The 72,089-nt window shown below is 44.6% G+C and overlaps 2 pseudogenes; one reads left to right on the top strand and one right to left on the bottom strand.

Annotated features, from left to right (window-relative positions):
- Window positions 1–29,107: 29,107 nt before the first annotated feature.
- On the bottom strand, window positions 29,108–56,471 carry LOC115332235 (annotated as a pseudogene).
- Window positions 56,472–57,219: 748 nt separating this feature from the next.
- LOC115332236 lies at window positions 57,220–58,254 on the top strand (annotated as a pseudogene).
- The last annotated feature ends 13,835 nt before the right edge of the window (window positions 58,255–72,089 follow it).

Raw genomic sequence — 72,089 nt, 5'->3', positions numbered from 1 at the left:
TACAGTTGCTGTAGAGTTTGCCTTATTGCCTATCATATATTCTAGCAAGTTTTTGTCAAGATGATTGATATTTGCAGAAACGATTTGGACATCTCTTCTTTATGAAGCACGAGGAAAAACCCTAATTTTAGTCTTGAATAAAGCCTAGCCTAATGCCGACTCCAAGGCACTAGATTCTTTGTCTTGAAGCTGCTGCGTCAGTTTAACCACATTCTTTCAAATATTTATCCAAACTTACGACTCACAGGTTCGCCACATTTTTAACCAGGCATTATTCTGCAACAGTAGACCAATGTTTCATCCTCAGTTTTCGATGTTTCGCCTAATGTGGACTACAATGTTTTGCACTATTTCCAGGAAAATCAATAGCTGACTGCAGCCATTAAATTAGTTCGTTAGTTTGAGATCAGCGTTAACCAGGTTTTTAGCATTTATACGTAATTACTAACATTCAAAATTCACTTATTTAGTGGGGAGCTCCAGAATCGGAGCGAAAATAAAAGTTTTTTTTTTCCCTCTGTCACTTATTTAGTGATTTATTTTAGTTCAATCAATCTTTCCACAGGGAGGTGGACACCTTGTAGCAACTAATATACGAGCGTATTTTGTGCAAAGGGTGTCCACTTTTCGTTCCCATGTTTTTTTGATATTTGTTTCTTACTTGCTGAACCAAAATAAAAACCCGTGCAGTCTAAAAAGCTCGACACGCTAAGGGGTGAAAAAAGTGTGTTCCAATGTGTCGCACCATTACTGCATCATTTCAGAACCTTAATTTAGTTTATTAGATTATTTTATTTAAAATATATGGTAGCGTTTCATGGAACACTCTTCAAGTTTGAAGGGGCTAAAAAAGTGTGAAAAAGAGAGCTACTGTGAAATGGGGTCAACTCCCTTTTCGAAGGTTGTCCGCCGCGCTTTAGACAGCTTTAGTGAAGGCTGTTTTTGTTACTATGTCGAATTATTACTGACTGTATACTATACACTTCTTAGTTTGAGATATATTCCTTGACCGTATGCCGATCATGTTTTACGTGAAACATTCATAAAAACACAGCAACGTACCGGTAACCTTCATATTGAGGAGACAAGGAACATGGTATGATTACTGTCAAGTTTGTGATCCGTTGCGTTTCCATTGGCCCTCTTGGTGTTTTTGAGAGTTGCATGAGGTGCTTGTTGCTTGTAAACTTAATGCTCGTCCAAAACTTTCTAGGAGGCTGCTAACATTGCTAGCGTTCTATTTTTAGGGTGTTCACCGGGATCCTAAAGGTGTTGCTGGTAGCCCTGGGACAAGTATCCTTAAAGGGACACTTCGGCAATTTTTTTTAGTGGCATGAACGAACTACATTTTCTGTCTTTACCATTTCCAGTGTGCGATTTACTATCCAGAAAATCATATTAGTTATTGTGAAATCGGCAAATGAAGTTTGTTGCCAAAACCAACATTCAGTGCGTGACTACAGCGGCAGCAGGCTAGCAGGTCGAGCAGGCAGTCTAAAAAAAAGTATGCCCATTATTTGTTTCGTGTGGCTGCTCGGGTTCTGGAGCAAGCTTCCAAAGCAATCCTTTAACACCATAAAACTGCTTGTAATCACTTGGGAATAAACTCAGAAGTCTAAAAAAGTTAACTCCTGCCTTCCTCTGGCTTCAATTTTTCACTGTTGCCGGAATAGACTTTCCGTTAAAACAAAAGGGATTATGACCACAATTGTACATTCAATGACTCCTCAACAGAAATTAACTTTGCCTTATAGTTTGGTTAGTAGTACAATGGTGTTTCTTGGGGTGTTCGGTCAATATTGAGGCACATTGGAGACCACGAAGAAAACGCCGGAGTGCCCCTTTGAGGGTATTAAACTTTGTAGCGTTTGTGTGGTTGTTTTGTAAAATATAAAATAAATGATATTTATATTTTCCTTATTTTTATAACACGAGGCAAGGTAATACATATCAGCGGACCTCAGCCGGGTTCATTTTTCTTTAAAAGTTGGATTAAGGGCACCACGTACAAGAGCAGAGAGAGTAAAAAAAAATATTTTTATGAAGAAACGGGAAAATACAGCGTGCGTGACCACAGCGCGAACACGTCAGGTTCCCTTCTGCGTTAGATCAGTGTTTGCTTCTTCGTTTGATGTTTGTTCATTCTTTTATTCCTCCCGGGCTTGAGTAGTGGGAAAATTACACGGGGGCCGAGTGTTGCTTCCATTGTTCTGCGTCCGTGGATACGCTCCACGGCAAAGAACGACGACGGGACGGCCCAACGACTCCCCGCTGGAACAATGGGTAGCCCCCAGTTTCCAATTAGCCCCGGGCGCCGCCCCTCGGTGAAAGCGCCCCGTTTCCGTCGCGCGCCAATTTTCGGCGACTTTCGCTCTTTTCAGACGCTGCTTTAAATCTCTGCGCGTGTTTTTTTCTTAATTTTTTTTTACGATGTTTTTTTGTTGCACTTAGTTCTTGTCTCCTCATTCTGGTTGTTTTGAGGTAATGTAGTTTTGGGACGTTTGCTTTTATGTTCGTTTTAATTTTTTTCATATCCAGAGTTTTTTTTTATTCTTTATATTTTCCTCGTATCTTTTACGTGGCCTAACCAGGTCGGGATATGAAAAGAAACTCGAGGTAATGATTTTATAGGAAGGGTTTCTCTACGACGTAAACTGTCGATTTTGCAAGCAATTGACGATGGTCAACTAGATGAACAAGATTCTCCGGACTACAGTCGGTACCCAGTGTGTACTCGCAGGGACATTACTGGCTGAAAAAAGGATAGTCCGCACTTGGTGCATTGTTCGCGCTATATATTTACTGTATTCGTTTCTTACTCCGGTAAAAAAATAAAAAAAAACATAATCGCTAATTACCCGAAAAATTTGCTAGATGGTACCTACTGAAACGATAACAATTGCAAATTAGTTTTGTTTTTATAGATGTCACTGTTCCTACATATGTCGTGTAGTTTAAAAAAGAGAGTTATTGTTATTACGTTTGAAGGCATTGCATGCTAACCTGGTTAGCACCCAAGCTTCCTCATATAAGCAGGAATAATTTGTGTCGCTCAGTGAAGCCAGCACACTATACAGGGTCAGCAACTGGTATACCGGCACGCGTCTCCGACCCTCACTATAGCCGCCATTTTGGAAAACGAGTGGCGCCACCTATAGTGAACTGGAGTCGCGAACAGGGGGAAGCATGTTTTTTCGGTGCCAGAACGACAGACAGACAGGCTGCGTTAAAAGCAGCAGGAGGATCGGCAGGCGAGAAAGAAAGCATCTTCAAGGCAGCGCCACGCAGGTGTTGTTTTATTGTTTTACTTGACACCGAGGGATGGTTGGGTCAGCGAAAAAATATACAATTCTGACTGACGGGTTTGAAACTTTCAAAAATTCCGTCTGCTCACTTTAGTTGCTATCATCATCAGAGTAGAAGTGTTGGACATTTATGAGAACACGCTACACCTCATTTTCGCTGCTCAGCATACATTCGTAATACTTTGTTCTGTGGCACTGCAAGCGGTTGTAGACGAAATTTGTCCCGGAACAACTGATCCCAAGTGCAAGGTAAAAAAAAAAAAAGAAAGAAAAGGTCTTACGAGCGAAGTGAAAATAAAGTAGAGCAGGGAGGCTTTTTTGTAATAAAAGATGGGCTCTCTCAAGTAAAACACACAAACACAAACACACACACGCATACACACACACGCACACACACACACACACACGCACACACACCTGATTGGTCTTTCTTTTGCGACCAAATTCACGTATCGTAAAGGTCAGAAAAAACTAGAGACGTTTAAAATTTTCTGTAATGCCGAATTAGAGCGCAGCACTTGAGGAGAAGGAGGGAGGTAATTACGGAGGGGAGGATATGCCCCTTCTCCTCCTCCGCATCCTCTTTTCCTCATCTCCTGCTCCTTCTCTTTAGCCGGATATTTTCGCTAAATTTCCCTCTAAATTAAGCGAAAAGTTCCCCGCTAAGTTTAGCTGGGAAATCCCACTAAATGTAGGGGGAAATTCGCCAACAATTTCTGGCTACATGTAACGGGAAAATGTAGCGAAAAATTTTCCGCTGATTTTAATGGAGAAACTGAATTGATTTTGAAGTCACGTGACGTCAATTTTTTCGCCAAATTTAGCAGGAAAATTTCTTCGCTAAATTTAGCGGCAAAGATTTGTCCACAAGATTAAATGTTTCTGCTAAATTTACCGGAGAAATGTTTTTGGCTACATTAGGCTTGAAATCTTTCCGGCTATATCTAGCGGAACAAATTTCCCGCTAAATTTAGAGGAGAAAACATTTTCTGCCAAATTTAGCGAAAAAATTCCCACACTAAATTTAGCCCGGAAATTGACGTCACATGACCTAAACACCAAATGAGTTTCTCCGCTAAATTCGGTAGGAAAACTGAATTAGTGTTGTGGACACGTGACGTCAATTTTCTCTCTAAATTTAGCAGAGAATTTTTACCGCTAGCGGCGAAAATTTGTCCGCTAAATGAAACGTCCCTGCTAAATTTAGAGGAGAAAATTTTTCGCTAAATATAACTTGAAGATGTTTCGGCTGCATTTAGCAGAAAACTCTTCCCGCTAAATTTAGAGGGAATATTTTTCTCCCAAATTTAGCGGAAAAAAATTTAATGCTATATTTAGCGCAGAAATTAACTTCACGTGACATCCGACGTCGCTCTGGAAGCTATAGACCACCCGAGAAACACAGTAGTAGCTCTTCCTTTATCAAACGCAAGCTCGGAGGTCGCGCAGGCACATCTGAAGTGTCGCTCGCCTCAAACCTTGGCAACAAATAACTTACTGACGCTGCTGATCTTAAAACCGCCATCACTGATGTTCTGAATAATGTTCCATAGCGACTCTGTACCCTGTTTTTTTTTTGCGTTCTGTTTTTATTGTTCGATTTATATTAATGTATAATTCCACCCCTTTCTGTAATGCCTTCTAGGCCCTGAGAGTATAATAAATGAAATGAAATGAAAAAAGACGGCCTGTTTTGAAAATGCAGTTTTTTGTTCTGGCTAGAAAAGGCGAGTAGTTTATTGGAGTTGCACAAAGCGGGGACGGCTATGTTTGGGTAGAACAAAAAATGGGTTTTCTTGGTGCGCGACAAACAGCCTCTGTATTCGCTGAGATTTTGAAGGACCCCTGTCAACAAGACCGGAATTACTGCATGTAGATATTGTTGACTTTCTTCTCTCCATCTCTGTCCTCTTTCTTATTGCTATCTCGTTCTCTACCTCCCTCTCCGTATCTTTCTTTCTCTCTCTCTCTCTTTATTTTCTTATATTTTCTTGATCGTTCTTTCAGGCCTATCGAAACACTAAAATGTGTTGTGGACCGATGCCGTTCCCTCGCTGCGACTTTCTGTACGAGTGTGATTGCTGTTGCCTAATTATGAGAGTCCAGGATGAGCTACACCGCCTAAAGCTGCCTGAAGCGACAGTCAAATACGATGTTTATCTGCTTCTCAAGAGAGAGTCGAGATTTGGATTCAATAGACTTTGCATCAACACCGAAATGTGAAACTCCAAGCATTTGTGAACCGGTGATTCAGCAGACGCTATCGTATTCAGCAGAATCATGTGATCCATCCGTCAGTGCAGAGCCCTTTCTAATCCCTGGAGCCACTCATCCGAATGACGTCGGTATCTAAGCCGGCAAGACGGTGAGTGGGACTATTTCGAGATCGTTAACCATCCGTTGACCAAACTTCTGTTATTATTTTTAATATAATATGATTATTATAATTATTTAAGAGTGCTTTAAACGCTTTCTCGTCCTTCCCTCTGGGTATTTAGGTCAATGATTTTATTACTTTTCAGGTAATTACATTACTAGAAGTTTCTTTCTCAAGACTGCCTAAATTACTTTTGCCTCTAGATAGCCGAAATTTTTTCTCATAAACGATGACCATGGAGGCGCGGCGATGCGACAATTTACCACCTGCTGCATGCGTGGTTGGCTGTGACAGCTCGCATTGGGTCGCAGGAGCCGTGGCTTTTGTCGTCTGCGAAGTTACGTGGAACAGAGTATACGGTAAACAACCTGGTGTTCATAAATACCTACTTTTCGACAATTTTGCCATTTTAAAATAATGACGCAACATTTGTCCCACGAATAATTCACCCCATATAATAACGACTACACCACGGATCATGAAATATTGTCCCGGCTAGAGTAACTGTATAGGCCCTGCTTAGAGAGCCTGAGTATCGCGTTCCTTTTTCTTTCGCCGCCATCTTCGTATTGGCGGAAAAGCCGTCACGTGCGCCGAGCTGGATCCAACCTTCATGCGGGAAAGCGACTTTGAAGTTGCCGAGTTTCGGGCAGATCATGTTTCTCGCTTGGGGTTTCCGAAAGATGCATCCTACACTAAATAGAACAAACTGGAAGGTTCCCTGACCATTCAACATTATGTGTAGACACTCGATACAGTATAATCGCGTTGTTTTATAACGCGAGCGATGTTTTAAAACATGCTTCAAAGTCTGGGAAGAAGACGACACGGAGGACGATCGCGTAGCTGGCGCTTTCGGGGCTCTTGCAGAAGCGACGGTCGCTTCCCGCAGTGCTGCCATAGATCCAACATGGCCGCTCTGGAGGCAACATAGCGGTACTCTGCTCCGCAAAGAGGAGCATATTCAGTTACTCTAGTTCCGGCGAAACAATTCTGAAACTCGTTGATTTATGAGTTACACGTGCAGCACGGCAATCTCAACACAAAAAGTTAAAAAGAAAATCATCGATAATATTTGCCTAACCTACCTAACCCCCCCCCCCCCCCCACCAGACCCAGTGAAGTTCAGTTATAAAATTTTCCACCCCCACCCCCTCTCCCCTCAGACGAAAATCCTGGGTGCGCCAATGGTGAGAGGTCTCGTGTCCTCTCATGTGCTTCTCCGGAGTGCTTCTTTGTTAACCAATCTATTTGAGCTTCTGTACGGTTGTAACGCAACTTGAAATTCGCTGAAGGTTCATAGGTTGCCGATTGCTTCCAACGTACAGTAGAAGATTACCTTAATTTAAGCTTGCGTCCAATATCACTTCGTCACAACCCTCAATTCGTGGCAGGTGACGAATTTCGGTTCTGTTAGCAGATTAAATTATTTTGTTCGTATTTTCACCTTGGAATGTCTTTTCGTAGCAGGCAAACCCCATCATTCTTTCGCGTTACCGGGAGAACCGTCTACCAGCTACGTGTCAGCTCCCTTCGTGAAAGCCAGATTAGAGCTCGCTTCAGGTCTCTCGCTAACCACAGAACTGAACTCTTGTATATAATTCTTCGGTCGAAGCAATATCCGGGCAGTCTCTTGAATTTAGCGATATCTTTAGTTTACTGTAACTGGCTCCTGTACGCGTTGTGTAAGCACGTACGAGAGAACACATTTAAAGCGCACATGAGCTATACATTATGTTATTATTAGTCGTAGAATAACGCGATTGGTAAGAAACCCTTAACGTCGCGGTTACACTGCCAATACATCGTGCTAAAAACGGACTGCAGCCGCTCTCCGAGACGTTCCTCGTATGACGGCCTGCCACACTAGTCATACAAAAACTGTCTACAAACATGATCCTATATGTATGAAGGTAACATGCTTCCAACACGACAGAGGCGTGCCCGAAGACAATTCTATCACCATGTCTACAACGAATGAATCCGTCATGCGACTGTAGCTTTAGCCAGATTCAGACACTCAAGTTTCAGTGTAACCGACCGCGTCACGACTTCTCGCGTTCCGCTACGAGGCGTTGCGCGACCTTCGTTGCCATAGTAACTGCCTCGTCGCAAACAGCCGTAAGTCGTCGTAACGCGGTAGGTCGCACCCCAAGTGTGAACGTCTGAACCAGCCTTTGGACTGTTCGCCAACACTTCCACAGACACCGCCGAGTTCACGGAAGAGGGTCCCGTCGCCCTTGCCACGAACGTCCACCGTGGCCACACCTAAGCGACTTTCTTTGCTCCGGGAAGCTCGGAGCGGTCCTTCCAATTACGTGGCAGCGTCCGGCGAAGACTGTGGCGGACACCTCGGCTAAGCGCGCATTTGTTAGACCGATGGAGGGAGGAAGGAAAGGGAAGGAGGGACGTTAGAGAACCGCGAGCCGCCCGCCTCGGAGGCCATTTTTATTGCTTGTCCGCGCCACGTGGTGGTCGACGCGGTAATTTTTAGACGGGCACCGCGGGCGTGGGCGGTATGAGTACGAAACTGAAGTCCCTCGAGCCGGGCTTCACGGTTATTTCGAGTGGGAGAAAAGGGGAGAGGGTGAAACTGTGTTGGTACTGCTTTGCGGGCAAAAAAAAAGGAGGGAGGGGGAAGGGCGAATTCCAGCGGACTTTAAGCGTGTCGAAGCAAAGAGGCGCGCTGTTAAAAATGATGGTCAGTGTGTCAGACCCACTAGTGGCGTATGGTTCATGGCCCTCCCCCCTCTGCCCCTCCCTACATCTCCCCCCCCCCCCCCCCATTTTGCCCCAATGCCTCCCACATCCGGGATTTTTATCGCCGGCTTGACGAAGGTACGCACGTGTGTTTGCGTGTATCTGTGTTCAACATTTTTTTTTCTTTTTCTTTTTAAACGAAACGCGTCAGTATCGGCGACGATTTAGAATGGCGGCAAAGCGACGACCGCGCAGAATGTTAATTCGATCCAGCCGGGCGTTCTAGGTTCCAATCAATCAGAGACCTCGTGCAACATAAATTGAAACAAAGCTGAGGATGGAGCCTTTGTGGAGGGGTGAGGGAGGAGGAGGAGGGAAGGGGAGGGAGCGGGGGGGGGGGGGAGGGCGTGCGTGCGGAACTCGTTTGGATAGCGGGAGGTTCTCGTGAGGTGCCGGTTCTGGGGGCTACCGGACAGTGCCGCGTGAGCGATTGGGACTCGTTTCATATCCAGACGCCAGTTCCTGCCCTCGGTAAAATGGAAGACGCTAAAAGTGTTCCGATTTTGGTATAGTTTTATCGGGCACTTTGAGAAGTATAATTTAAGCGCGTGTTTAGTTTAGGAATAGTCCATTAAATATACTTCTCGATGCGCGCACCTTAGTTGGCAGACAGGGTCAACGCGAGGATGCACTGCTGAGACTCGAGGTACGTTATAGCCACCGACAACTTAAAAAAGCCGGGGCGTGGCTTAATATTTTAATGAACCTTGCTCAATGATTGGTTCTTTGGAGTTCTTGCCAGCTAATGCTGCAATCTCATTTGCTGCGGAACGATAATACGATTCACGGTACTAGCCACCCCTGCATTTCTTAAGATGCCGTCGAGTCTAAAGGTACATCAGAAGAAAGGATGGACGGTAGTTCAAATACAAGTATTTGAAATACGTTTTTCAAATACTTCGAGTGATTTGGGTTTTATATTTAAATACACTCTTGGGAGATGCACTAGTTAGCTGCATTTGAGTACTTAAAATTTAGCATTTCAAGTACGCGTGTTTCGAATGCAGCCCGAAATATAAATATGAACACTTGTCTTTTCAGTCAAACGCGACAGGGGCCACTATTCGTGAAGGGTGTCCTATGCAAAGAGCACGAAACTTGCTCGGAATAAACATCGAAGTAAAATGAGGAGTAGAAAAGCGGACTGGATGGGACGAGAAGTGTTGTCTTTTTGTCGGGTGACTTAATTTAGACACGTCGAATTCACGACAGGTTGTTTGAATAAGCTTTGTTGCATCAAGGCAGCCTTTTTGAACTAACCTTTTACTTTATGCATTGTTTTTCTTTAAGTCGTATCCGCCTATAAAATTATGACGAACAACTTCCTTTAAAGCTGCAACATTATTTCTATGCGCGTGGTTATATATAGACTACACTTATAATTTGAGTATGATCTTAGCAAGATTATCTTTAATTCTAAGATTTCAGTTTTTAAGAACGAAATGTATTTGAAAAAAAAGTATTTGAAGATGATCAAATACGCTCGTTCTATCTGCATCTTGTATTTAAAATTATAATTGAATTTGTAATTTAAAAAAAATTTTTGTTGATGTGCTGTGTTTGTATTTAAATACATTTTTTGAAGTATTTGTCCCATCCCTGGCCAGAAGTATACTTCCGATAACAAAATTACTTTCGCAATGTACTTTAAGGATTGTGTTTTGTTTTGGATATGTGCACAATTAGATTACTTTGAGTCAGGTACGTGCAGTATTTCAAATAAAAGTATTTGAAAGACGTATTTAAGGTACTTCGCTTATTTTCCGTTTCTTAGTTCATAACATGAGAGGGAATGTATTTTACCATTGTATTTATATACTGAATTTCCAGTGTTTGAGACACTGCCCGAATGTAATTTTGTGCAGTGAACTTCGAAATCAAATCCTTTTTGGGCACTCTTCGCGGTGAGGGACATATGCAAAGAGCCAGAAACTTGCTGTGCTCCTCGCAAAAATAAACATAGAAGATAAATAATAATAATAATAATAATAATAATAATAATAATAATAATAATGTTTTATTTTCTTTAGTGGCCACAAACAGCTGTAACGTCTTTTGTGTGGTGCACTGTCATTTCGTGTTTACAGCAACACTATTTAAAATAGAAACATGCACAAAATTACACAGACATTTGTAAGAACACAAATACAAGTTTGCAGAGACAATACATGCTTACACTAACTCTTGGTTGGATAAAATACACGTTTTCAAGGCCGACTTGAAAATAACAAAATCAAGAAAAATATCAACGTCACAATCGCATATAATATTATGGGCAGACTGCATACGAGGCAATGGCGATGATTCACAAATTCTAGTAGGATAAAATGTTAGAAAAACGGCGACTAGCTCTGAATGGCACATGAAAGTCTAAATTCGTAAGTAAATTTTCAGTATTAACAGTACCATGCACTACCTTATGAAGGAAATGAATGTCTCTAACAGCCCTCCTCGTTGATAGCCTTTCAAGGCTATATAAAGACAGCAACAAGTCGTAACCAAAGAACAGTTTCCGACCAATGTATCGGTCATAAATAATTTGCATAAATTTCTTCTGCACACGCTCATAGATTTCAACTAGTGTTAAAGGTAGTGAATTCTAAATAAAAGGAAGTCAAGAACAGGGAAGAAACGGAAGGGGTGATGGGTACAATTATTGACCTTTTGGCTATGTAAAGCTTTGTTTAGAGACGTCGTATTAACAAAATATTTGAAAAGGTTTTTTTACAGCGAAGCTGTTATGTGCTAGGATCTGGAAAAAAATGCGTCCATGGTTGTTAACAAAAAACTCCCGTTTTAACGGCGCTCCTTTCTTCCGATTGCTCGTGGTAAGTATAAATAAAAGGAGGGGGCAACCGGCTGAGTCAGCCTTCCTTGGCAATATTAGATAGTGAGGTCCTGATCTCTCATTATCATCTACGGTCACCGACTTATCTTAGCTAAGAGTGCGCTGTGACGAGGCTAAGGACAAAACGTGCCGACCTAACCTTCTTTTCTTTCGCTTCTGCGATGCTGATAAAGAGACTTCGTCTATTTATCAGCATCGCCGATGATGCAAAACCTAAAATAGTCGTATGCCAACACGTATACGTAAACCAAACACCAACAACAGAACGTGTATCGACCTCACGTTTAGCAAGAACGTATCTGAAGTCAAAATACAACCAATGGCGGTTCACCATAGTGACCATAAGGCAATGATCACTTTCGTCACTAAGAAATAAATAAAGACAATCAAACAACGAAGTCGTGTACGTGCCTTCATTGCAATCATATGTAAAGCGTATAGATGTCGTATAGTTGTCGTAAAGTTGTAAAGATAACAGGTTCGCTGGTCCTCCATTTTCACGTGAAGTGGATGGGCTCTACAATTTTTTACTGCGAAAGCATTAAGTGGGGTCTCATGGAGCGAGCTGACGTCATCATTTTGAAGCGCGAAAACGGCTCCTGCTTTCCACGATCCCAGTAGGAGCGATTCGCCTTCGGTTCCATTGGCTGGCGAGCGCTGACGGAGCTCCCATTGGCCGCTGCGCCATGGCCTCCGAGACCCCGAAGCGCGCGCGCACTAGTACGCAGGAGACGACAAAGGGAGCGGACGAGCGGCTTGAATGCTTTCGCATTCAAAACTCATAAGAAACGCTTTGGTGTACCTCGAGCTCTTTTATGTTCGTTTTAATTCACCATTTAAAATTATGCTCATACTAAATGCATTGTTTTTCCTGTTGTACCCACCCATTTTGTGACAAGCACATTTTGGTGAAGCATTATAATGTATTTTTAATCACTTGAATATTGGGCTAACCGTAGGTGTAATATATCAAACTATAGGAAAAATGTATTAGCCAAATTATATGAAGATAATTAAATAGCCTAGTTGTATCAATATTTAACAACCTCTTTGGAAATGTAATTGGAATTGCGATTAAATACATTTTTTCAAAGTATATTGTGTTTGTATTGTGATATATTTTTGTATGTATTTTGCCCATTTTGCCGGTTTCGAATGAATTGTGCCGGATTTTAAGGCTTTGGATGAATTGCTTTGTACCAAAGGTTAAGGCATCACATTTTTGTCACCTAATAAAACGGCTACGGTGGCGGTATTACCGTTATAAAGTCATCTTGCCGAATGTTTCGTTCGTATACCGGTTTTTGTTTTCTATTCATTTTAGGAGCTCAGTTATTTAAATTAACGTAACGTATCTTAACGTAACGAACGGAACGTTAAATAACGTATCTCTGAGTTTTATTTAAAGATTTCAGTTCACTGTGGCCCGCAGATATCTTCTCAGAATTGCACAGAGTAGTGCGTGCATATTAAATCGAATATTTTGAGAAGGTATAGATGTGATCAAGCGTTGATCTACACACAGTATTCTAAAAAGAAATTAGAGTTTTTAGTTTTTCGCTAGACTACGCATTGCAGAACGCTCGTTCTCCCCCCGAATGTAGCGCTAGCGCACCGAAGCAGATTCCAAAGTTTCAGAACGGACCGTTACTTTATTAAAGAAGTTTTAAATAACTATTTGTTTTTCTAATTTTCAAGAGGAAAATGGCAGCCAACGTCGCCCTCGAATACAGGCCGCCGAATAGCGCCACTTACCAAAAGCGTGCCCCATTTTCACATTAAAACTTTCAGAAAATCACAAATAACTTTTGAATAAGCCAACAATTTGTTTTGAAACTTTGGCATCTGGTTAAAACCGCTAGCGCTACATGTGAGCGGAGAACGACCGTTTGGTAATGCGTTGGCTATTATTGCGATGAAACGATTTTTTTTTTTTTTGTGGAATATGTTGTATAGATTTAGACAGTTTCGACACTTAACATTTCTAGTTATACAAGAAATATGCTTTTTTTTTAATATGTAATTTTAACATTCTTCACTGCCTTCTAGGATCTTGCTTGAAACTCCAGAGGTTGATTTTCTCGGCACTTTCAAGAGAACGTCGACGGAAGTGGGGAGGGAATGGGGCAGTTTTTCGGAAGTGATGTGAACGTGGGAAAAGAGAAAAGAGCTGCATGGCTCTTAGGCCCCGTACCCTAATCCACATTGATACACTGATTGTGACAGATGGGCTAGCTGGTACATACTTCTTTTTGACAATAGGCGCCGCAAGAAAAGTACAGAAAGTGCGAGACACAACAGAAGGAGCGCCTTTCAACTGACTTTTTTTTTTGAACAACACGATCTATTTATACACCCAATAGGGCTTCTCAAGTAGAAATTCAATTTCTTTATCTGTTAAATGGACAGCCGGGCACTTGTGCATTTGTCATCCCCTTGCATTCTGATGTTGGATGACTCGTACAATTCGCTCGAGATCTTGTCTCTTAACTTCCCCATAATCTTTGCTTTTCCAGTTCAGGGGCACAAGAACATCTACCGCAATGAATAGCCAAGTTTCCCGAGGGTGAATTCCTTACTGACAGTTCGTGCTCTCGTGTCCTGCCATTGACGCGCCTGCTCGTCTGACCCCCATATGCCCTACCGCATAACATATAAATATCATACACGGCCGAGGAGGAACGATCTACGAACTGCTGTGAGCGTTTTGTTTTTGCACATGTCAACTCCATCCTTTCGGTTGTTAATTTTTCGGCAAAAACTAGACAGCTTTTATGGGGCCGAAAACACTACCGGCATATCAAAATGCGACTCCACTTTTTTAGGTTGTTTTAAACTTTGTGTATATGTGGTATGAGAACGGGTCTCACGTTTCTCCTGGAGCTTAGTGCTTCATCACCATTCTTTTTCTTTTTATCTTAGAAACAAGTGTTTCGGTCTCCTCCTGAAGAAACGATTATGGTAACCCGACGATTTTAAGCGTCCCACTTGGTTGGAAAAAAAACTACTCTTTATGGTGTGCTGGCAAGATTTGGAAGGCATGCCTTCATTAGGGAGGAAGCGATCCCTCTCTTTATCAACTCAGAATGGGCTGATCCCTCTCTTTACAAACTTAAAATGAGCAACATCACCTTTTTTTTAGTGTGTTCTATACTTCCAGCACACGTGCTTCGTTTCACAATCTTGGCATAAATCTAGAAATTGCAGCTTCTTCGACGTCATTGTTTCGTGAGTGAAAGTGAGGCCGTGCGAATTCAATGAGAAGGTTCCTAGCACCCTTTGAATAACGTTTTTATCAAACACACTAGGCCGCGGTACTAGTACTAGGAAATCATCTACGTACCTTAATACCTAAACATCCGCATCTGTTTCTAGATCGTTGATCTGCATCGGGTCAAGTGCCGCCCATGTTCTTTGCGATACATTTTTGGCGGCTTTTGACGGGGAGTGCTCAATGATTAAGAAACAGTGGGGGATGTTAAGATTAAAGTGCGTGGATGATTTCCTTGTGCTTGTACCGCAGCTCACTGTGTTGGATGAAAACGTTATTCATAAAGTGCTCGAAATATTCCCATCCAATTCACACGGCCTTGCTTTTACTCAAGAAACAAGGACTTCATGGAAGGTGAAATTTCTGGATTTATGCATAGATTTTAAAGAAAAGCACGTGTGCTGGGAGTATAGACCAGGCACAATGAAATGGGTGCTGCCCTTCAATTCAACTCGCTCAAAGTTCTTAAAGAGAGGGATTGCTTCCTCCCTAATGAAGGCATCCCTTGCCAAATTGTGCCAGCACACCATGAACAGTAGTTTTTCAACCAGGTGGGACGCTTAAGATCTGCGGGTTACCCTGATCGTTTTCTTCAGGAGGTGGCGTAAACACTTGTTTCTGAAATGAAAAAAAAAAAAATAGACGAACACACGTTGGTGGATTCTTGGTGAATGCGTCAGCACGTTAGCGTGACATTTGGAAAACGCCACACATGTCCTCCTTTGAAAATCGGTAATACTTTTCTGGTTCGGGTTACTCTTTTTACCTTCTCTTCTGCATTATGTGTTTTTGCTGCCTCTTTTTGGCCTCGTTAAAGGGTCAGTGTTAGCGTTTCTCAAATGGGGACATGTGTGGCGTTTTCCAAGGATCATACTCCCCATAAATCCACCAATGAATCTTCCTGTAATTGTTTTCACTCCTTTTCTGTACTCTGCCCGTCAGAGTACGTCGACGCTCTTGTACACAGTCGTCCATATCACTCGTAGAAAAAAACACATCCATACCATTCGTGGAAGGAACCGCATCCATATCACTCGTGGAGGAATCCGCATCCATCGTCGTAACTACACACGCAGACATCACAGTCCATGCACTGCTACTACGGAAACCCAGAGCGAAGAACAACCGGCGACGGCAGAGCGGCGACTGAGCACGCCCGCATTCCACCGCGTCGCGGCGCGTCCTCTTCTAAGGCTCCGCGCCAGCTGTACGCGTGACTGACGAATACGAAACTGCTCGTTTTCGCGAAAACCCGGTGGTGTCTGTCAGTTTGTCGGCGCCGGGGAGATAGGGAAAGGTTGTCACGTACTTAGGTCAGCACTTCGGGCCAATGGGAGCGTCGCACGTGTCACGCTTTCCCCCTCCTTCTTCCAATTTTTCTGGCGCTGAAAAACGAAACACACTGCCTGTTGTTTGTTAAAACGAGCGTTCTAATGCTAACAAAGCATTAAAAGAATGACGAGGAAGCACCTAGGTCCACGAGAATAGTGAGCCCGGTTGCCAAACGAAATATACACAAGGTTTAACGCAACATAAAAAAGTGAAGATGCTGTAAATGCGCAGGTGAGCTGGTGGCAGCCAGACTTGTACCGTACGCATTACAAGTAATCACGTTACTTGTAATTGATTACTTTTTGAGTAATTTTATAATCAGTTGATTACTTTTATTAAGCAGTAATCACAAGAGTAATCTGATTATTTTTTAAAGTAATAGAAATTACTTCTAACCGTTACTATTTTTCCACGGGAACCCCCCCCCCCCCCCCCCTCCCCCGCACACACCTTTTTTTTTCTGAAATGACAAAAATAAAATTTTTTTTTTTTTCAACAGGAAAAAAAAATATTTTTGAGGATCTGTAGGAAACGAGGTAAACCCCTTTGTACGTATAGTTTCTGTAGAATGTCCGTTTTCTTTTTTTCGAGCTGGGACTGGGATTGGGAAGATCCTGGGAAGTCCCAGGGAAGCTTTAGTGCGTGACAAAGGCCATTCAGGGCGAAGTTTGAGGAAGCAGAATGTAGCTTTGTAAGTCCTTCGTTCAAACTAGCCCCCTCACGCACACACACACAGAAATAAAGAAAAACAATCCTCCTTACGGTACCTAGTCGCAGCCCATAGGAGAACCAGAACCGAAGAATGTCTAAAGCGGATGCAAAATATTGTCACGAATGAAGGTGACGAAAAGCCGAACAGTGAACTGAAAATAAAGATTTAATGGGCAAACTTGTGCCAACCAAAAAAAAAAGTAACGGAAGAGCGTCGAGGTAGCAGAAAAGCGGGCGGCGGTTCGGCGGCACTACGGAGCGCTAGCGAAACTGGGACTGACCCGACAAGGTCGCGGGCAGCTGCTTATCTACCGTGCGTCACTATCTCGAAAGTTCGGCAAGGAAGGTTCGAGCGTCGCGCGCTCGGGACGAGGATGAACTGGCACTTTCGAGAATAACAAAGCAGAAGGAAAGTTACGTCTGCTGCGAGAATGACCGGGAATCTTCTAGAAGACCGTGACCAAGCGTTGCCTTCTCGGCTCTGCGGGCGGCATTATCCCCCCTTTAAAAGTGCATCGCCCCGATGCAAAACTAAAGGAAAACGGAAATGGCTAAAACAATTACGGCGAAACAAAACAAACATGCAGTTTCAAAATCCTAACGCGCGTAGAACGGCTTGAGTCGAACTACGTGGACGACTTCGGGTCGTGGCTGGCGGCGTCTTGATGGGCGAGTTCCGTCGGGGAGCACCTCGTAGTTCAAGTCCCCAAGGCGGCGGATGACCTTGTAGGGTCCGAAGTAGCGTTTTAACAGTTTCTCGCTGAGGCCGCGGCGGCGAATGGGCGTCCACACCCATACCCTGTCTCCGGGCTGGAACTCCACGTCGCGGCGGCGAAGGTTGTACCGGCCAGCGTCCACACGTTGCTGGTCCTTTATTCGAAGACGGGCTAGTTGGCGTACTTCTTCTGCTCGTTGGGTGACCAACTAAGCATCGTCGGTGCCATCATTTGTCGGTGCCGTAGTTCGTCGGTGCCGTAGTTCGTCGGTGCCGTAGTTCGTCGGTGCCGTAGTTCGTCGGTGCCGTAGTTCGTCGGTGCCGTAGTTCGTCGGTGCCGTAGTTCGTCGGTGCCGTAGTTCGTCGGTGCCGTAGTTCGTCGGTGCCGTAGTTCGTCGGTGCCGTAGTTCGTCGGTGCCGTAGTTCGTCGGTGCCGTAGTTCGTCGGTGCCGTAGTTCGTCGGTGCCGTAGTTCGTCGGTGCCGTAGTTCGTCGGTGCCGTAGTTCGTCGGTGCCGTAGTTCGTCGGTGCCGTAGTTCGTCGGTGCCGTTGACTTCCAGGGATAGATGGGGGGTCGGGTCCAGGGTTTCTAACGGATCGTCGGGTCCCGAAATCGGGACCCGACGATCCGTTAGAAACCGCCACAGCTCGACGTTAACCCCAAGCTCGACGTTAACCCCAAGCTCAGCGCCACGGAACGACGACAGCTCGGAGACCTCCTCGCCGAGTTCGGCGACTGCTTTGCGACGACGTCGAGGGTGCGCCAGACAACAGTTGCGAAACACCGCATCATTACCAACGAGGACGCGCTCCCTGTGCATCGGCCGCCGTACCGGGTCTCCCCAAAGGAACGAGAGGCCATTCATGAACAAGTACAGGAGATGCTCAACGACGACATCATTCAGCCTTCGAGCAGCCCGTGGGCCTCTCCAGTTGTGCTGGTAAAGAAGAAAGACGGAACGCTTCGATTCTGCGTTGACTACCGGCGGCTCAACGCGGTCACGAAGAAAGATGTGTATCCGCTCCCCCGCATCGACGACACGCTGGACCGGCTGCGCCACTCCCGATACTTTTCGTCGATGGACCTTAAGAGTGGCTACTGGCAGATCGAAGTCGACGAACGGGACCGAGAGAAGACTGCCTTCGTCACTCCCGACGGACTGTTTGAGTTCAAGGTGATGCCCTTCGGACTGTGCACGGCGCCGGCAACGTTCCAACGTGTCATGGACACCGTCCTGGCAGGCCTCAAGTGGCAGAGCTGTCTCGTTTACCTCGATGACGTCGTGGTATTCTCGGCCAACTTCGACGAGCATTTGCGACGCCTTCGGGCCGTTTTAGAGGCAATCAGGACCGCAGGACTCACCCTCAAGCCGACGAAGTGCCGGTTTGCCTACGGCGAACTGAAGTTCCTGGGCCACGTGGTGAGCAACGAAGGTGTAAGTCCTGACCCTGAGAAGACTCGCGCCGTAGCGGCCTTTCCACCGCCCACCGACAAAACTGCCGTCCGAAGATTCCTTGGGCTTTGCGCATACTACCGGCGATTCGTTCAGGATTTCGCCAAGCTTTCTGCGCCGCTAACGCACCTTACGAAGGACACCGTGAACTTCGACTGGGGTGAAGAACAACAACAGGCATTCGACGAACTAAAGCGACGGCTCCAGTCACCACCGATTCTCGGCCACTTCGACCAATCAGCCGAAACGGAGGTCCACACGGACGCCAGTAATACAGGACTCGGAGCGGTACTGGTCCAACGACAAGAAGGTGCGGAGCGCGTGATCGCATACGCTAGCCGGACGCTGTCGAACGCGGAACGCAATTACTCGACGACCGAGAAGGCCAACGGCATCGAAGAGGACCTTCAGGCCCTCCCAGCCACTACACAGGACTCTCAAGCCGCGGGGAAGATTCGACCCGCAAAAAGAAACATGGCGCTCGCAAGCCCATATTCAAGAACGGAGGAGGAAGCTTCCGCTTCAAAGAAGGTAGGACTTGTTATTTCCGACGAGGACTGGGCAGAGTTCCAGGCATTCAGAGAAAAAAAGTAACGGAAGAGCGTCGAGGTAGCAGAAAAGCGGGCGGCGGTTCGGCGGCACTACGGAGCGCTAGCGAAACTGGGACTGACCCGACAAGGTCGCGGGCAGCTGCTTATCTACCGTGCGTCACTATCTCGAAAGTTCGGCAAGGAAGGTTCGAGCGTCGCGCGCTCGGGACGAGGATGAACTGGCACTTTCGAGAATAACAAAGCAGAAGGAAAGTTACGTCTGCTGCGAGAATGACCGGGAATCTTCTAGAAGACCGTGACCAAGCGTTGCCTTCTCGGCTCTGCGGGCGGCAATATAACAAAGCCAGTTCAAATACACGTCAAGATCCCGTATTTCCCCTACGTAGTGTTTGTGACAAGCAAGGTTCCGAGGTTGGAAGTAGTTCATTGTTATGAGCGCTAAAGATGCAAGTTTTCACACAATAAAGTAATCGGAAAAGTAACGTTTACTTCTTAAAGTAATGTCCAATTGCTTTTGCTGTCAAGTAATCAAGTAATCTAATCGAATACTTTTTAGCCAAGAGTAATAGTAATTGTAATCGATTACTTTTTTTAGTAACGTGTACAAGACTGGTGGCAGCTAATCATGTCGTTTCACACCTGAGACTGTGGAGCAGGCGTTCCCTTCTGTGTCTGTTCCTTCAACTAAAATTTTTTTCCGTTTCTGCACCACAGTGTTGGGTATAGAACGATATGACTAAAAAAGTGGTGTTGCATTTTAATGTAGCGGTAGTGTTTTCGGCCCAGAAAAGCTGTTTTTTCTTTGCCGAAAAATTAACAGCGACAACAAAAAATGACAGACGTTTACGAATCATTGTGATGCGAAAGCAGAGCGCAGCTCTTGATGTATTTTTGCTTTGCGATATACCGTGCTAAATAATTATACATATATAGATCACTGTTCTCAGATACCTGCTGTGCACCCTCCTCCTCCTCTGTGTCATGTTCCTCCTTCGTACCCATCTCCGTATCCTCCCCTCCTCCTCATCCTCTCTACCCTCCTCTCCTCCTCCACCAAACCATCCTCTCCTCACATCTTCCCCGCTAAATTTAGCTGGAAACTTAACGCCACGTAACCTCAAGACCAATTCAATTTCCCCTGTTAAACTTAGCGGGGAAAATGACGTCGCATGACTTCATGTCACGTCACCTATGAAGAAATTCAGTTTTTCCGCTAAATTTAGCGGGAAAATTGGCGTCACGTAACCTAAACACCAATTGCATTCCCCGCTAAATTTAGCGGGAAAACTGAATTGGTGTGTAGGTCTGTAACGTCTCACAATGCAACACTGCGCATTCAGTTTCGTCACTAAATTCAGTGGTAAAACTGTCGTAACGTTACCACAACACCAATTCGGTTTCCCCGCTGAATTTAGCGAGGAAACTGTGACGTCCCATAGTGCAACGCGCGCGGTTATGCCAACGGCGACGCTGACGCCACTGAACGCGGAAACGGGCGCCTAAAAGCTGCGCTCTAAAGGCTTGTTCACACACTTGTAACCGAGTAGGACGAGAGAGAGACAAGACCGGTTTTTTAAGCCGCTGACGATGTCTTAGGACCAGCACCGCAGCATCGCATCCGGTCCCAAGACGTCGCAGAGGTATAGTAAACATTCGTAGAACGAGACTACTCACGTTGTCAAATTTTTATGAAACAATAGTGCCGCCAGTACGCCAACCATCTTGGTCTTCGCACATATATAGAAGTACGCGGGGAGCTCCAAATTGCGGAGATAAATCGAGGTGCGATCTTCATTAACCGTGAACAAGTTCACACCAAAAAATTAAAAAAGCAACACCACGATGAAGCGACGAAATTAGATCGCCTCTTTTATGTACTTCGTCGTGAATTGCTCTTGTTTAGGCGGCTCGGAGCGATTCATCATCTCGGGGTGCAAAGCGCGGCAGATTAAGTTTTGAACGATCTTGGCGTATGGCGGTGGGTGGACCGGCCAAGACAGAGTTTTCTAGGGCGCGGTATATGAATCCCGGGGCAGTGGCGTGACCGCGATTCGCGATGCGTCTCACTTAACCCCTTTAGTTTTTTTTCGATGCGAGAACAGATTTGGAGGGGAACAGAGTTACCAAGGCCTGTGTTGGCAGGCAGCAGCGCTAACGGAACACCGAAGATCGTGTCTTCATGGCTGGCGCGAGATTAACGTGCTGTGAATTGAGAAAAAAAAAAAAAAGAAAACGAGATCTAGCATTATATTGTTATGTTTTTAAATTGTAAAGGGTCTCTCCCTCTCAGAACTGGATACTAAATTGGTGCCTGGAGCGTTTCACACCGTCGATACTCAAGGGTGTAGCCGAGGCAGCAACAAATGACACCACTCATACCGCCGAGCTGGTGGGACGTAACCGGCACACGATTTCAAGGTGGTACCACATTTTAAAATGATACCACGTCTAAACGTTAGGCTCTTTTATGTTCTAAGCGTTAGCTACTCATTCAGTATGTCTCCAGTTGCAGGGGACGGAGTCCAGTCATTGGTTCATGTTTGCGTCAGATGGTAATCATCGTCATCAGCAGCAGCGTCGGTTTATTTCGTGTTCTCATGAACAAAGAAATTGTCTTGATTATTAATTTATGATGCACAGATAAATGATTACTCATTCCGAGATGTTCATGCCTGCTGAATAATGTCGTATTACAGTATTCTATGTGATTTATGAAACTTGCTGAGATGGTGTAATTAATATAGGTAGTGACGATGAAAGCTCAGAAACAAATAAATTTTTTACTTCAAAATAACTGACACAAAACTTGCAGCGAATATTATGTTCAAAATACACAATAAATAGTTAAATATGAGTCAAGGAAGACCTCAACACTTGATTACAACACTTGATTACAACTCCATCAAAGTTGAAGTATAGTAACATTCTGAAACCAGCGCACCAGTATCCAGTCAAGTTACAGAAAGATACGTACCGGGTTTGATTAATTTTTGTTTTCGATTCTAACAATTTGGAAGTCGAAAGGTCCCCGTTGGTCGCCACGCTCCGTGCGTTGGAACTGGATGGAAAACTTCCAGACGGCGCACAACCCCACGGTTTCCGGAAACCCGACCACAGGGGGCGATAGGAGACTGGGAGCGCAACGCAATCGAACCCTTCCCCAAACACGAGCCACACTACAACGACTCCGCAAACATGTGTTTATTTACTAGCAATTAGGGTAATTGTTCCGGACAACATTTTTCCGCCGGAGAATCCAGCCACGAGGGGACGCATCATATCTGTTTACAAAGGGGTGGGGGGCAGCAGTGGGAACACCGCGCCGCGTGGTGACGGCAAAAGGAACAACAGTCGTTAGCAGACGACTGCCAAGCCCTCAATCGCTATCGCCGCCCGCGAGGCACGGGCCGAGTGTATTTGCTTTAATCACGGTCGCTGCGATTTTGAGCCGCGCTCATTGTCATGATGAGGATTCCCCTTTTTCGCCTGCCGCGTTCATTAGGAAGCGCGTTTTGTCCGCCATTAGTGAAAACGAGCGCTCAGACACTGGCAACAATGAGGTCTGCGTTGAGAGTGGGTGAGGGAGGAAGGAAGGCGGGAGCGAAAGAGACAGCGCGAATCAACAACAACAAATACGGTGGCGGTCGCGTTTGGTGGTTCATCTACGAGTTGGAGAACCGGAAGGCGGATCTCAATACCGTGAAAGTCGTTGCGCCCCCGGTCAACTGCGCAGCGCTGTTTTGCGTCTGGATTGTGAGGTATCTGCGGTGGGGTACCAGTGGATCTTAACCACTTTAAATGAATCGTGAAAATCAGCTTGGAGCGCTTCGATCCTTTACTTTAATGTGAAAGTGGCAAGAGAGGGTATATTTGTTGTTGCAACTTCACAGTGGAGAATTCGAATTGAGCGCTGGAAACCCATACCCGCTGGATGTTCCGATTTTCTTTTTTTCCGCTTTGTTAAAACACGGTCATACATAACTACAACCTGAGAACGACTGGACATAACCGTTCATGGCGACGTTTGTTCCCTCCTCTTTCGTTGTTGGTTATTCTATTGGTCGAAGACGTGATTTCACCTGCTACCCGATGATAATGGGAGAGGGCTGATTAAGTTATGTTTTGGTCTGAAGCGGTTCCAATAAAGAAAAAAAAATACTAGCAAACATACGTCTCAACTGAAGCGCGCGCTCACTTTTCCTACATGTTTTGTTTTTTTTGTAGGAAATTTTTTCAGCTTTATTCTCGCATTTTCTGAAAAAAAAAAAGAGTAATTTAGAACTGCAAAATAAGCATTTAATGAAGCGAACTTTTACCGACACGTTTAATGTGAAAAGTACCACGCATCGCGCTTCGGCGAGGGAAGGGTGACGGAGCCGTAGCAGCGCGCTACCACTGTTTTCATCCACACGGCCCGTCTAGGAATGTTCTGAATCAGAACACACGACGGCAGCCGGGCATAGTCTGGAAGTTTCCAGAAGAGCAAAATTGGATAGAATGAAGAACCGGGCCGAGTGGGATTCGAACTCCGTTCCTCAGGGTATACCACCCGCGTGCGTTATGAACTCCTCCACGCTCGCTGAAATATTTAGAGTAAGGCAGTCTCAATAATCATTGTCTCTAATTTTTGAAGCAAGAGCGCATGTCGACATGACGCTTATTCAAAGTTTACATACGCTGGTTTTTTCCCCATTGGAAACAAGTGTTTCGCTCGGCGCGGTCAGTGAGGGGGCAGTATTCCCATACGTGCTCCTGCCTTCTTCGTCAACCGCCTTCGGATAACATGTCTGGACAAGTACCAGCGTCGGCGTACTGCCAGTCATCGTCGATTACGACCAATCTTATTGGAGCAACAGCAACCACGTGTTAAGAGCCGGGAGTATACCGACGTGGGACCCTATGGCTTTGTTGGGTTTCGACCCGTCACGCTTGGCGACATCAAGCTCATATAACTTTCATTCGTGCAAAATAGTCATAATATTCTATTAATGTTCGAAAGCTGCCCTGTGCGTTTTCGGCTAATCCCACGACAAGCGTTGCTGCGAGTTGTAAACCAGAAAACGTAGAACTGTCCGCAGACGCTTTCGCCTTTCTTGAGCAGGCTGCTCTACTTGTTTATTTTGATGTTGCTTTCCGGAGACGTGGAACTTAACTCTAGTCCTCTCAGTGACACAAAAATTGAATTGCTACGAGTCTCGGAAATGGTCAAGTAGCCATGCATAACGAGGAAGCTAGACTGTATTGACAACAGGTTCGCCAATCATAAGTTATGACGGCTAAAATAAACAACAAACTTGGTGCCGCAGAGGGGCGAATTGAGGCTGTCAGTGCATGAGTATCGGAATAAGCAAAGTCAATTAAATGCCGGGTACGACAACTCACAAACTTGCGAAATAAGAGCGTCGATATTGAAAATAGAAGTCGCAGGCACGATCTTGTCTTCTAAAGTGCGAATGACAACAACCAAGCGGAAACGTGGACAGAGTACGGAAGCCTGATTAAACATATTTATAAAACCATCCTTGGAATTGAACTGAGCACTGCACAAAGAGCGCACCGTGTAGGTTGCTGAAACGCAAATTTTATATGAGCTAGTTTTTCCAATTTCGCATCGTGCAGGAAAAAGCAACATATGTTGTTCAGTGACAAAAGGTTCGAGCACTACCTGTAGTGTAGAGCAGTATTACTCATATGAAACCCGAGAAATCCGTAAGGGATTGTGGGATTATGCAAAAGTAGAAAGCAGAGACAAACAATAATATGAAGCTCAATTTTAACAAACAATTCATTAAAGCCGGAGCATTTACATTGGATAAAGAAAAAAAAAAAGAGAAAACGTTCTTGTTTAAAAATATTGTCGCCGAGCATAGAAGAAAAAATCTCCTCGCCTTTTGTAATACACTGCGGAAGTATAGTAAATAAAGTTAATATGTATTTTCAGGTCTAATCGATTCTGTAAAGTTTGATATTCTGTTTAAAACAGAATCGTGGCTGAACCCCTCTATTTGCGATAGCGAACTTATCTCCGAAAGATTTTGTTGCTTATCTGGGAATTAGAACCAGCCTCGGTAGGGTGGTATATTTGCTCATTTATGATTCACTGATATTATCTTCGCTCGATATTGTACCCGACGTTGTTCAGTCCACCTGGTGCACACACACTTTATCTAATAATCCTTTACATGCTGTCGTGGCGTTTCAGCGCCCGCCGATTTTGTAATTGAGCCCATTACAATCGCTGCGCTATATAATTTTCGAGGCATCTGGCCAGACCATGCTGCCTGAGGGAGATTCCAACCTGCCATACTTAAACTCGCAGGATGGTACTTGTGGAAGCTAGGTTGGTAGCTCCCTCAACCTTGAAATGAAAAGCATTTCAGATACTTTCGGACCTTTACAGTATGTGAAAGTGTCAACTCGAAATAAAAGTATTTTATACCCCGTGTTTTGTAGCTCGCCTAACCTTGTCAGTTCAATCTATATTATTCCAGGCATTAGGGATCACCACGCTGTCATTGCGGGTATAAAAATTGAAGCTAACCGATCGAAGTCATGCGCATTAAGGAGAGTGTTTTTTTAGAAAGTTGACTTTGTAGTATGACGAAAAAGCTTTTTGATAATTTTCTCGTTTTCAAGTGTCTCTCAGAGGATTAAAATATCCACTGAATACGGACTGTCTTTAATATAAATACTTTACTTTATAATTTATTCAGGTACCCACTTCGCCATCAGGCAATACAGTTGAGGGGAAAACAAACCATATACAGACGCACAAAAAAACTCGCACATTCAGCGCGTGAAAAAAGGCGTCATTGGAAGCTATTGAGACAGCGCCGGATGGAAGGGAGTTCCAATCGCGCGCGGTCTCCACAAAAAAAAAGGAGGGTCACAGTACGTCACCCTTAAAAGGAATTTCTCTAATTTTGAAAGCATGGTCGTTCCTACTGGATATGTAAAAGGGCGGTTGCATATATTTATCCTTTTTTTTAATGGTTTTACCATAATAAATATCGTGAAAAAATTTGAGACGGAGGTGCTATCTGCGATCTTTCAATAATTGCCACTTAAGTTTATGTTTCCACTCAGTCATACTTAGTCGCCAATCGTAATTACTTAAAACAAACCTCATAGCCAGATTTTGTATCTTTCCAAGTTTTTGTATAGAAAAGGCGGTAGGGTCCCAGACAACGGAAGCATATTCCAGAATAGAACGAACATGTGAAAAGTAAATTGTTTCTCTGAGGGACTGAGGTACAGTTTTGAAATTTCGTCGCATGAAACCTAGCATCCGTGAGGCCTTCGAGGAAATAAAGTAAACGTGCGCATTGCAACGCAGATCGGATGTAAAGTATACACCGAGATATTTAAATTCATTTCGGGTTTCTAGAACTTCTTCATTCTGCGAATAACGAAATGCTGGCGGTAAACCTTTCTTGTAAAAGTGACATGTACAGTTTTTCTCACGTTCAAAAATAGTTGCCATGGCTGACACCATGATTCAATGCTGTCCAGGTCCTTTTGCAAGATTACACTATCCTGCGCATTATTAATCTCTCTATAGACAACGCAATCATCCGCAAGCATTCGAATAGAAGAACCAACATCAACAGCCATATCATTTATGTAAATAAGAAATAATGTGTTTGTTTGTTTGCACTTACGGGTGTTTTGTTTGAACTTACGGGTAAGTGCGTACCGAGTATAAATTGCACTAGGCTTAAAAAGAAAAAAAAAGAATGAGTTTAAATATTCTTAGAATCTACGAAAGCAAGACAAGCTTTTGCTAGATTCAAGGGCGCCTAAAGTAGTAATCACTTAGAGAGACTATCTGAGGTAACTCGCGAACACAAACTAAATATTAGAAGTGCAAAGGCAAATCAGATTTCTGAACGACGAAATGAAAACGAATCCCGAACTTGTTTGACAGGGCTTCAGGGCATGTGTTTCAGATCATGTAGGAATAAATATAATGACTCATAATCACCAAGTACTTTTGGATGAAACAGAAAAGGCAAAATACTTAAAAAACTACTTTCCGTCTTTTTTTTCAAAGTACCACTGCAGCCATCTATGATTCGTCAGCAGGACTGTTCGTTTAATTCAGGACGTCAAACTAAGCGTGAGCGGCATCGAGGTGCTAATTAAGAACACCGATGTAGCGAAGGCAATTGGGCCGAATGGAATATATCCTCGTGTATTAAAGCGCTGGGCTCATTCAGTTTACGCTATATCTTTATTTATTCTATTCTGATCATTCTCCGCGGGTTTCTTATCAAACGGCTTGAGGATTGCTCACGTAGCTCCTATTCATAAAGACGCTTCGAACAAAGATGTCGCAAGCAACAGGCTGACTTTAATAATTTATGAACCAGCCATCTCATGCAATATAATTAAAATATTTTATATACAAAAATAATGAGGCATATGATAGAAAATAATTAATTAATTCAGAGAAAACTTAGCCTTAGTAAAGGCTATCGTGCACGACACAAGTGATTGAAGTCTATCATGACTTGACATCTGATGTTGATGAGCAAGAGGAAACTGGCTGTTTATCCACAGATTTTCGCAAGGTATTCGATATTGTTTAGAACTTGCTTTTTCTTTATAAACTTAAAATGTTAAACATAGATTCGACGATTCTAAGATGAATTGAAGATTATCTGTTTAAGCGTTGCCAACATGTATTGAACGGTGGAGATTCGGCATATGTTCTATGTGGCATCAGGCGTTCCACAGGGTTCTGCACTCTCCTTTTTAATGTATAATAAAGAATAAGGATTTCTTTGTAAGTGAGTAGCGGTATTATCGTTTTTAATTTTTTTTGTCTACAAAGCAATCATTGATAAAACCACGAACATAAAAAAATTCCAAGGAAATGTTATTGATATTTATGTTACTTATATTCCCTTTGACATTTTCTTTTGTGTTCGGGTGTTTGTCGATAATTGCTTAGTAAAAAGAGAACAAATGTGAATGATTATGATGCTACTTAGTTAGAGATAGACCTAGCGGGCATTCATACCTGGTGTTTTTGAATTCAATTCAATTTTTATTCACCGAAATACGTATACAAAGTATTGGAGAAAAAGCATATAAACCCATAGCCGCTAGGGTAGTTCGGGCTATTAACAAAATATCGTACAAACACAGAGCGACAGGCATATGTCATTAGAAAGCAACAAACAAATGAAAGCCGTTTACAATTCCTGTAACGCCGGTTAGAGCGCAGCTCTTGAGGAGGAAGATGGAAGCGTACTGAGGGATAGGTGACTCCTTGAGGTCACGTGACCTCAAGGGGGTCACGTGACTTCAGGGGGTCACGTGACCTCCGGGGGTCACGTGACCTCATGGGCTCACGTGACCTTTGGGGGTCACGTGACCTCGGGAGTCACGTGACCTGAAGGGTCACATGACCTTAGGGGGTGACGTGATCCCCAGAAGTCACGTGACCTTAGGGGGTCACGTGACCTCAAGGCGGTCACGTGACTTCTGGGGGTCACGTGACTTCTGGGGGTCACGTGACCTCGGGGTGTCACGTGACCTGGGTGGGTCACGTGACCTCGGGGTGTCACGTGACCTGGGTGGGTCACGTGACCTCGGGGGGGGGTCACGTGACCTCGGGGGGTCACGTGACCTCGCGGTTACGCCGACGGCGACGGCGATGCCAACGGCGACTCCGATGGCGACGCCGACGCCGCTCAAGCCGGAAACGGGCCCCTAAGAGCTGCGCTCTAAAATACTCCTAATCTTGTTTATACAACATTAGAAGCTGATCTAGCTTCTAACGATGATCAGGATGAAAGATGATCAAGGTTGAAAAGAGGAGACAGTGCTTCAGAGCTTTGTTAAAAGTATAGGCAATTTTCAAAGGTCGTTCGATAGGGCTTTCCAGATTTTTGTTCCACAGAATTGAATTAGTTTTTCCCCGTAAACGTTGTGGCATTGTGGAAGGTTAAAGTGTCCAGACAAATTTGCTCTAGCTTGATGAAAGCCTTTAGGAAGTATAGTAATAGAAAATGGGTTGTTCGTGATCAACATTTTGTAAGACAGAGTGGCAATCTCATACTTTACTAGTTTATGTGTAAGAATTCTGAGGTGATCAAATAAAATGCTCGATGCCTCTGTACAGTACGAGTCGGTTATGATTCGAATCGCCTTTTTTTGTAGACCAATAATGGGCGTGAGATACGTGTCATAAGTTGTACGCCATGTTTCTGTACAGTATGTTAAATGGCAGTGAAATATCAAGAAATTAATAATATCTAAGGTTTAAGAGTCGAAGCACTGTCGAGCCTTCAGCAGAATGTAGCGAGCATACGGCAGTTCTTGACAAATATAGGCGATGTGACGTTCTTAGTGTAAGTGTGAGTTGAATATCACTCCTATATATTTGAATGTGTATGCCTGTTCTATAATAGAGTTGGCAATATAAATTTTGCTGTTAGCATAGTTTTTTCTTTTTTTTTGTTTAAGTAGAATATAACATTCTTCGTTTCTTTTATATTCAGCGTCAACTTGTTATAGTTGCATCAATCCTGGGTGATTATCAGTTCTTCATTGACTACACTATTAATGTTATCCCACGAATTATTTGTGTAGTAAATGGCTGTATCATCTGCGTACATTATCATTTCAGAATTAATAAGTAAACGTACGACATCATTTACATATAATAAAAATAGGTCCGGACCCAGCACAGATCTCTGCGGAATTCCTGTTGTGATTGGCCTAACATTTGATTGACAGTTCTACATGGAGACATATGGAAAGCGAGAAGTTAAAAAGCTTTTGAGAAAGCTTAGTGATGAGCCCCTTAACCTGTGTATCTCCAAATCGTTAAGCAGAATGGAATGATCAAACCTGTCAAAATTTTTTTTTAATATCGAGGAAAACGCAGAAAGTAATATTGTTGTCGTTAAGTAAGTCGTTTATTGCTTGACTAAGTGATAGAACAGCCCTTGACGTAAATTTATTAGGTCTTAAACCGTGCTGGATCGAGGTTATAATTTGATATTTTGAGTATGAAGGCATTTAGGCGTTTAACTACGAGTTTACCAAGTAGTGTGTTTATACCATTTAGAACTGATATTGGCCTGCAATGTTCAGGTTAGCATCATCATTCCCGCCCGTAAATATTGAGCACACTTTAGCTATTTTCAATAAGTCCCGGTATTCAAAGAATGGTTAAATTCCGTAATCAAAGAATGGTTAAACATATATTGTAGTGGAATACCCAGCATATCAATATTAAATTTTAGCACTTTAATTGGAATTCAATCACACCCGAGTGATTTATTTATGGACATATTAATAATGATTCATGCGATTTCTGCAAGTGTTATTGCCTCGAATACACAGGTATTCGGGATATAGGCGGGGTGTAGAAACGTTGGTGTGGTGTTGGAAATAATGCCATTCGCAAGACGCGGTCCATCGTTGGTCTAGAAACGATTAAAATCTTCGACGGTGCTGTTATCAATTTCTTCTGGGCTGGTTTGTGTCTTCTATCCGGGTTTGATGAAGCTGTCGAAGAAATTCCACATTTGCTTCGACTCGTGGCAGTTACTAGCGATAAGGTTGATGTAGTATTCTTTTTTTACGTTTTCTTATCAGTGAGACAGACACCTTACGATAATGTATATATTGTCTGAGATGAAAGGTGCTGTGTTTGTGCTGTTTTAACTTTTGTTGCCAATTCTTTTGTTTTCTTTCAGTGCACTAAGAATGCACTGAGTCATCCACGGGCAGGCCGGATCTAGATAAAGTCGCTGTTTCAACTAATCTGAGCGATCTTTAATCGCATTCCTAATAACATTTGCAAACTTACTAAATTCATCGTTTACATTTGAATTAAATAATGTAGTAAAATCAAATCCCATTAATGTATGGCGCAAGCATTCGTAATTTATGTTCCGTGACCACTGACGGTGTGGTTTATCAGAAGCGTTATTTATCGTTGGTACAAGTACGAACATGGGGTAATGATCAGCGAGGTTATATTTGTAAACGACAGCAGCTTTGGTATCGATATTTGTAAGAATATGATGAATGAGAGTTGATTAAATAGCGGTCACTCTAGTTGGCTCATTAATAACGTTTCGAAAATTGAACGACTGAACAAGATAAGTATAGTCTAGGTGCACGTTTCTGAGAATATCTATATTAAAATCCCTGCATATAACAGATCTTTTATAGTTAACCCTCATTTTTGTGAATATATCATCCGTTTGGTTATAATAAGATGATAACCACGAATCTGGTGGCCTATACATAATGGCGATTACAGCGCCACACTTCGATTCCAGAAATAAAGCCTTTATGCAGCTACAAGAACATGAAATCAAAGGCAGTTCACTGAATGACAAGGCGGTTTATATAAACAATGCTGCGCCGCCACCTTTATATTTAGCAGTTCCAGATAGAGATGCCATTACGCAACCGGGGACATTAACATGATCGTTCTCTTTTAGCCAAGTTCCGGTTATTGCTTTTATACCAAACATAAGCGAGTGAATTGACGAGAAGGCAATGAGGAGATTTAAACTTTTACGAACACTTTTTTAGGTTGTAGTGTAACACTGAAATAACTCTTTTGCTCTAGTACAATTTATTCACAGACGCCACAAAGAAGATGACAATTTAAGTCAACAAAAACAAAAAAAAAATCAAATTAACTAGAGAGAGTTTGTAGAAGAACTAGACAATCTCAGCAAAGTCTTCCTCCCCGGTTATATGTTTCACTTTCGTAAATTCGCTTCTTCGCATCGAAAGTGTTCCCTGAGACACCCACGCAAATTCCCAGTTTTTCTGTCGCTTAATCTGGATTGCCTTTCCAAGCATGATTTTGTTTTCGGGGCAAAAGTGCTCGTTAATTAACACTGGGTCATTTGCCCTAACACCGAGGTCAGTTGCGCTTAATCTCCGTTTCCTATCCGCGTGAAGCACATTGTCAAGGAGCGACCTCGCCAAAAACTTGATGACAATATTTGGTTTCGTTCTATCTTTGGTCGGTACACAATGTATGGCGTCAAGATCTTGTGCGGTTAATTCCATCTGCGGGATCTCGCCGATTTGTGTAACAAGGGATTGAAGTGATTCATCTGGCAACTGAGGCACACCTTTGATTTCCAGGTTTTTATGCTTGCCGCACTGTTTTAGCTCTGTTATTCACTCCCTGGTTTCCAGGTTACCGCATACTTTTCGAATTTCCTGTTGCTGACGTTTCCCCGGCTTGATTTCTTTCCTCAGTTTGGAGACCGTAAATCTCACTTATATGCAAAATTCTTGTTTATGAATGACATCGATTTTTTCACACAAGGAAATTCCGCTTTCATTGCTTCATTAAACACTTTCATGCCAGCAAGTTCTTCTTGCATTGCTTCATTTAAAACTTTTACATTGTTAAGTTTACTTTTCATTTCTGAAGTGTTCGTTTATTCATAATGCATAGGTCGGAAAAAAGTTTATCCAGCTCTTTTATTGTAATTGGCTGTTTGTCAGCCATTCAAGCGAAGTTCAGTAAAGGCAGAAAGACAGTGCTAGAGCGATCCAGGTTCCACGAAAAGGCTATATTAGGATATGCGACTGTGACATACCTGTAATGACATAATGGATTTTGTAGACGTGCGATCTGACGGTGGTTGCCTGGATCGCTCTAGATGTGAAGCTTGGACCGGCGTGGCTGCTGTTTTACTGATGTTGGCAGGATGTAGGGTGCGTCTAAGTTGGTTCCCGGGGTAGACTAGATGTATGGGTCACCGGTGACCAATGATACGGCACCAATCGGGCAGTCAGTTGTTAACTTGCCGAGTTGTAATCGCTGGGGGAGAACTGGGATCCGTCGCCAATATCGCTGATACTCCGGTACGCCTGTAATGACGAAATGTATTTTGTAGACTCGCGATCTGACGATGGTTGCTTGGATCGCTCTAGAAGTGAAGTGTTCTACGTGGTAAATGAATTTAAACCGAAAGGAGTGGGTTCATAACTGTTTCACAAAGAAAAAAAATACGCTTCAAACTCACTATTATAAACAAATGACGACATAGTAAATACAAAATTTGAGCATAAATATATATGTGTCATACACTCATTACACTGTTGATAAAATGCCATATAGATGATGTACTTGTAAAGGCCGGAAGGGCGCTCAACTTTATTTAAACAGTTACTTAAAAGAAACAGCTTATTTAACATGTGTTAGACCAATTTTAGAATACGCATGTGTTATCTGGAATAAATAACCTTGATTGAGAAGGTAGAAAAAGATCCAAGTAGGGCTGCACGGTTTGTCTTTAAAAAATATGGGTGGAGAGAGAGTTGTACTAGCAGAAAACGAACTCGACTGGGAATTCCTTTCCGTTGGACAGAAAAAAAATTCGATTACCGCTTTCATTTTTAATGAAACAAAATATATCTAAAATTAACAGCGAGATCTAGCTAAAAAAAACGTAGTATGTTTCTAGATTGAACGACCACGATTTTAGTCTGAGGGAGTTCCGCGCCAGGACAAACATGTTTGCCACTTAATTTTTTTTTCTTGTTACAACAATCTGGGAGTAAAACCGGCTGTCACAAGGTAAAGTGTGCTATCCAAAGGAATACCGTATTTTCTGGAATATAGTCTGCAAACACAAATTCGGGGTCGAAAATAAAGGATTTTGGTGAGACATTCCACACCGGGTGCATAAGTGCATAGTCCGCCCTTAGTGGCTAATCCGAAGGTAAAAATTATCATACACATTCCACCTTGACAAATTCCTGCTGTATCAGCTCACAAAGAAGCTCGTATATTACATAAATTACCATTAATATATTGTGTTATTTATAAACTCCGTCACGTCTTATCATAATATACGACATAGAAAAAAAAAAACGTTTTATAGTTCGCATTTGTAGATAGCTCGCATAGGGTAACATCTCAACTTTTAAACATATATGGTGCGAGGAATATTGTCCAAAAAAGGGTACCTTTTTATAGGTATTCAGTCTTTTGTATTAACGCCTTCAAGCACTGCAGGGTAATCTATGAAAAAGGAATAAAGAATGTTCAATGGTCTCGATTACGGAGCATCTAGAGACATTACGCGTTATCGACGAGCAAACTCAAAAACAGCGTGATTCATTGGCTATTTTAGGCTCGCGATATGCACACTACTTACTTTCTTTCTACGAAGTGCGCTCACAAATTTACTGTGGCTTTTTTTCTTAAACTATTTTTCGAACTATTTTTGACGATTTTTGAGGCTCCAGCATGCCGAACCCCGTGCCCTGCAACTCATGCTTTTCTGCGGAGCACCAATATCAAGCGGGAAAGTGGTTTTCCTGAAACGAAACGGTGGGAAGCATTCTTGCAAATCTACGTATCTCTGAGTAACGTACGTCAAATAACTAGAGCATAACAAAATAAGAATCATGTTTTTATGCCTGTATCGGGACAAGCAAGGGAAAGAGTAAAATTTGGCCTTCTACTCCTAAGATAATAATTTAAAAAAAAATGTAAACTCTCTCGGTCCTCCTTAGCATTGAATCTGACGTGCGCGCACTATGCCTGCGCTATGATTCTTACGAGTTATTATGCTTGGTTACACGAGCTCTGAATGATTCCGATCTGTTGACACCTGACACATTCATGCACAGGTCTAGGACATTTCCGAGCAGGACTTTTCGGTGTAAATGTAGAAAGTCCATACAACGAAAAGGTTGATGGACTTTCTCCTGTATATCCTTCGAAATCCTGCGAAATCCTTGGTATCCTTTGATTATTTCTGAACGTACGTCGCATACTTTATTACTTATACTGCTCATACTAACGTCTTCATACAATATTTTAGTAGCATTTTGGTATGGATGAGTTTCATTATTGCCCTTACATATAACAATTATTTTATTTGCTACGTACATTAATCGAATGACTAAGAGATTACCTTCGGCTCGCTAATCCCCGCTCGCCATTCTGTTTCCAGTATAAATGTGGCAACTTATTTCTGCCATCGTTTTGCCTGACCTAACCTGAAGCTAAACTGACCTTTACTATGCCCTTAAATTGCATTAACGCCTGTCGCTAAGAGAACTCCACGCATTTTTTGTAAATTGTATAGATGGTTTAGTTTCCCCCGATGATTGCCTTCAAAACTCTATTCAACGATATCGTTTCGGAAATTAAAATTACTTTTAATATATTACTGTTGCATCGGAGACGCAATTAAATTTATTTGTTGAATTATAGATTTTCTATGTTTTTAGACAGTTAGATTAATCCCTATCAGTTCATCTTGCACCTTTCATGCATCAAAATATTAAATTAGACAAAGGTCTGCAATGTGTGCTGGAGGTTCAAGTAATCATTGCCAAACACGCATCGTACTTACGCAGAAATGTCCGCGCACTGGAACGTCCGTACGCTGGTACTTCCGTGCACCAAAACGTCATACACCAAAACCTCGTACACCTAAATGTCCGCATCCCCTCATGTACTTTCCGGATTTATCAGAATGGTCTCGAAATAAGTTCATTCAGGAGCAGAGTGTGGGAAGAGCTACTTTCGTTACAAGTCTTCATAGGATTGGTCCGAGGGTGCGTGTCGGGTCTTCAGTTCTGGGAGCTCTTTTATTGCGAGGAGTCTCTCGTGGCAACTTAAGTAATCGCGAAAAAAGAAGGTTTATTGCACCCGCTAATCTATCTATCGATTGTGCGCTACTTAGTGAATTTCGATCGTTACAATTTTGTACTTCTCCTTACGAGTACGCACGGTTAATTGTTACAAAAAATGCCTTGTCTTTGAATGCTTTCGTATTGCCTGATGTGAATGTGCATGCTTTGTGTTGCCTCGAACTGCGTCTAACGCGCTTTTGTCACACTCAGGCGCGACGCTTATTGCATGAAATCCAGCCCGTACACGCATTCCGTCGTGAAAGAGAAACAAAGAGCAGAATTGAGTGATGTGTTTGATAGGTTGGTAGGCGGCGCCAGTTCGGGGTGTTGTGGACGTTAACAGCAGAATGCTCGATAGGGGATGCAATTCTTATATTCACTGACTTATTTTTCAACAGATTTCGGTCCTCATCAGTGCTCTGAAACGAATCTATTCGATGTTTGTGCAGTTAAACTGTTTTGATTTGATTACGTATACGTGCCGTTTTAAACAGTTGGGCACAATTTTTATACAGTTCATTTTCTTTTAATTCGAATATATATATATATATATATATATATATATATATATATATATATATATATACAAAAAGGGGGATGGGAATTAGACAAGTGCCCCCTTTACTGGGTATCGATAATACTTGGCGGACATTTAATAAAGGGATAATCGTTACGGTAGATTGTCTAATTACCTCAAAATGTGTTAATTATTTTTTGAATGATTGGTTTCAGAGTCAGTTTGAATTGCAGTAGGGATTGCAACTACTATTAGAGGCCAGACCACTTGAAAGAATTCGCGAAAGGGTAATTGTTTGTTAAAAATCATTCGATCAATTTTCGCGTTTTTTTTTTTTTTTTTTTTTTGCCCTATTTCAAAATTAAGCGCACAAACGGGCCGCAAAGTCCGCTCACAAGGACACTAAGACGAGTGACATATTCTTTTCAGTCAATTCGTTACTTGTGTCGTCGGGGTCCCCAACCAGAAAGAGGCTGCTTAGATAGTGACGAAACGATTGAAACGACAGCGGCACTCTTCCAAGAGTCGTTGCGGGCTGGTTTTACGACGCTCTTCTTGGAAGGCCATTCTTAAATCTGTAAAAAAAAAACGCGAAAATTGTTGGGTTAAAATTATATAAAACCATTACCTTTTCGCCAATTCTTTCAGGTGGTCCGTCCTCTAAGTATTCCCGTCATCAGGGTAATTCCCACATGATCCTTGAAGTCAATAATTATAAAGTTAATTAACAAATTTTAGTTCATTATTAAAATTACAATGACGATTATCCCCTCGCCTAAATTTACGCAGACCATAAAAAAAAACAGAAAAAGAAAACACAAATTAACTCCCTCATCGCCATTAAAAAAAAATTAGAATAACATTGAATATTTTCGGTATGAAGGTAAATTTAGTCTGATGGTGCTTCTAAAAATAATCTCAAACCAGGTATTATCGTTGTTTATTATATATTTGTATATATTTCAAGTTCAGAGTACTTCTGTCGGAGACGTCCTCTTCCCGCAGTTGGAATGAATAAAGCATGCAACTCGTGTTTGCATCGTCCTTGATGTATCGATGCATTGCTTTGCTCAGAAGCCGCATAACATTACCGTATGCTAAAATGGGCATTACGCGTGATTTATAGGCAGCAGGTAAGTGGTTTAGCAATGTATACCAGAGCATCAAAATTGCTGCTTGAAGACATATCTTTTTCCCATCCGCGAATGAAAATGTAGACATATTTCGAGGGAACTGTGCGGAGAACAAGCTTGCAGTTTTCGCTTGTCACTGCAAAACTCCATGCAAAAACAAAACAAAACAACACCAACAAATCTGAACATTTCAGTCCCCTTCTTATAAAGGCGACAAATAAAAGGAAAGATTCCAAATATCTTCAAGGGGCACGCTCGGCCAGTAAAGCAGAGGCCTTCTCGACTTGACTCGGCTACGGATGAGAAGCGGCCTCGCGGACAGCTTTTGGCTACGAGATCAAGGGCCGAGACGGTCGCAGGCGGATCCGTGGCTAACCGTCCGAAACACGACAGCCGCCATTTTGATGGTGCCGGGCTGGGGTTCGGACTCCCCGAGGATCCCGCCGGAGGGTTCGGTCTCGTATCATTGACTCCGCGGTCCCCCTAGACTTTTGTTCGCCCCCTCGTGGGACAGTGTGCAGTGCAAGCCGCCTGCCCGTTGGACCAGTCCTACGTCTCCCTTTTGTCACGTGATCGAGAGACCGCCCATACCCAGGCGCAGAGAGAGTTGTCACGTGATGAAACGAAGGCGATTGATTGGTCGGGCGATCGCGTAGCTCTCACCGCACTTCCGGCTTAGGGGCGAACGGTGCATAGTCACTCCTGATCCATGCAACCGACGGTCCGGAATCTGTCAATTGCTTGCTCGCTTGCTCTGCAATAAGCAAAATAGAAAATATGTTGTTCTTTTTTTCTTATAAAGAAGGATGAGCGTTTCGGTGCAAGTATTGACTGGTAGCCAATTGCTCTTTCGTTCAGAAAAAAAAAAAAAAAAATATATATATATATATATATATAATGATTTAAATCACACAATACAGTGTCCTTATATAACCCGAGTATCGCGCGCAAACACTCCCTTCAACAAGGGCAAAATGATTCAGGCATTTCGTGAACACATTAATACATTGCCATTTTCGTTCTTTCCTGGGATGATAACCGCATAGAACCAACTAGCAATAAAACAGAGTAGAAAGTGATTATGTGGACGAATTTAATTCGAATTTGAAAGTTGCGCTCATGTCATTGTTTTGAAATTTTTCGATGATATGTTTTTTTTAGTTTACTTCGTCGTTACGTCTTGCAGCTGGTACTCGTGTGTTCTCGGTGTTATATATTTTGTTTATATTTGTGTTTCTCACTCTTGCTTGGACTCTAACATGAGTCTGCACTATTGATAAATAGAAAAATGTATTCCCACACATTGTAATGTCTATTTTAGAAAACAATAGTGTTACATATTTTTTTTAATTTTATTTATATCAAGCTTTATATCAAGCGTTACAATATTTACAAGAAGAAAAAAATCTTCATTTTAAAAGTATTAGTATTGATTTTTTTTTAAATTGCAATTCTAGTCTTGCTTTTAACAACCCGTCCACTAAAAAGAAAACAGACATTAGCTGAGGAATTCGATTAAACTAGCTTGATAATATGAGCTCCTCTTGAAAACAAATTTACGGTTTACGTATATTTATTCGAATACAACATAAAAACGTTTTCTGGAGTAAAATTCACAATAAATGGAACAAGATGTGTGCTATTGGAGTCTTCCCTATGACGAAAGCAGGCTCGACGACAAATTCTAACTTCGTAAAGTCTGGCTGCTCTAAGAATCGGTCCATGGGGCAAAATCGAAACGATCTCTCGATAATTATTTTTTTGTTTTTATTGTGATTCCAATTCACCACCTGCCCCACAGGTATTAAAACAATACAAAAAGAGATTGATGCGCCATAATCCCGCATTGCAAAGCCCACAGGGTCACAACACCCCGCCTCCCGTCCCCTCCTTCGGCTTTCCCTTCTCCCCTTCGACCCTCTCTAACCACACCCCCTCTCCCCTGTCATACGACACGATGGCTGCTGCGACTTCCGCCCGACGCAACCCGCACGGCTAATTGCCGATCTGGCAGCTCGTAGCGGAGCAATGACGTAGCCTCATCGACAGCCTCCACGCACCTCATCCTTCCCTATTTTCCCGATTCCCGCAGGGACCAAGCCGCAACCACACGCACTCTCCCACACACGCATAACCCCACCAGCAACACCAGCATGAAGGGAACAAGAGAAAGCTTTCGCGAGTTCTTCCCTATAACCCGCGCCCCCACCGCAAAGCAGACGACGGGTGTAGGGTTACGCCACAGTACACGTAATGCTCTCTGGGGACTTCTCGTGGGAAGGGACGAGAGCTGGACAAACGTTGTCGGGTGTGCGTCACTCGCTAGGGTGAGAAGAAAATTGGGAGGACGCAAAGTAGGGAGAGGAATTGGGGAGTAGGTACGTGTGTGTGAGTGCGTGTGTGTCTGTAGAGCGCTGATTGTGGGGAGCACGACTGGAGTATTTGGGTGATGGGTTCCCTAACGGGAAGCTCGTCACTTTGTGAAGGTGAAGTGCAGCTAAGGATGGGGGCAGATGTGGAAATAATAGGGAGGATGCCTGGTTGTGCATGGCGCAGTGAGAACTTATGTGGGATACAGAAAGGAAAGAGGGGCCCATAGAAACAATACAAACAACGGAGGCTTTCAACCTGCAAGAAAGACGTTTGCTGACGTGAACCCCCACCACCTTGTTTTTCCCCTTTCTCTTCGTCACATCTCTGCCGCGACTTCAAAGCCCGTGTCGTCTGTGTTGTCTTCTGCTTATTTCTCGATTTCGTATTCTGATCACCAACACGCTCAAGCATTCAAACGTAAGTGATTTTAGGGATACAGGGAATTAGAAAACGTAAGTGACAAGTAGTTTACTTTTGCTATCCAATCATCGTGAACTCATAAACGCACACGGTCTCGGGTTCGGAATTTCTCGGTTGTCCACCAGCCGGCTTGCACCCGTCAACAGACCCTTTCACGATTTCAGCGCCATCTAGGGGCTGAAATATCACTCCAAATTATTTTATGCTAATGGCGGATAAAATCTGGTACCTATTCAATCAACGGTAGACGTACAAAACAGTTATTTCACTATTTGCTTCACTTTCGATGGTGTCAAGAAACCAACATTCCGTTGTTATGAACTGTCTGGGGTGTGTCACAGCGGAGCAAAGGGCGATTCACACACTTGCGTTGAGTCCTGCAGAGTGCGAGGGCTGCCATGGCAACAGCTGGGTCGGCTTCAGAAAAAAAAAAAAACTGAAAAAAACCGGTTTTTCAGGAACCGACGCAGCTGTTGCCATAGCAACCCTCGCACTCGCTAGGCTGTCAGCGCAAATGCGTGAGTCACCCTTTACATGACAGCCTCAAATGCGTAGCGCATAGAAACTGATAAGTTTCGTCACGGTGACATCGAAGAGCAATACAGCGAACCAACGTCTGTAGGCTCAGGATCCGCATCGATTTCTCTCTTCAAATCCTTCCTTCACCAGCCATTAAAAAGGCCGCCACTACAGATGAGGCACACTTAGGTGGAAATAGGTATCAATGTGGCCAGACTGAATTTCGGAAGGGGTTTATTGCTTCGCTAGCATAGATCATATAGTTTTCTGACGGATTGAACAAAGTATTTAGCTCCTAAAATTTCCACTACACAAATAGCCTTTCAAGCAGAGATGCGAAAGCAAGGGCCTGAGCGGAAAATCTAGAACGCAAAACGATGTTCACATTCTCTCACTTAAAAGAAGAAAGAAATCATTTTATGTTTCTCTTTCTTTTTTTTTTTTTGTCGCAGCCCGGTGTGAGAGTAATGTATAAAAAGAAGAGCCGCTCGGACACGAGGTGAGCGGGCGTTAGCTCTTCCGTCTATTCCGTTTGTGATTCCAGCCTACAGAGCGCGCCATAACCTGTCGGCGTAAACCTACCACTCATAGGACTAAAAGAGAAGACTTTGCTAACAAATACGAGTAGCTCAAGCGTTTATTACAACCTGCAAGGATGTTGTTTAGCCGTGAATGGTACCACGATCCCTGGTTTTTTTGTTTGCTTTTTTTCTCTATTTTTTGCCTACAAGTTTGGTTGTTAAATAAATATGTTTCAAAAGCAAAAGCTGCCCGCTCAGTATTATTTCGAACACAAGCTTTAGAGACTTAACTGCATTTTATTTTAACGTTTTGGATCTTCCGCGAGTTTACAGATGGTGTAATGGGGACACAGTGAGACACGGGACACGAATTGTCGGACCTCTCGTGGCCACTGCGAGAATCAAGCGATTGCATCGCCTCCCAGTCTAGCCCACCAGTCCCAAATAAACGATCTGGCAGAACGGCTCCCCTGGAAATGTAAATCTAACTGCGGTAACCTAAAGACTGGTAACTGTAAACTTCGCAGCTTTGTACGTTTTACTACATTACAGCCAGATGTTGCTATTCAGACGCCACGTTTGAATACAAATACACAGAATAGCAACCGCTCAGTCGCCGTCGCGCTGCTCGTGTATACATTCTACGAAGGACGCGGTGTTTCTCAGCACACACGACGCGGTCGTACCTCGTGGATTTGCCGCAGCATGTTTCCTTCAGACATACTATGTTCGCTACCAAAATTTCTGCAGAGATTTTTTATATATATATTTTTTTTTATAACCAAGGTAGAGAGGATCGTCATACAAGAAACAAACACATCTCGGACAGCGTTTGCAGGCTGCCCTTTTCCATGATGTTTACTGCGGCTTCGTGGTTTTCTGAGCAACTTCTGTTTGGCCATAGCCTTCTTTATGCTGAAAACTCCTGGCAGATCGCCACGAGACGCGGCCGCCGAAACTGAAAGGGTAGTGCAGCAGACAACGGATGAAAGGAGAGACATGTAACGGGCGCCCCGCTGCGGCGAGACGCCGAAACACACTTCTCTCGAGCGATGGAATGTCCGCGCGTGCTCCTCGCGTTCTTCGCGCTACCGCTTCTCTTCTCATCGGGTTGGAAAACCATGTTTCGGGTCCTCGCCGCTGCAGAAGCTGTGCGCTGAATACCAGAAATGCTCTCTGCTACCAGATCCCCACTCTCCAATAGACTACTTCCATAAAGCCCTGCATGCAACACGGCGCGCATTGCACTCTGGGAACTAGTTGGCCAGGGAGGAGAGTGCCATGGTTTCGGTTTCGATCGACACGACGACAAGAGATTACACACCAAGCATGGACTATTAACGGCCGTTATCTCATGTTTTCTGGCCCCGAGAGCGTCATTGGTGGTCTCTAAACTAACCTAGATGGTCAGACCTCGAAGCTTTAGCACAAGCCCGAGACGTATAGCTTCTCTTAAAAGTTCATGCGTCAACGCTGGGCTCAACTTTGAAACTCCTGTGAGGATGCGGCTTGCTTTTCGCCCAATGAAGTAACAAGAAGCGGACGTTTGGCAAACAAAATACGTGTAATGCTCCAGGTGACCGAATTTCACTTGTAGTTCACTGGTACTAGACGGGATTATTGAAATTGGACTCAAAGATGAGGTGACTAAGCCACGTCTTACTACGTTTGCATACGCACTCATAATATCCGGTGTTTCGGGAACCAAGGAAAGTGCCCCGGCCTTCGTTTTGTATCGCTCGAGAATGAGTGTATTGTACATTCGGAAAAAAAGTCAGATAATCGAAAACGCAAGCAGCGCGTTCGGTCGCGGCGTGATAGCATGAGATGAATCTGCTCAGTCGAAACCGAAACTGAGTGGCCAACTAGTTCCCAGAGTGCACTGCGTGGTATTTCGCCGCATTGGGGCGCGTCGGTTTTGGAAACAGTCCATTCTGCGACCGGGCACTCTATGGCTCTGTCGTCAAACTGCCAGGCTTTGCGTGTATAGAATACACAGAAAGAATAAAACACATGAAGGACGAACACAGACGCACACAGTTCTTTGAAAGAACTGTGTGCGTCTGTGTTCGTCCATCATGTGTTTTATTCTTTCTGTGTATTCTGTAGTTTTCAACGCGCTCTGCTACGTGTACTTTGTGAGTATAGAGGAGGCTATGGTTTGGCAGATTATGGCCCCCTCTGGTTGTCCGTCTGCCATTCAACTCGACATCAGTGTTGGCACTAACACGTTACGGGCAACGGCGTTATCGGTAACGTAGTAACGTAGTCGTTACTATTCCAAAACAATAGTGGTAATTATATTCAGGTTCTACGTGAATATAATGTTTCTTAAAATATGACGCTTATGCGTACCTGCAACGTCAGAAGAATAAAACGTGCTAAATATTAATTAGAAAAATTTAATTAAAAGTAACGTGCGTTATTTTTGATCGGTAACGGTAACACGTTCTTTTTATTTTGAGGTAACGTTAGACGGTAACGCATATCATTTATTTACAAGTAAGAAATAGCATAAGTCGTTACGTTTTTCTTTTTCGGTAACGCCTACAACACTGTTTGTAATCAATCATTCAGTCAGTCAGAATAATGCGAATGTTGCGCAGAAAACAAAGCCCCCTAATTTCTTCCCATTGCAAGCCCTCAAGTTAGCAATAACCGCCAAAGCAAAGCGAATAGTCAAAAAACGATTAGACGCAGCGGAAAACCTCCACATCTGTGGTAAAATAGATACTGCCCCCCGCCAAAAAAGAAAAAAAAAAGAACCTGATTTTTACATTTTTTTCTTTGCTCGCGGTTCCAAAAACGCCAATGACGTCATCATCGACCTAAAGACGACCAATATTAGACCTCCCCATAGTTTTTTTTGCGTACCATGCAGTCGACAACTACCGCAACCGCGCCGCCGTCTGAAAGCTGACGGTGTGTTTAGAGAGCTCCCGAACTCCCGAACGGGCCAACCTATACAACCATCGCAAACGCAGTGCTTTTAAGCCCGAGTCCACCAGTTCAAAGCTGACAGTGAAGTGGAAGCTAGTACACTAGCTGGACCAAGCCGGTTCCACTCTGATCATCACGTGACTGTGCACTCCTGGACCGATTTCGAGGAGATAGCAGTCATGGGACGTAGGGACATCATGCCTTTTTCACTTTACCATGGGTTAGGACGGGCACTAGGAGTTACCAGGACCGATTTGTGGTTCATAGTCTATCACATGACCTCCTGGGTGTGCAGAGCAGCAAGTTACGGGTGGAGCGCTGAATCGGCTAAGGTATAGCTCGTGTTGTCCCCTGCAACATGTTCTGAGGCGAAACGGACCATGAACATCCCAGCCAACCCAGCGACGCGTTTCGCGCGTCGCTGGCTATCTCCTCAAGATCATGTGACGCCCACGTGGCCTTTGATTGGCTCTCGTGGCGCTCAGAGTCCACTGCGGTTTATTGTACGGTGAAACCGCGAGCACAGTCGGGTTTCCATTCCACTGTCGGCTTGAACGGGGGACGGCGTGTCTGGTGTGTAGGCCGTCGGCAAATAGCGACGCGGTAGGTTCTCGAGGGCGCGGCGACGAGGCTTGACGTTATGGGGCTGTCGGTGTGCGGTTCCATGGATGTGTCGGGGGGTCTTTGTGCCGCTGTGTTGAGACAGGGTGCTTGAGACCGGACGAGTGGTGTCGGTGGGTCCCCGGTTTGGAGTCGGGAAAGTGGTTCGGGAAACATGTGCCTGGGGGGACCTCGAGCGAAATTGTAAAAGGGGTTCTGTAAAAAAAAAAAAAAAGAAATAAAAGTGAATAAACCGCAGAACGCGCAAAGGTCTTCTCTGTGTTCCCCTAGCCCACTCGTGTGAGTTGAAACCCTCCTGGAGGCAACGCTATAATTGCAATGACGCTCGAAGAATCTTGCGGTCTTCATGTTCTTTTTTCTTAGTTTATTTTATTTGAATGTTTTTATTTCCATTCTTTTTTATTCATATACTCCAGACAACAGCGTTTTTCAAGTAGAGGAGGATTACAACAGGTTTGACATCAGGAGGCATTCAAATCTACCAAGTATTAGTTGTTCAATATTATTTAAAAAAAATATTTCAAATAGCTGAATTTTGGCAATGTATGGGCGTATAACTTTAAAAGGATTTAATCTATGATGATCTATGAATATTCTACGATACCGGTAACCTAACTTTTCAAACGTGAGGTATGTACATTTAGTTCGCGTAATATGAAAAAGTGCTTGGAGCTGCGAAGTGCCAGTGCAGGTTGGAAGGAAGTAGAAGCGAGAGATAGTGTGCAGCGAAATGCTTTCCTCCAGTACACCTGTGATAATCAAGCGTTTGGGTATTCTCTTCAATGGTTAATTAGTCTAAGGCATACAGAGCATTTCGGAGGCCTCTAGTAATTTTTTTGTCCATTTCGGCGGCCATAACTTGACTAAAAATCAGATTACATGCCATACTGTTTAGTATTTAAAACATGTTTTTTCTATGAGTCCTAATATAAACGGCAGAAAAGGTATTGATATTCGTCCGTGGTAAGTCCGCAGCTAAACAATGGAGAAACTGAAATATATTACCTTTGCACGGGAACCAATAACGTTCTAAACGTGTCCACAGGGTTTCAAAACTACGGGGCCAAGCTTAGCGACACAGATATCTCCCCATGACACAAACACACAAAAACGAGTTATCGTTAAGCATTGATGGCCCAAATAAACTACAGCTCTAACTCCAGCAACAACTGCACATTTTTGAAACAAACCCCGCGCGACTACTTTTCAGCAGAGCACACGTACAGCCAATTATCGCGCTATATTTAGGAAACATATCGAACAACAAGGTATAGAAAACCATTCCTCGCGAACACACGAACTGACCCGAAGGTAACTTCGCGTGAGGACGTTACAGTCGTATTAAAAGGAATCCCGCTGATGTGGGTACCACAAAATGTAGACTATATTCTAGGGGACCAAGTGGATAAGCATAGTCTGTTCACCCACTGCAGCCAGATCCGTGTATAGAGAGAGTTTGGTCAATGGGAGGCGCGGGTAGAGCCAGAGCGTGCACCAGACGAAGAAAAAGTGCTTGACATGCTCTCTTGGCCAACCAGAAGCCGAAAAAAATCCCCTAGTGGTGTTAGCCAGAAACAGTTTAATTCATAGGTGTAGGAGTTTATTAAGCGCGTAAGAGCTACATGTAGTAACCCTTAAAGGTTGAAAATAGGGTGCACGTGATGTTTCGATTATGATCATGCAGAAAGATGTAAGAAACGAATGTGCCCCTCGAACTCTGTTTTGTTCGGACAGAGTGTGACCACTCGGACGACAGATTCCCGGCCCTCGGCGCCTGGCGTACGAATTGTGTCGATCGTTCCGCTAGACGCACTCCTCACCCATGATTTTGGATGAGCGTGATTGAAACGTCAAGTGCACACTATTTTCAATCACCGAGAGCTACTCCGACGCACTTATAAAGTTTGTTTCTCGCGACCACCGCCAGGGTACAGTTTCCGTCTTCTGGTTGGCCGCATTCGAATTTGTGAAGACGCCCTGGAACACGCCCACCACGCTTTCGGCCAATGGCCCCTCCTCATTTGCGTCCCATATTTCCCAAAGTATGGCAAAACTCTCTGTATATACGGTTCTGACAGCAGCCAAACCCGCAAACGTGAGGTTGCCCGAGCTCCTGGCTTTGAATGCGCATTTCTAGCTCGAGTGCTCGTTCTGCAAAAGAATGTTCTAAAGCAGCGCCCTCGAGCTCTCGTGCTTGCGGTAATAGCTGCGGTCTCCGCTTAATGGTGAAAGTAGTATAGAGAATGGCGGCCCGACTGGTCCCCTATGCGAGCTAACACGTGAAGCCTGCGTGTGGACGTAGCTTGGCCAGGCTTGCAATTGCACGTGCATGCTCCCACGAGCAGAGACATGTTGGTGGCCAGTCGCTCCGCTTGCAATCGTCTATTCGCAACTCCAGCCTCCCGCTCGCCCTCTCGCGGACTAACGGAGAACCAGAGGAGTGGGGACGGCAGCGGCGGCGGCAGCGCCGAGACGGTGGCAGGGACTGTCGGCCTTGGTGGCTTGGCGCTGCTCTTATCGCAATGTTCATGTCGGCGTGTTCGTGCGTGAAGCAGTTTGAACGAAAAAAGTGAGTGCGTCAGAAAAGGAGATCTTGTTTTCCAGCTCGCAACAGCGTTGCATAAAGAGACCGGGGTGTCTAATTTTAGTAGGGGCTTTTGGATATCGCGTACGCTGCAGATTTCTTGTCTTGTCGTCGTCAGATCAATTTGTGCTCAACGTGACAACAAACGCTCCCGCTAGTAGTGTAGAGCACTAGCGTGCGTTCTATCAAAAATGTAATTCTTTGCCCCAAGTAGAAAGAAACTGATCGCGCAGCGGTACGTTGAGCAGTAGACGCCGGGAATGGGTTCGTGTTTTAAGCTGTTACAAGAAACATGACCGTTTGCTCCAAGCATTTTCAAAAGACAGGTTACGCGTACTCGATTTCAGGTAATTACAAATACAATAAAGAAATGCTCGAAGCATTTTAAGCGCCTGTGCTATCCAGCCGTTCGTCACGACAGCTTAGAACGGGTAGTCTTGGCAAGGCGGGTCGCAACGTTGCAGATACCACGGTACACAAATATAGGGAATATTAAAATAGCTATTTTTAATATAGCAATATAAAAATAATAAAAAATCCTAAACACGCCAATGACGTTGGCAGTTTTAGCTTATTAACATCATCGGCCGCGGGTTACCGTACGGTTTAGCGTTCCAACCGTAAGCGCAAGCTTCCGGTTGGAATTCTGCACCGTACGGTAACCTGCGATCACGTTATCCCAAACTTTCCTATCAATAACGAGTTTTTGTAGACCGTTTTCCCACCTCCACTAAGGTCTCCGGAACGAGTACGTCAATAGGGAGTTTTCGTAGACCGCACTGGCCCCTCCGCTAAGCGTTCCGCAACGAAGAAGTTGCTACTGCGCCTGCGCGCCGATAGGCTTGACTGTGGAGTTCCCGCTATCGTAGCGGGTTGCGGAGGGCCTTGCGAGACGGCGAAAACGATCTACGAAAAGTCCCTAATACAGTGCATGAGCGATGCCAGCCTTGCCTCCAGTGTCCCGAATCTCGTAGCGCGTCGCGGAGAACGTTGCGGGACAGCGTAAACGATCTACGAAAACTCCCTAATAACCATAGCGCAGTTTAATCACGTGTTGCAATACATTCAAATCGCGACGGTGAGCAGCGACTTTTGAAGCCTGTGACGCGAAGACATGAATACTGTGAGCGCTGCTCTTTCGGAGCTTGACGGTCACCGTGCGCGGCTCACTCTTGGAGTACTAATGGCCAGGCAAAGCGTAGACACCGCGATATCTTCATCACCCTCAAAAATATATTCCCCACAAACAGTGACGTGGCTGGTACCCAAAACGCGCTTGGGCTCCACAAAGCTTGGCGAGTTGAAGTATCCGTAACTTCTAAATATCAGCATGCCCGTAATCCTAACGCGCATCAACGTCTACGTCATCTGTAATATGCTCCCGACGTCACCGGTTTGCATTTGTAGACAAATAAATTATTTTTAGCGCTCTGACGAGCGTCAGCGAGCAGGCGCTAGGGAAATTCCTGGAGAATCTATCCCCGTCTCTTACGCCATCTTGGAACTCCCGCTCCGCCACCTATCGTGCGTTGGCGTGATAACAGTAACGGCGTAAATGTTTTGTCTTGATTTTGGTAGAACTCGCAATGTGGTCGTTTTTCGGTGGGGGGTGGGGGGAGGGGGGGTTAGCCAAGCTAGCCCCCCCTCCCCCCATATTAGCCAAGCTATTACCGATCACTGTATTCCTAAATATGGGGTCACACTGCTTATACGTCATGCAAAAGACAGTCTGCAACGCAGTTTCGAACGCGAGTCACTGCGAGATTCGTGCTTCGAATGCCACATGGCAATGAGTTCACGGAGAAAATTATAAGCGGCATTCGAACCACGGATATTGTGGTGACTCTTGTTTGCAGGCAGTCAGTTGTGTGATGCAGACTGTCGTCTGTGTGATGTATGAGTTGTGTGACCCCAGCTTTAGTAAGTAACTGAGCGTCTTCTGTCGATAGAGTTATTTGACAAGCCACGTGCTATGCTGGGAAGTAGTCAGGCAGGCTTTTTTGTAGTCATCTCAGGTATTACTAGGGTATACGTAGTACCAAGGAAATGAAAACTAAGCACAGAAAAGCGGACGAGGACGGACAAGTACTACCTTCCAGTTCATCACAACATTTATGTAAACATCAATGGAGTTCCGCAGATTTGATGTTCGCTCGACATGATCAAAAAATAACCTTGAACCTCAAAATCAGTTCCTTTTTGTTTAGCTTTCGTTAGTACACTTCGAAAAGGCATCGCGACACCCTCAGCGCCAGCCAGACATTGCCAATATTTTAAATTTTACTTCGATAAAGTAATGCCGGGCATTATATTTTACCTCTTTGGTTAGTGGCCTAAGTGTCTACGTTCTATCAGACTAGTACTGTCGTATTGATGACAGCCCTACGATTCCGAGAGAAAAACAGAAAACAAAACAGCGATCGCTTGTTTACGCAAGGAGCACTGATGAAGATCTCGAAGACGGCGGAGGAAGAAAATACACTAGAGGGCGCTGCTGCACTCGCAAATAAAGTCTAATGGCCGAAAAAAAAAAGAAAAAAAAAAAAACAGTGGTGTATTAGCTTAATATTGTTTTAATGTGATTAACTAGCGTTGTTTGACCTGTTAGTGCATTTTCGGCTATAAAACTGCAACTGGGAGTAAAGCAGTGTCCTGTTGTGTCTGTGTCTTTCCTTCGCATGCGTCCCTTGAGCTGTACGTTCCCATCATTTACAACATTTAGCAACTGGCCTAATTTGCCCATTTAATATAGCTTTAATTTTGGAATACCTACGCCAACACGCTCGCAGAAATTTGAAACACGCTAGACGATCGGAGGTTTGTGAGAGTGAATCTCCGCATTAAAGCGGAAGCCTTTTTTCACGAGCCTTGTTGCGCTCAATAATCATTTCAGCTCAATTCTATAGCCCCTCTTCAACCAGTGAAAAAAAAAAAAAGAGATTTTTCGGCATTTTTGTTTTTGTGCCGTTTTTTATATGTTGTTATTGGCTCAATTTGGGGCTTAAAGTAGGGATGTCCAACGACCCGGACGAAGGATTTGGATTATAGGGGATAAAGGGCGGGGGACGCAGGGATTTAGCTAGGGATTTTCTTTGACAATAGGGAGCGATGGAAGTAGGGGACACTGGAACCGCACGAATGCCCATTGTGTGCTTGGACAAACTGCGGTCCGCTTCATCGCCTTTAACGTAAGGCTCGATCCCCGAAGAATGGAGGTCCGGCTCGAATGTTCACCTTCGCGGGTGCGGCAGAGCCGACCGAGTCCTTTTATACGTTCTCTCCGAGCACCGGGGACAGAGCCACCGCATCCTGAAATCGTTTTGTACTATTACTACGTGATCGAGGTTTTGTAGAGCCTCCCACTGGTCTATTATTTGAAGTGTTTGGGCCTCTGGATGATGGTAGAATAAGGCAACATGTCATAAGTGTGGAGGTCTGTTTTGTTTTGTTTCCACAGGAAATGTGTCTGGGGCTAGGGTATCTTAAAATAACGCCTCCAACAATTGCAACGCAGGAATATAACGCAAAGGTGTAAGGAAACGAAGTAACGCACGATCGTTAACGGGCTTAGGTCCCGCTAAAGTTGGACAAAGCGCTACGTCATGGAACATTCAGCACGGAAAGTGAATTAATATATAATTTCTGCAACAATTCAGATTCCTCGCAAAATGTAGAGATCAACATCAATTGTCAGGCTGAATGTTCTTAATTTTATCGGGTGTGAATCCCGAGCCAAAAAAAAAAGCTAATAAACAAATACTCCGCGCAGCTCAAAACACCTTGCGTATTCTCTATATCCCCGACTTTATTCTTATGATTAAGATACTTATATACGAGACAATCTGTAGCGCCGACGCATTAAAGCATGTACGGCCAACTAAGCCTTCCAAACACGCACGATAATGGAAATAGTCTAGTGGCTTACGTGTAGACACACATAAGCTGGAAATTACAAGAATGTAAAGTCAGTAACCAAGATCACTTGGTAAAAGGAATGATCCCTCGTTATCACTAAGAAAAACAAACGCAGCCCATACGTTTCATTACACAATTTCGCAAAACAAAACAAAGGTAATGAAGTTTTTTTTTTATTCAGCTACTTTTTTAAACGTTGGTTCTTCTGGTATTTCTAACATATTATTTTTATACAAAGATGATCGCGCCATGTTTAATGCGTTTCTGGCTGACTTACATGACATTTCTGCTGCAGATCTCACAGAACAAACCCGCAGTCAATTGCTAGTTTCACTAAGCAGCAATCCGTACACATTTCTAAACAAAATTATCGATTACATTTACTATTAATATTGGCTAAACAGTAATCAGTTATATTACTTGATCATATAGGGGGAAGTAATTGATCGGTATTTCAGAAAGTAACACTATATTTCCGATTACTTCACATTCTTAAATTCAAACCACCTTTCAGGCAGTTTGAAAACAGGCTTGTTCTACTGTCCATTGTGGGATTATAATCACCGGATTTCAAGCTATTCATCTTTTAAATTTCCAACATTTGATTGGGAGACGGTTCTCCTGTCGGAGATTTGGTTGTCTGGAATTTTCTTTTAGGAATGTTGGGGATCCTAGAGAAACCTTTAGGAAGGCGAGGGACAATTAAGAACGGTTAGGAATAGCTTAATTCCGAGGGAGAATTAAGAATGGTTCCGAATAGCTTAATTCCAAACTAAATTATTCAGCTTACTATTTTGATAACTCTATTCCAAAATATGATCAAATTATCACGAAATTACTCCAAAAACTAGTTTATTAGAAGTAATTTGACGGCCTGTAAAGAGTACCGTAAACGTTTGGCGGTAATATGTGTTTCCTTTGAATGCTTCAGGAACCATACGTACATACATTTCAAATACGAGAATGTGCAGCGAACCATTCGCTAGATAGCTTTAAAGGAGGCATGAAACGATTTTCCTACTTTCGCTAAATACTGATTAGAATCAGTCCTTAAAGTTAATAAATAAATAAACTTGCCTTAGTTTTTTCTTTCTATGCAATAACAGCCGCCAAAAATATTTGAGAAATATGAGCATCGTTCATTCCCTCAATTCGGAGCCAGAACAAGTGCCCACGTGGCCTGGTGCCTATCCTATGTCACCAACGTTAATCATAGCCACGCGCTGGGGTTCGCAAAGTAGAAAACGCGTGCTGAGCTCCAGGTATTGTTAGAATTCGGCTATTCTCATCACTGCAGGGGCTGGACACCAGCCACTTCCCGAGTGTCCGCTGATGCAATGATCGTTACGAGCGGAAGTCGAATGCTCAAGCAGTTGTCGTGTCTACTCTAGAAGTCGCGCTCGACTGTCGTCAGACGGGTGGTTTTGATCCCACATTTACGTCATCAAGCTTTGCGAAGACTGGACTGAAAGAAATAGTCCCTTATTGTCCTCGCAATTTCTCCGCGGCTAAGACGCTTCTGAATCAGTGGCGGACTGTGTGAGTGTAATTGGGCCAGACCGGGACCAGTACGCCTCTGCAAAGTCATGAAAATTCCAACTCCGATATCGTTTCATGACTCCTTTAATGGTTTAAGTATCCACCCACACAAGGGCGTTTGCTTATGTTTTCTTGCGTAACGTTAGAAGTCACCGCAACATCCGTGCCTTGAATGTCGCTTGCAAGACTACTCCTTGAAATGGAATACTCTTAATATGAAGCAGAGATGACCTGGTGACTCTCGACGTATAAGCCGGCCCGGAAAGCATTGTTTTTTTTTTATTTTTAGAGGCGAAGCTCCATAGGGGCTAGCCATGTCCGTATGTCCGTTCGATGTCCGGCGTCGGGTGCTCTTGCTCACGAGCACGTGAGCACGTGCTCCCGCGCTCGTGTAGGGCAAAAACAAAGCAACCGCATTTCCATGTGGTGAATGATGTTGATTGGGGCGAAGCTCTGGTGGTGCCTGTCTGCGTAAACGCTGAGCCGCAGCATGCCGAGCCTTTCGTTCGTTTTCATCCATGTTACGCTGCGGTCAAGTGCTCAAATGCGTATATAACCACGTTCCATACCACACAATCTCTTTCTGACATGGATGAAAACGAACGAAAGGCTCGGCATGCTGCGGCTCACCGTCTACGCAGATAAGCACCACCAGAGCTTCGCCCCAATCAACATCATTCACCACGTGGAGATGCGGTTGTTTTTTTACGTTAGGTTAGGTTAGGGGAGCTTATGTCTGCTTACGTCGAAAATCACCGGACATCTGTGTTTCTTTTGAAGTGTCAGTGAAGCCAGTGCAAGGAGCATCCTCGCACGTGACATTCGAGGCACAAATGTTCGGAGAATTACATCGTAAAAGCCGGTTCATGCAGCCCCATTTTCTTACGTTACGTGGCGTTACAAGAGCTTACATCTGCTTATGGCCAGGGTCACCGGGACATTTGTACTTCGTAGGAAGCATGGCAACCAGTTCAAGGAGTAAGTGTTTGGTGGTTTACTGTCGCTAAAGCGACGAAGGCCACACTGCGCACGCGACATTCGAAGCACGGATGTCTCGGCGATTCATAACGCAATGCAAGAAAACGTAAGCAGACACACCTTGTGAGTGGGCCTTAACGTAAGAGAGAGAGAGAGAGATTTTTTTATTTGATAAGGTGTAAGAAAACGTAAGCAAATGCTCCTGTGTGAATATGCCTTAGGAGAGGAAAGTTTCCGCAACATTGCGCAGCATAAGCAAACGGCGGCGAGTGAAGAGGCCGCTGGTTCTCATAGCCCCGTTTCCTTAAGTTATGTTACGTTACGCTACGTTACGTTACGTTACGTTACGTTCCGTTACGAAAGCTGACGTCTGCGTGCGCCGTAAGTTACCGCGACATTTGTGCCCCATATTAGGCACTTTTAGCAGATCGTTCCGATACCTCCGATACCACCGATAACGATACCCGATAACAATAGAGAGTTTTAGTAGATCGTTCCGATACCTCCGATAGCCCCGATAACGATACTATGCATGCGCGAGGGAGGCGGTGGCGGAGTATCGGGTATCGTTATCGGAGTCATGGGAACGATCTACTAAAACTCTCTAATACGATGTATGAGCCGGCGGGGTATCGGGTATGGTTATTGGAGTCTTCAGAACGATCTACCAAAAAATATTAAGCGTGGCTACCAGATCAGAGAGACAGCCTGACATGCGACGTTCGAGACACGAATGTTTCGGTGGATTATCCGTAACATAAGAAAACGATGCTGGATGAACCATCCTGAAGAAAACAATAACACCCCAAAAATCTTTCTTCTTTATTTTTTCAGGTGATTTAACGTGGTTTAAGGAGACTAGTGTAGATAAGGGAAGAACATAAAAGACGAGGAAGGACAAGACGTTCAGTTGCGAAACGTCTTGTCCGTCCTCGTCTTTTATGTTCTTCCCTTATTTATACTTTACCCCTATCAGCATGTTCTTTATTCCAAGAATACTATCAATGAATATTTTGCTTGAGTCACGTACGTCTTTAATAAAGCCCAAATAAATCAACTGCTCGAAACCGAAACATGAGCACGGAAGCTCATAGCCGCGGCATGCGGATGATGTGTGCCAAGGGGGAGGGAGAAACAAAGAGGAGAGAGTTGCCGGAAGTCACGTGGCTACAACCGACTGAGTTTTTTTCTTTTCTCCGCTTCTCCGGCGTGTGAATCAGACGACGACGCAGTTGCGCGCACGGTTTGTCGTGCGACTGCGCTTTAAAATCGATTGGCCGATACCACGTACGAGAGCTCCGAAGTTGCGGCTCGACGTGCGTCACAACGTTGGTCCGTCGTGCGCCGCCATCGCGTCATCTAGCCCGGCGTCAATGTTATTAGATTACCTCGGTTGTGGAACTCCTGCAGGAGAGGGTACCCCCCTCACTCATTTGAGCTCCCCTCCCTTCAAGCCCCCTTTTTATCCTGGAAAAAGTGGCGCCATTCATTGTTGTGGAAATGCTCGAGACACGTGCCGCGTGCCACTTCTGGGAAGAACATGGCATCTGAAACCTAGCAACCTAGCTGTGCTGCGCTGTGCCACCATGATCTTCCCAAGGGCTGCACGTTGCACGTGCCTCGTTTATCGACGCACCTTGCGCTACTTTTGAAACATGAAGAGGCTTTAGCCTCCCGCAGGGCCGGTTATTGGGAGTTTGGCCATTAATTGGAGTGAATAGGCGAGCTTCTCGTGGCCCACCACAGGCCGCGAAACAGCCCCTAGCGGTGGTCGTGAGCTCTAAAAATGCGACATAACTAATTTAAACCGTTTTAGCGTCGGTAGGGGGAAAAGGTATAACTCTTGGTGACTGAAAACTTGGTGCATGAGAGGTTATCGTCACGTCAATATTCAACAGTAGAATAAATGAACGTGCGTTCCAAACCAGGGCAAACTCCGTGGTGGCTGTGCGGAGCCCGACTAGAGCCCGACTCTTTGTGTGGCTCCTTTTCTCGTACCACTCACCAGTGCGTCAATAAGCTTCGTGGTAGACTCTCCTCGTGCGTAACACACACAAGCCAATCAGTTCGCACGTTCCCTAGCTCGCTGTTCCTTCACTTGCCACTTCGGCAAGCAAGAGAATCACGCAACAGGTGGAAGTGGTATTTATACTTCGACCAAACATGGGCTAACCGCAGAGGCTACAAGCGCGAGATGGTAGCTTTGAACGATTCTTCCCCAGTACGAACACTCAAGTAGCGGAGCAGGGAACAAAAGCAAGGTACTCGCGCTCGCAGGATAGCATGGCACCTACGACTTGTGGATTCTGAAAGATGCATCTTTCTCTTCACTGCACTCTGCGAAACCGGGTGTCAACGCAAAGCAGTTTTGTGCGAGCGCAAAACCCGACGTCTTCTCTCTTCGATCAGATTGGTGCTCACTCACCCCTCATGTTTTTGTCCAGAAAGAAGCGCGAAAGCGGGACTACTGTCTCGAATATTAGCTGGATTTCAATAGTTTCTTGGTAGCCGCAGTCAACGCGTCCACGCCTCGGTCATCCAACGATCATTGCTGCTGATTTGCTATTGACGCCATTGTCAGCGAGACGCCGAGGTTGAAAGATTCTATTTCACGATTGAAATGCCGTTTTCAATATTGTGATGTGGCGGTTTGCTGATTGGTCGACGTGTTGTCGCATGTTTAGTTTACGCTCTAACCGTGGGGGGAATATTCGGCGCTGGCGGCGGCCTTTGCTCCGCCAATTGGCCAAACACTCCCAATATACGGCTCTGGCCTCCCGTCGTTTGAAGCGCCATCTAGTGTGTGTGCGCCAAAACGCCAGATGCAGTTTGAGAGAACATGCATCAGGGCAGGTGAACATGATTGTGGGTTTCCGCCAAGGTTGCCCCCTCTCTCCTACCCTGTTCGACGTCTAGATCAACGATCTCATTCTGGAGCTGCGAACCAAAGGGCAGGGTGTTTCATTCACAACCATTATCACCAGTAAGGACATTGAAACAACTTATATTCCAGTACTGGCCTTTGCTGATGACATAATCCTGTTATCAGAGAGTGAAACTCACCTTCAAGACATGCTCGATATCGGCACTCGAATTGGCAATGAAAAGCGATTTAAATTCAGTAAGGAAAGATTAAAGTGGATGGGCTATAATGTTCCCGAGCATAACCACACGTTTAAAATGCAGGAGGTGGAAGTAGAACATACCAAGGAGTACAGGTATCTGAAAGTGACTCTCCAAGAAGTGACTCTCCAATACTTGAAACAACGCGAGAGGAACACACTAAAAACCTCCAACATCCGAAAAGATCACCTGTGGAACATGGCAAAGTATTCGTATAACCTATACACTCTTGCGAGGGCACTCTGGAAGAGTGTCGCAGTACCGGCTGTCACCTACGCTAACGACGCAGCGGTCTTCCAGCAGACCACCCTGAAGACACTGGACCGCGATCAAGGGGAAATCGGGAGGTGGGCACTGGGCGGAAACGGGGCAACTGCAAACTTTGCCGTCACAGGAGAGATGGCCTGGTCGACATTCAAACAACGGGATGCAAGGGCCAAGCTTGTATACCTCGGGCGCCTGATCCACATGCCAGATGAAGCGTACGCCAAAAGGACATTCGACTGGGTTAAATATCGCAGCAGCAGGACGAACTGGTCAAACACCATCGCCAGGCTCGACTCTGTGTACGGCAAAGGGACGAAGCGACATGAGGCCACATCAGAGAAAGGATGGTTCAAAGCTGTGACAGAGGAGGTGAACGCGATTAAACTTGGAGCCTGGAGACATGCGGTGATGAAAACGCCGAGCCTCCAGAGCACCTACGCGCATCACAAGTTAGAGCCGTCTCCCGGCACACACTACCGAGGGGACCATGAAAGCGCGCTACTACTTCAGGCACTGGTAGGAGCGCTGAGGACAAACTGCCGACGTGCCCAACCCTTATGAGACAACGACACGGCCTGTCCTCAGTGCGGGCAGTCAAGCGAAGATGTCTCCCATGTGCTGCTGTGGTGCCCTGCCCTAGACCACTGTCGACCGCCCTGGGCGACCAGCGAAGAGAGGATTCCCGAAATTCTGGGATTCAGGAAAGGGGCCCACGGTACAATAGCAACCAAGCGCATTCTCGTTGAGTGGGAGAGGCTGCGTCCGATCGCCAATCAGCGAAAGTGTCTCAAAAGAGGAAAAAGCAAGAACAAAACAAGAAACTAAAACTTTTACCTGTGTCGGCAGTCTGAACTGTTGCTGACCCCCTGTCTCAAAAGTGGTTAGTTGCCGCTAACTAACTAACTAACTAACTAACTAACACTTGTATTCTCTAATAAAGCTTATCCGAGATGGCGCTGACTGTGTCCAGCGAATACCAGATAGAAGACAAGGCCTACGTAAGACGTTTGGTTAGCAGACGCCCGACCCGCCCCAGTTACAAACAGGCTGAATCTTGACGAGATTATGGGCCACGTCACAACTACGTCGCATTCACTGGCGGCCATAGGCTTGGGAGCGAGCGGGGGTTTATATGTGTAGCTATCGCGTTCCACTCTTAAAGGCGAAGCTTAAGCGCCTTCCCGTAATCTTGTTGGCAATTGTTATCGGAACCGAATTCCAGGCACCCATTGTATTTAATTTGGGCGATAATTAAGAAATAAGTCTTAATCATTTCGTTCACAGGTAAAAATGTTTTAATGAGATCATTAAATTAATTTTCGGCTGGGATAAATTAGGATTTTACTAATGAGATAGATATCGTTTTGTGCGCCAAAATATAACTAGTGCGAGAGCGTAGAAAGGCTAAAGCCTGCTTTTTGGAAAGAAATGTTGAAAATATAGCGGTCTATTTCCTACCTAATTTCCTTCGAAAGCTATGCACTTTTTCACCGTGGTGCATTCGCGATGCTGAAGCACGTCAGACCCCAGCTTCCCAGCTCCCCCGGAAACATAAGCTCGGCGGCGGTCGCGAGAACTAGTGTCGCTGCAATCGAGTATTGGTTCCGGTTCCTCGAGCCGCTCTGCTACTTATGCGACGGACGCTGGCTTAGCTCCTATTGTTATGCTTCCTTTGCGCCGAGAGACCCTACTGACTTCAGAAGGAGGGAACAACCTCTACATATGAAAGTTGGGAAACTTACTGCAAAGTATAAAGTTTGTGACGTGCACTCTGAAAACGAAGATGCCATTAAACACGATATCGGCGGTAAAGACGCGCTTGTTCTTCGTGAGAAGTGGCAGCTAGCACTTGACAGCAGCCCCGCTTTCGGGGACCTTTTATGGCATGCTTAGGAGAAGCTGGAGGCTTCTGCAAAAGCAGACGACGCGCGGGACGGTGGCCGCAAGATTCGACTACAGCGCCGTTAGTTCTTGCGACCGCCACGTGCGCCACTTACGCCCATAGCCTGGAATAGGGAGCTGCGAAACTGAGGCCAGATTCCCGAAACGTTCTTACGACAAAAAAGTTCGCAAATTTATTTTACGACAAAGGTACGAACGTTTCAGTATTCCTGAAGGAAAATGTTCGTAAGTTTTGCGTAAGTTACGACGGAATTCGTAACTTCCGCAAAACTTACGAACATTTTGCTTCGGGAATCAACAAAAGTTCGTACCTTTGACGTGAGATAAATTTACGAACTTTTTTGTCGTAAGAAAGTTTCGGGAATCTGGCCTCTGAGTCGGTTCTGCTAATGTTGCGTCAGCCGACTCCAGCTCACGCATGGGACATGAGTACTGCGTCACTCGGACGTATGCGCTCGTCAACAATCAATCCGTCGACGAATATCTGAATTTGCGTTCGTGGCCAATGAGGGCTGTGACGGCACCTTCATCCCTTGAGAATGAAAAGTTTCACGCTGTCCTTAAGAAGCACGGTAAAAGCTTTAATTCATTTGATGTTAAAAAAAAAAAAAAGAAAGAACTGCATCATCGTCCCCGGTGCCGAAGCACGTCACGATCACGTGATTTCTCACTTCGCTTTTGAGTTGAGGATTAAAGCCAAGGAGGAAGAAGTTGAACAATCACTTGACAAACAAACAAATTGTTGTGTGTATGTTTATACAGCCGGAAGTTAGTCTGCCTCAGTGGGCGTCTGGTGTCTCAGCTGTAGATGAGCAATTTAGCCAGTGCGGTACAACCGCTAACCTGGGGTCTTTAACGTGCACCACGCAGTAGTGATACACGACCGCACGCCGGTACGATGTTCATCCAGATCGAAACGGGCAGGGGCGGGGATTGAACCCAGGATCCCTGGGTTCTGCAGCGCGAGCTTTCGCTCCACGTGCTCCGAGCTGGTGTGCGCTAGACCACTCGGCCACCGATCCCCCTCACTTGATGGTCCGTTTAAATTTGTCAAAAACGTCTCATCATCATCCGGATGGCCAAGGAAGAAGAAGAATTTAAATACCAAGAAATCGTCGCTACCATCTGGGACCATTGGACTCTGGAAAAGCAGCAAGCGAAACTGAAGTACAGTAGAAAGGTAAGCTCGGCGGAAAGGTCGGCAACTATTTATTCGCACTCGTGCGTGTGGAAATCGTGTGAGGGCCTAGATCTTGTACAGCAAGTGCCTGTGATTTCAGTTCCTACGGCTGATAGGCAACATATATCATATTGCATATTAGAAATCAATACTCTGTTTCACATTATGTCTGATAGCAGCCGACTCTACGATGCGATAGAGTCGATAGAGTCGAAGTGAAAAAAAAAAAAAAACAAGAACAGCGCAGGGCCCATGCAGGCCTACGGGAATCAAGGAAGATCTCACATTCTGAAGACGCCGGCAGCCGGCGAGGCACGGGAACAGCGCGCCAAAGTCGAATGAAATAGACGTCCGAGTCGGTTGAAAGTTCGAGCCACATTCTTTATTCAAAGGGCCGAAGCACGAGCCTCACACCCTGGGGTCAAGGGTGGACGTGATGGTCGGTGGCGCCATTTAGGTAGTGTTGGCTTCACTAAACAAAAATGAAATTCTACAAAAGGCATTGCCGAAATTGCATCATCATGGCGCTTGTCGCCCGTTTGTGTTTGATATAATTGGCTAAACCTATTAACTTAGCAGCATCATGGGGCGTTCACTCGGTTTACCCGGGGAGGGCAAACGCACAAAGCCTACGAGCGCCATCACGGTGCTGCACGCTTGGCGCGGCTTGATCGCCTCCATCGGATCACATTATCGGCTGTGTTAAAACAGAGTGTAGAAGAGTATAAATATACACTATTAAACACGAATTTGCTTTGCTCCTCACTGCTATACCTCGTTTCATCTTGAAGGGATGCCGAACCAAACATTTCAGTGTCTATAATAAGTGGCGCACTATTTTTCCATGAGTCAGCATGCCGCCGGTATGCGCGAGCACACGCAACGATATTGACGTCGTCATATCTCCCAATTCACACTTAATAAGCTATGACGACGTCAATTTTATTGCGTGTGCTCAAACACACTGAAATGTTTGGTTCCACATTCCTTTAAGTGCAGACGTGGCCGACGCTACGATCTGTGGGGACCAATCAGACAGCGATACCAAAGCACGTCATCATGGTGTTTGTCATGCTGCTGTACATGTTTTTTTCTTCGCTGCACCGATTATACACACAAAAAAGGCCCAGTTATTTGCGGTTTTGACAGTCCTTGATTTGTCCCATTAGTTGGCAGCATCGGCTGAGTTTGGACTTATGCTGAAACGAAGTATAGTGCAACGTAAGAGGAACCGTCCGAAAGTTCAGCGTTTGATAACCGAACGCGAAATACCCCTTGCATGGGTCCGAGCTTCAATTTTCTTTTGGCGGGCTCCTGCTACGAGTTTCAAGAGGTATCTGGCAATTTCTAGGGGCATATAGGCTGGCATTCAATGCAAACGTTAAATCCCTTGACGGCTGTTATGTTGCCTAAATAAACATTTTGTTTTGTTTTTTCTTTTAAGGGAAGGGAGTTGACAGAGCTCACCGCGACTGTTGGATCAGTAATTCTTACGCATTTCAAGGGGCATTTCACATTGCTTAGTTGCCAATTCATAAGGTTACTTTTCCGCTATGAGACTTTTTAGAGCAGCTACATTTATCCCTTATCGTACAGTGCGCACCTAACGCACACTGAACAACTTCAGGCCCACACGACATGACTGAGCGACAATGGGCCGACTACTACAATGCCATCACGGCCCAAGCTCAAGTGAACGCCGTTGCCCAAAGTGCAGGAACGCAACAGGCCCATGCCCTAGCGGCTCAGCGAGAGGCATATCGACGAGCAGCTGCCCAGCACGAGGAAGCCAAGCAGAAAGCATTCTGCGTTGCGCCCCTACCAGCCGCCCCTCCAGCGTCTCCGACTCCGCAGTACTGGAAGGAGGGGTCTTTGAGCAGCGAGTTACATCTTCTCGGAAGTAGCGCGTCAACCGAGCAACTCCACGTCCTTGTGCTCGCGGTCATCGCGATTCTCTGCGCCATCCTGATTGTCGTGATCCTGGCGGGGTTGGCGGGTTGGCCCTTCAATATGGCTGACGCGCTTTCGGGAGAGCGGAAGGCTGGAGAGATCCACGATCGTAAGGACCATGAGGGGCACCCAGTCGGCAATGGAAAACGTTCCGACAGACTCATCGTGCCCAAGAGAAAGCTGGGAAATGCAGGAGGTGTCGTCCATGCAGAGAAGTTCGTGCATGGACCATGGTCCAGGGACGCCAAGTCATTGTCCAGGCGTCGTAGACCGGTGAGTCGCGTCATTGGCTACCGGGCAGGACGCCGACCTATCCCAGGTAGCACAGTTCGTTGGGCCTAAACTAGGTTTTCTTATGTCTGGAGATTTAAGGCTTTGAAAAGCCAAAAGAAGCCAATGTAGAGTAAAACTTGGCTTTCTTGGACGAGAATCTGGATATCATGCACTAATTCGCCAAACAAGTGCCAGGGTTAGGCTTCACTGTTACGTTGGCTCCCATCTGGCGTCTTCGGGCCTAAATTACCAAACAAGCGCCAGAGCTGGGTTTCACGTCTGGCTGCTCGGTTTCCCTGTGGCAACGTTGGGCCACAACTGCCAAACAAGTCCCCTATTTAGGCTTCGCTCCCGGTTCTCTGTTCAAATGTGGCAGTTTTGGCTCAAATCTGGCACTTCGGCAATTAAGTGGCGAGCCAGAAAAAAACAACAAAAACCCATAGCAACTAAAACAAAACAAAAATACTCAGGCACTCACTAGCTTATTAGAGCCAAACCGTATTAGGCCCAACTCTGGCGTCTACGATTGCCAAGCTCGCCCAAGTTAGACGTTTCTCTTCTCTGCCGTTTGGAATGAGCTTTCTACTCATTATCACAGCCAACGCCATTCAGAAAGACACTGATGGTGAATTCTAGCACATATTCAGCGCTTTGTCTTTCCAGATGGTTTATCAGAGCAGTCTACTCTATACGTATAGAAACTGGGGGAGAGGAGGTGAGAGGGCGCGGGGATGTGAAATCACCGAGCTCTGGTTGGTGTGATTTGGGTGAACGCAAAGCCAGCTGCCTTCGCCTCTATTCATTCTTCGAACGCATTCAAACGCCGAACTTCGGCGCCCGGCCTTCGGCGTTCGCGTTCGAAAAGTGAGGGAAGACAAAGCCTTGCGCCTACCCACTAATTGCTCAAACAGAAGCTGGGCGGTCTTACGTCCCTGCGCCCTTTCATTCTTTCCTCTTTTTCGGTGTCTATCCGTATAGAACCCTTTTGAACCTATGCCTTCCCCTATTAGGTCTCGAAATATTGTACAGTAACGCCTTCAAAAAAAGCCATCGAGCGGACAAGGGGGATTTTCTCCCACATGTATCCGGGTGTAGAGATGCATGGTTCACAGTGTTGGTCATTACGCTATAATGCGAGGCTTTTTTTCTTTAATGAATGGGAATCTCCTTTTACCTGAAGAGGCGGTGCAAGAACTTTCCGTTGATATGTATCTAACTTTACACGAGCACACGGGCACTAAGGGGACTCCCACGCAACGCCATTGACCAAGAAAGCTATTTGTTGTTGTGTGATTTCAAAAATAAAAGCGAGCGTTTTCTTTCAATCTCTCCTTCGCAAGACTTGATGGCGAATACCTCGGAGGTCGCATTGCTGATATACTCCCCCAGTGGCGATACCTTAACGTGGCTCATAGATTGAACTTAAGCAATTCGTGAGCACTCAATTAGGGCTCACGATAATCAAAAGCTCGACAAGCATTCGGATAATGGCTCGTGTCCAGTCTTTGAAATGATGACAATAGCCGAACCCTAACAATGCCTGGAACTCATCGCCACCTGATCCAGTTAATATGGCAGCTTGTTTTGGCTGCAAATTAAAAAAAGAACGCAGCTCATTTTTTTTGTCACTAATTTTGCATGAAGAGAAAAACGAACGTGTGTTTTATAGGTTAAAAATGCCAAGGGTTCGTTCTACTACCATAGTTACACGGGCCATTTCAGCGATCAATCAGTTAACGTTCAAGCTCAATGACAGATACGTGATTGAACTCCACTTAGTTGTCCGGTGTTACACGGTGCATAGGCCTAAACACCAGAACTTTCGATCCCAGTTGAAACCATAGCGAAACCAAAACTGATGTCAGATTACCTTTTCATAAAAGTGATGCGAAATTTACTGCATGCACATTTTTCATTTATTATAAACGTCACAAACTCCAAAGAACTCCTTTTTTAACTTTAGAGTGAAGAAACGATGAACATAACGTTTCACACGAATTCAAGCAAGATACTCATAACGAAAGTCTCATCGGCACCGACATCACATTGACCGCGACGACTAGCGTGGGCATCCGCGATGGGCCGTGGTCACTAGCGGCAACTCTGAGCGCGAATTATTACGTCGTTCGACAATATTCGCTGCTGCGATACTTTCTCGATACCTCACCCAATCTTGCATAATACTAAGTGCTTCTCTGACGGTGGCCATCGGCGGCAATACGGGTGATGCCGCCATTTTTAACTCTATTAGGGCGAACACCCATGAGTTAACCCAGGTAGGCCAGTTCAGTTGAACCGAACTGTCGTTCGCTGCTCAAGGACAGGTGGCGCCGCCGTGTAACTGCGGCCGATCTGGATTGAGTTAACATTACACTGTAAAAAATTTACGTCAATTTGACGTGTCTTTCCCTCGTCAAAAAAGACGGGCACGCTCATCATTTCAAAATACGAGGATGCCCTCATTATTTATTTGGCGCGAGAGCCGAGCCTTCCAGAAAAGCCGAAATCCCAGGAGTGCAAGCATGCGCAGATGGCGAGGAGTTGAATGCCCCGCCGCGCAGCGCGCAGCCCCGCTGCTCTTTCGCGGCCCTCCTCTCTCGCAGAATAACGGTGTTGGTGCGTTGTTGCGGCTGTTGCAACACCCATCTCTGTTGTTTTGCGGTTTTGCTCCGAGTCGTGCGCCCGTGCCGCGCAGGCGCAAACAGAGGTTGCAACAGCTATCGCCATGCTATCGCTCTTCGGGCGTTCGTCGAACTCGCCTCGGTGGCTGTTGACATCGTGGTCAGTGTAGTGTTCTGTGATGCATCAGGGCCTCATCAGCTCATCGACGACTAAATCGCCCACTTCAAGGTATGCAATGTGACTTTATCCTTGCAATGTCTTGCTTACGTATTGTAATCGAATATTTCTCCATGTTCGCGGTTCGAGTGCTTTCGGTTGAAGACGGAAAGCGCTCGAGCGTGTTCGAAATCTGCGGTCTGAGAACACGGGCGTCCACCGACACATCGTGCTTTTGGTGTTTCTTTTTCAGCACGTTATGTTTCCGTTATAATATGCACGTGTTTATTTATCCGTGCTGCAGCGGCGGCGCCTTTACTCAGAGCCCTGCGCCTTATCTCTTAGAAGAACTCGCGAGTACGAGCTTTTATGGAAGCTTAGTTTCTGTGTTTGTTTTTGCAACAACATTCATGCAGCCAGACAACATAAGCGAGCGGCTAACGTCTTTGTAACGATGCAATGTCATTGAACGACGTTTTAGCGGCTTCGAAAACGGAAGTTTCCAGTGCACTCGATTCACGAGCCTCTAAGACGTGCACAAAATTATTGACCGCCCTCGTAATTTGACGGGAAATTGCTCAAGCAGTTTGGAGGGTTAATTGTTGTAAACATCCACTCTGCAGCTCGCTGCTGGCTCTGACTTTATATTTAACAATGTGCTTATTTTTTATATCGTATTTTTCGGGCTATAGTCCAAGGTCTATACATGTTTAAAAGCTGAAATTTTAGGCTGTGCGGACTCTCTACGCGTGCGGTATACACGAATTTTGTTTTTCAAGATCGTTCATTATGAGGAGATGTGACGGATTTTGTGAGTGAAAGAGTATGTTAATGATGACTTATGTATATTATAGGCAGGCACGTAGCCAGGGGGAGGCCCCCCGCCCCCCCCCCCCCCCCCCCCCCCCCCCCGAAACAAAATTTTGGCTACGTGCCTGATTGTAGGCTTCTTTGTGTGCTAAGAAAGCAGACATGTGTCAAGGTGTGCCGTCTATAGGAAGATTTTCGTGTCGACTAAGCACCAGGTGCCGACTATGCACGGCACGCGGACTATCTAAGTATCTAAGCAAGAACTTTTACTTTAGACCCCCAATTTGCCCCTGCGGACTATACACCGGGTACGGACTATAGCCCGGAAAATACGGTACATATATTTTAGGTTTTTGCATGTCCTATATTCCGTTCACGCCTACGCTGACAGTGCGGTGCAAGCTACTTGTTCGCCAACTATAATTAAAGCCTCTTATCGCTTGACCTCGCTCTCCCCGCGTGAGTATGCGAGAGGCGGTGACCACGTTGTGCAGAATCGACAGTTGACTGGTCAAGCGAACATGCAGCTTCCACCGCACTGTCTGTTTAGGGGTGAACATTTCGCAAAATCGTGATAATTGGCTCAGCATACCCAACGGCTGATCGGCTTCGCAGAAGTTTATATTTTATTTATTTTTCTGCGCTTTCTTGTTTTATTTCTCATTGATGAGTACTGTTCATTCATTTGCACACCTGAGTCATTAGACAGCTGAAATGACGTCGAAAGATTCTTGTGATATATCTTTTTTTTTGTAATCTTTAACGGACTGTAAAGGAAAATGAAGGTGATATATATGTGGATGCCATCCTCACTGTATAATAGTAGGGCTCGGCGGACATTAAACAGGCGGATAAACGTCAAAATATGTTTACTAATTAACCGAAAATTGTAAAGTCACTATTTAATTACATAGCTTTTTACTTTTCTTATTTCACTGTAGATTACACTTGTGCAGCTTCAGACACCCCGGCCGTGACACTTCCCCTTTGGAGTTGGTTTAATGAATTTGTGTTTAGTATAGTTGCGTTATTTGTTTAGTATAGTTACGTTTATTATCATTAGTGCATGATTTTTTTAACGAGGTTATAATTGCTTCCTCTTTTTTACAGTGGCTATTTTCAAACCTAACGTTGCATTTGCATATGTTGGTGTGCATGTGCATGGTGTGTGTCTGCATCTAACTGTGTCACATGGCACCTGTGACATCCTAATGACGTCTGCATATAGTTGTTTCACTTTGCACTCGGGCTCAAAGTATAGCTATGTTGGACTGTTAATTTCAGGGTGGCATATCCCACAAGCCTCATGTTGGCTGTGATGTGCCCGTCATGCTAACTGATGTGCGCTAGATACAATAAATGTATTATATTATTATTATTATTATTTAGCGGTTTAATGGGCCTCTTCGCAATTGCAATTTTAAAGAGAGTAATGTAACCCCAAAACTCTAACCGGCGATTTCCGAAAAACATGGATTACCCAAAACTTGCTGCTTTTTCACAAAATTGTTTCATTTAGGTTGGGCTTTAATAATGTCTCCGTTTAAAATTGCAATCGCAGCATAGCCCATTATACCAATACTTAAGAAGGTAATTAACATATTTTGGTTAGTAAACATAATTTTATGTTTATTCTCTTCTCTAACATTTGTCATTGCTGTGGTATTGCTGGCTACTGCAGTGTGTGACCCAATTGTTATATGTTTGTTATAGGTACTTTGGCCAGATAAACCTCAAAAGAGGTACCAGGTGTGCACCATGCCATACCGCAAAGAGCGGCATTTATCCGAAAGTGCTCAGGCTCATCAAGGAAGGGAAATGAACCCGTAGGTACTATCCAGACATTGCCAGCCGCTCTCTTGAAGCAGCAAGTGTTCCTAGTGGTCCTTGGGATATTTCATGCTGGAGGCTTATGTAGTATTGGTCTTGTCTTTGTAACTTTGTGGGTATAAGGCAAGCTGTATTAAATTTATTGCAGGTTCCAGTTGCACCAAGCAGGTGCACTCACCCTCAGGTTGCAAGCCGCTCTCTTCGAGTCGCATGGGGTGCTTTATGAGGTGAGCAAGCATTTCTAGCAATCCTTGGGACATGTCGTGCTTTAGGCTTATGTATTACTGGCCTTGTCTTTGTTACATTGTGGTATATGGCAAGCTGTACTAAATTTATTGCAGGTCCCAGCTGCACCAAACAGGTGCACGCACCATTACAGATTGCAAGCCGTTCTCTTTAAGCCACATGGAATGTTCCATGAGGTGAGCGTGCATTTGTAGTGGTCCTTGGGACATGTGCTGTAGGCTTATGTATTACTGGCTTTGTCGTTGTGGTATACGCCAGGCTGTATTTAATATATTGCAGGTCCCAGCAACAAAAATTGCAAGCCGCTCTCTTCAAGCCGCGTGGAGTGCTCTCTGAGGTGAGCAATGATTTCTGGTGGTCCTTGGTACATGCCCTTCTGGGGGTTTATGTAATACTGACCTTGTCTTTGTTATTTTCTGGTATATGGCAAGCTGCATTAACTTTCTCGCAGTTCCCATCTACACCAAGCGGGTTGACCCACCGTCAGACCGCAAGCCGCTGTCTTCAAGCCGCACAAAGTGTTCTATGAGGTGAGCAATCATTTCTGGCTGTCTTTGGTGCATGCCATGCTGGGGGTTTATGTAATACTAGCCTTGTCTTTGTTATTTTCTGGTATATGGCAAGCTGCATTAACTTTCTCGCAGTTCCCATCTACACCAAGCGGGTTGACCCACCGTCAGACCGCAAGCCGCTGTCTTCAAGCCGCACAAAGTGTTCTATGAGGTGAGCAATCATTTCTGGCTGTCTTTGGTGCATGCCATGCTGGGGGTTTATGTAATACTAGCCTTGTCTTTGTTACTTTCTGGTACATGGCAAGCTGCATTAACTTTCTCGCAGTTCCCATCTACACCAAACGGGTTGACCCACCTTCAGACCGCAAGCTGCTGTCTTCAAGCCGCACAAAGTGTTCTATGAGGTGAGCAATAATTTCTGGCTGTCTTTGGTGCATGCCATGCTGGGGGTTTATGTAATACTGACCTTGTCTTTGTTATTTTCTGGTATATGGCAAGCTGCATTAACTTTTTCGCTGTTCCCATCTACACCAAGCGGGTTGACCCACCGTCAGACCGCAAGCCGCTGTCTTCAAGCCGCACAAAGTGTTCAGTGAGGTGAGCAATCATTTCTGGCGGTCTTTGGTGCATGCCTGCTGGGGGTTTATGTAATACTGGCCTTGTTTTTGTTAGTTTCTGGTATATTGCAAGCTGCGTTAACTTTCTTGCAGGTCCCAGCTGCACCAAGCGGGTAGACCCACCGTCAAAGACCGCAAGCCGCTTTCTTCAAGCCGCACAGAGTGTTCTGAGGTGAGCAATCATTTCTGGCGGCCCTTGGTACATACCATGCTGGGGGTTTATGTAAAACTGGCCTTCTCCAGTTTGATCCAGTTTTACCTAAGGAAAAGGTGGACCTCTATAGTGGGATGGACATGCATTCAATATTTTTATATACATGTATACAAAGCTGTCTATTTTGATTCGAACGAAATTAAAAAAAAAAAAAAGAATGGCACGAGTTACTTAAATGATTCCCTCACTGTGTGTTTATGGGGCTCGGAGGACATTAGATAAGGGATAACCGTTGCAGAATGTTAATCAAAACTAATGAACAAAATTTTTTTAATAATGTTTTTAATTAATTGTTTTATGGGATACGTTTCAATTCTAGTTTCAAAGGCAGTAAATATTAGACTAACAGAATTTCTGTATAGCAACAAGGTTCAAGATATGGAATGCTAAAAATTTGCTTTTTTTGTCACCCGATTCGAAAATTGCGTACTCGGGGAAGACCTCAGGATGTTGTGCGGACGTGGTTACTTCGGACGCACCTTTTTTATCTTGGAAGTATGACGCGGATGCATCTACCAAGGACACACTGTCGAGATAGTGACGATGTGCCCAGTACGACTATGTCACTCTCCCACCCACCATTAACGGCACAAATTCTTGAGCTCCTGAGCGCGGTTTTTGCATCCGACATTAAAACACAAAAGTTGGACAATGAATATGTGGAAGCCGCTTGGCATTTCGTGAATTGTTTAAGTCGGGATAGCCTTTAATATTGGCTGGCTTTTAACACTGCTGTTGCAGCATGGCCGATAAAGCCATTAGTTACAAAGCTAACAAATTTTCGTCAATTAGTCAACATACTGTGACGGTTATCCCCTTTACTGATGTCCACAGAGTCCTACGAATGCGCAATGAAGAAGACATTCTGATAACTTTCGCGGCCTTTTTTGAAAATTCTGTTAGCTTTGACATAGAATGATGTGTATACATGTAAAACGACTTGTAGAATGTAATCATGCACATGATTGTGTTACAAGGCTTTGTTTTTCACCCAATTAAGTAGTGCATTTTTTATCGCAACCTTCCAAAAATAAGCAAAGCATCCAGTTTGGTATTCAAATTGTATTCTATTTCGGTAATAAATCAATGGACTACTACTTGGTTTGCCTTTGGCTTCATACTGAGAATAATAGGCATGTGTGAATCATGAATTTTGGGCTTAAAGTGTATAATGACTTGAGCTTATTAACTTTTCAGTTGAATATCACAGTGTCTGCACCTCTCTCCAAGCCTGTTACTTAGTGCCGTCACGCTAGCCTCAGCCATCCTGACAGTGTTGGTATCACTTGTTTAGCTGTAGGCTGCTTTGATTACTTTAGTACATATGTTTTCAAAATGCAGTAATATGTCAGTGAAGGAGCATGATCGTGCACGAATAGTAACTTTAGGTATGGTACAAAAAAATACCTAATATCAGGGGCAGGTAGTCATCCACTGAAATAAAGTTAGAAGTGAATAATTTTGATTACCAAACTGAATGCTCTCTTAAAATTCTCAAGGATCTGCTTAAGCTGCACAGTTGTAATCGAGGCAGCAAGCAAAGCTTGTCATTTATTTATGCTTGTCAGCAGCATGCTGCATGGGCATATAGATTTATAAGTGTACATAATCAGCATGAGGGCAATACATATACTTTTTAAATGAAATTCTAATTGATCTCGTTATCTTCGCCCCATTGCCAAAGCTCTGTTAGTTCTGATCCAAATTATGTAGTGGCTCTGGCTATCATCAGGTCAAGGCCCACATAGAGGTTGTGAGTATAAATACACGATTTGATGGCCTTCTCGCCATGCTCATCCTTCAATTTCAAATTAGAACTGTTGCTGCAATGTCGTGACATAGCATGTTAGGACATTGCAGCCTAATACATATTCTTGATAACAGAATAGCTACAGTGTTATTTGTCTTCTAAATTTGACCTTGAGGGGAGTACCAACATCCATCAGATGCATAAACATTCACGTAACCATTTTTAAATTTTTTTCTTAATTCCTCCTGTGTACATGTCAAAACCTCTCCGCTATAGAGGTGTACATTTCCCACCAAAGTATGAGTCTGCGCTGCGACAAAGCGAGATTCTTGCGACCGGGGTGTTACACCACCACCTAGATAAGCAGAAGGCCTCCGCACCGTCATCACAGCCAGATCGATTGAGGCCTGAGATTGGGCACGAGTGCTGCGTCAGTGTTCAGCCGGGGCTCGTGTTCCATCAGCGCGTCGAAGGTCGGACTCGGGCCCAGTAGCCGAGTTAGCGCCATCCGACTGTGATGACGTTTCATGAAGGGAGAGGGGGCGATGCCCAGGCTTTTATTATTCTATAGGTGGTGTTGGGTGTTAACGCGATTAAT

Source organism: Ixodes scapularis, unplaced genomic scaffold, assembly GCF_016920785.2.
Source record: "Ixodes scapularis isolate PalLabHiFi unplaced genomic scaffold, ASM1692078v2 PGA_scaffold11__112_contigs__length_91849675, whole genome shotgun sequence".
In the NCBI taxonomy this organism is placed as follows: domain Eukaryota; kingdom Metazoa; phylum Arthropoda; class Arachnida; order Ixodida; family Ixodidae; genus Ixodes; species Ixodes scapularis.
This window is presented reverse-complemented; position numbering and strand designations above follow the sequence as displayed.